General features: G+C 36.3%; 3 protein-coding genes across 3 annotated transcripts; 1 reads left to right on the forward strand and 2 right to left on the reverse strand.

The window, feature by feature from the left end:
• Window positions 1-12617: 12617 nt before the first annotated feature.
• LOC127110213 (uncharacterized) lies at window positions 12618-13262 on the reverse strand. The gene has a single exon (XM_051046081.1). It carries the CDS (start codon window positions 13260-13262, stop codon window positions 12618-12620), a length of 645 nt encoding a protein of 214 aa, XP_050902038.1.
• Window positions 13263-18537: 5275 nt separating this feature from the next.
• On the reverse strand, window positions 18538-20758 carry LOC127074287 (uncharacterized). The gene is made up of 2 exons (XM_051015596.1): window positions 19717-20758; window positions 18538-19639 (listed from the first exon to the last, which is right to left on the reverse strand). Exons 1-2 carry the CDS (start codon window positions 20582-20584, stop codon window positions 18792-18794), a joined length of 1716 nt encoding a protein of 571 aa, XP_050871553.1. The 5' UTR covers window positions 20585-20758; the 3' UTR covers window positions 18538-18791.
• Window positions 20759-56305: 35547 nt separating this feature from the next.
• LOC127074293 (uncharacterized) lies at window positions 56306-57263 on the forward strand. The gene has a single exon (XM_051015608.1). The coding sequence runs from the start codon at window positions 56338-56340 to the stop codon at window positions 56893-56895; it is 558 nt and encodes a 185-aa protein (XP_050871565.1). The 5' UTR covers window positions 56306-56337; the 3' UTR covers window positions 56896-57263.
• The last annotated feature ends 14826 nt before the right edge of the window (window positions 57264-72089 follow it).

The following is a 72089-nucleotide window of genomic DNA, read 5'->3' on the forward strand; positions in this document are numbered from 1 at the left end:
AAAAGCATTTCATGGCTCAAGGCGAGCAGTAATAGGAGAGGTTGACTTACCAACCAAGATAGGTCCAACTATCTTCAACATCACGTTCCAGGTCATGGATATACATCCTGGTTACTGTTGTTTACTTGGGAGACCCTGGATTCACTCCGCAGGTGCTGTCACCTCCACTCTGCATTAAAAACTAAAATTCATTACAAATGACAAGATGATTGTGGTTGGAGGAGAAGAAGATATCTTGGTTAGTCACTTGACATCTTTCTGATATATCGAGGTGGATGGTGAAATCACTGAGACACCCTTCCAATCCTTTGAAGTAGTAAATATGATGGCCATTCAACAGACCTTGGAGGTTCCGAAATCAAGGCCATCCATGGCCTCATGGCAGGGAGCTAAAGCTGTTATGGAAAGTGAAGACGCACAAGACTGGGGCAAAATGGTGGAATTGAAAGAGAAACGAGACAAGTTTGGCTTGAGATATGACCCGTCATCACACAAAGTTGGTAACTAATCTGACAAAGAGAAGATTCCTTTTGTGGAGAAAACATTCACCAGCGCTGGCCATATCTTTGGCAAGCAGGTGGCAATGATCAGTGAAGAAGACCGCAAGGAGGGGGTGTCCAGCTGGATGCGTCAAGCCGCACCTAATGAAGAACTAACAAACTGGAAGGTTGTGGAAGTTCCCCAAATATTTCAAAAGTAATTTTATCATTTTTAGACAAAACCCTGTGCTCTGCCCAAGGCACAGTGGCATGTTGTAGGGCGTCCTTTATCTTTTTCAAGAGTTTTTTTATCATTAATGAAATGACGTTTTGCATTCAAAATTTGGTTCCTTTTCTTTCGTTTCGTATCTATTTACAAAAATGGCAATCAAATTTTTATGCACGCACTTTCTAAATAAACTGCATAAATCATAACATGCAGAAACACCACCGAGACCATTGATAACAACACTGCTATGGTCCAATATGACTTTGATTGTCCAATCTACCAAGCTGAAGACGAAGTGGGGGAAGATTCCGAACTCCCTGAAGAGTTGGCCAGATTACTCAGACAAGAAGAAAAGGTTATTCAACCACACCAGGAAGACGTTGAAGTTATCAATCTGGGAACATAAGAAGATAAGAGAGAAGTAAGGGTAGGCGCGACGCTTCAAGATACAGTAAAGACAAGACTGATAGAGCTCCTCCACGAATATGACGACGTGTTTGCTTGGTCATACCAAGACATGCCCGGATTAGACACTGACTTCGTGACCCACAAGCTTCCCCTTAAAGAGGAATGCCCTGCTGTCAAACAAAAGCTAAGAAGGACGCGACCTGATATGGCTTTCAAGATCAGAGAAGAAGTGAGAAAGTAGTTTGACGCTGGTTTCCTAGAAGTCGCTAAATACCCACAATGGGTTGCCAACATTGTATCGGTGCTGAAGAAGGATGGAAAAGTCCGCATGTGCATGGACTACCGAGACTTAAACAGAGCTAGTCCCAAAGACGATTTCCCATTACCTCACATTGATGTACTGGTGGATAACACAGCTCAATTCTCCGTGTTTTCCTTCATGGACGGTTTCTCAGGATACAATCAAATTAAAATGAATCCCAAAGACATAGAGAAGACCACGTTCATTACTCCTTGGGGCACCTTTTGTTACAAAGTAATGCCGTTCGGTTTAAAAAACGTTGGGGAAACATATCAACGGGCCATGGTGACTCTCTTTCACGACATGATTCATGAAGAGATTGAGGTGTATGTCGATGACATGATTGCCAAATCCCAGACAGAAGAAGAGCACATCACCAACCTGGAGAAACTATTTACTCGTTTGAGGACGTTTAGGTTGAGACTTAATCCTAATAAATGCACATTTGGGGTTCGATCTGGGAAACTTTTAGGCTTTATTGTAAGCAAAAAAGGAATTGAAGTAGATCCTGACAAGGTTCGAGCCATTCAGAACATGCCTGCACCAAAGACTGAGAAAGAGGTTCGTGGTTTCTTGGGGAGACTAAATTACATCGCCAGGTTTATTTCTCGCCTCACTGCAACATGCAAACCAATATTCAAGCTTCTGAGGAAGAATCAAGGTATGGAGTGGAATGAGGACTGTCAGATAGCCTTTGATAAAATCAAGGAATACTTGCAAGAGCCACCGATTCTAATGCCCCCTACCGAAGGAAGACCTCTCATCATGTATCTAACTGTGCTCGACGAATCCATGGGTTGTGTATTAGGACAACAAGATGAGACTGGTAGAAAAGAGCATGCAATCTATTATCTGAGCAAGAAATTTAATGATTATGAGACCAGATATTCATTACTCGAGAAGACTTGTTATGCACTCACATGGGCTGCTAAGCGTCTAAGGCAGTACATGCTAACTCACACAACTTGGCTGGTATCTAAAATGGATCCCATCAAGTACATATTCGAGAAACCAGCTCTCACTGGTAGGATTGCTCGATGGCAGATGTTGTTGTCAGAATATGATATCCAATATGTTACACAAAAAGCGATCAAGGGAAGCATACTAGCAGACCATCTTGCTCACCAACCACTGGAGGATTACCAATCTTTGAAATTTGACTTTCCAGATGAGGACATAATGGTTGTTAAGGATGCTGAAGACTCGAAACTAGAGGAAAGCCTCGAGCCAAGAGCAGGCTGGACGCTCATGTTTGATGGTGCCTCAAACGCAATAGGCCATGGAATTGGGGCAGTGTTGATGTCTCCTAAGAATTTCCATCTACCATTCACCGCAAAGCTTTGTTTTACCTGCACAAATAATATGGCCGAGTATGAAGCTTGCATACTAGGGTTGGAAGAAGCTATTGAGTTGAAGATCAAGATACTAGAAGTATTTGGGGACTCTGCTTTAGTCATACATCAGATCAGAGGCGATTGGGAAACAAGACATGCTAACTTAATTCCATACCGGGATTATGTGCTGAAGTTACTCCTAAAGTTTGATGAAATCACTTTCTCTCATATTCCTCGAGAAGAGAATCAGATTACAGATGCCTTAGCAACTCTGGCCTCCATGTACAAATTGATATGGCCCAACCATCAGCCTCATATTGAGATTAGGCGTTTTAACGAACCTGCTCATTGCCTGACAACAGCAGAAGAGCCAGATGGTAAACCTTGGTTCTTTGATATCAAACAGTATCTAGAGAAGCAAGAATATCTGGCAGGGGCTTCCAGCCTTGACAAAAGGACCCTCCGGAGGTTGGCATCAAAGTTCCTCTTGAATGGGGAGGTATTGTACAAGCAAAACTACGACATGGTTTTGTTGAGGTGTGTAGACAAACATGAAGCAGATCAGCTTATGAGGGACATACACGAAGGTTCTTTCGGTACGCACGCCAATGGGCATGCCATGGCGAAGAAAATTCTAAGGGCAGGTTACTACTGGTTGACGATGGAAGCTGACTGTTACCATTACACCAGAGCATGCCACAAATGCCAAATCTATGCTGACAAAATACATGTACCGCCTACCCCACTGAATGTCATAGCATCACCTTGGCCTTTCTCTATGTGGGGCATTGACATGATTGGAATGATAGAACCCAAAGTGTCAAATGGACACATATTTATCTTGGTGGCCATAGATTATTTTACCAAATGGGTGGAAGTCGCGTCTTATGCGAACGTCACAAAGCATGTAGTCGCCCGTTTCTTGAAAAATAACATCATATGTCGATATGGTATTCCCAACAAAATCATCACTGATAATGGGTCCAATCTCAACAACAAGACCATGGATGAGTTATGCGCAACATTCAAGATCGAGCACCACAACTCATCACCCTATCGACCTAAGATGAATGGGGTTGTTGAAGCTGCAAATAAAAATATCAAGAAAATCATCCAAAAGATGGTTGTTACGTACAAGGATTGGCACGAGATGTTACCTTTTGAGTTACATGGCTATCACACATCGATACGAACTTCAACAGGGGCAACTCCTTATTCCTTGGTATACGGTATGGAAGCAGTTCTCCCTATAGAAGTAGAGATCCCCTCGATGAGAGTCCTGATGGAGGCTAAGCTAGACGAGGCAGAATGGGTTCAATCAAGGTACGAAGAGCTCAACCTTATTGAGGAAAAACGCTTGAAAGCGTTAGGTCATGGTCAACTCTATCAGAGGCGTCTTAAAATGGCATTCGACAAGAAAGTTCGTCCCAGGGTGTTTCATGAGGGAGATTTGGTACTGAAGAAAATCTTGCCCATTCACAAAGACTCTAGAGGGAAATGGACACCAAATTATGAAGACCCATTTGTGGTGGTTAAAGCCTTTTCCGGAGGTGCTCTAATTCTAGCAACTATGGACGGTGATGAGTTGCCGCTTCCCACCAACGCTGATGCTGTTAAAAAGTACTTCGCCTAAAAAAGTGGAATAATAAAATCCGCTAAATCGAAAACCTGACAGGGAAATTTAGACAAAAATGGCTATCCCGGTGGATCGAAAACTCGAAAGGGAGATCCAGGCAAAAATTAGGGATGAAAATAAAAGAATTCGACCCGCTGAGTTGAAAACCTGAAAGGGCGACTCAGGCAAAAATGGGTATCCCGGTGGATCGAAAACCCGAAAGGGCGGTCCAGACAAAAGTTAGGGATTAATTCCAAGGCAAAGAGTTGTACTTACGGACATCTGACATACCCTCGAAGACAAAGAATCAGTCTACCTCACTTTTCAAAAGCAAATTGCTCGGGCTATCAAAGACATAAGGATCATAGCAGTGTGGAAACTTAATAAGGACTCAATTCTCATTGCGATTTTGTTTCTATACACAGCAATTACCTCATTAAGGAATTGCGTCTTTATGTACAATCACCCATTTAAGGGTCAAATCAATAAAAGAGAATTTTTCTCAACAAAGTGTGCCCAAATCATTTTTTATTTTATCTGTTTGTTTGCAAAGAACCTTTTGTTTTTGATAAACATCACTTTTTAAAAACTATTGGAGAAAATAAAACGCATGTTTTAATAAAGTGGTAAAATTGCTTTTGAAACAGTAAGCAAACAAATCCTTTAGTCCCCAAGATTCACCATTGTCTTTCATAAAGGTGCAGGACTGATTGTAGACGGTTATGTTCCTTCCAACTACTGATTTATACCTCTCATAAATGTACTCATGGTATAGCCAGACCGGGGCAAGGCTCCACCACATTTCCAACAGGAACATTGATAAATCATGGACGGAGTATCGCGTGTTGAAAAGTCTGAATCTTTCAATGATTTGGAACAACCCAAATATATTCCCAAAACCACCTAGCAGGGGCATTAAAATTTAATCTCCATTGATCGCCCCAAATGATAAAAAAATCCATACTGTTGGCATCATACCTCAAAGCGAAATGTCCTAACCGGGGCATATCCAATTACCCAGTTGCATTCCTACATGCATCACAAACATCATTTCATGCATAATTTCCTGCCAAACAAGGGAATTAAAAAAAAACACAGTCATATCAATCATCAGCATACTCATGCATAACACTCCCACAAAATAGGAATTTCAGCAAAATAAAAATCATTCGCATTCCTACATGCACAGCGAAATATCCCCAGCGAAAATTGCATACTTGCATATATCCCATGCATCATCACATGCCTGGATTTCCCACCTAAAGTGGGACATTATACAAAATCAAATATAAAATAACAGGATCCAAGGTCATTCGTATATGTCTCGGACATTCCTCATTCCAAATTGAAGTTATTACCCTGCATATGCTCGTGGGATTATATCTCATAAAATCGTTTTTCAACTTTTTAATAATGATATTCCTAGCATTTTTCTTTACAGTCATTGCTCCCCAAGCAGAGGTTATCCTAAAAAGTCTTATGAGCTTTTTCCCCTGCAGAGCATTTCTAGTAAATCTCCCCGAAAAGGAGTCTTTTCTTAAAAATTCCCCTAACAGACGAATATTCGAGATACTGCTTCATTTATCTGAAGAATCTCATTTCTCTGTTTGAGATACTGCTCTAAGTTTCCTCGAAGAGTCTTAGATTCAATTAAGGTATCATTCCCTTGTTTGGAATATCTTAATTCTATCATATAAGATGTTGTTTCGACTCGACACAGAAAATCTCATTTTTACTGTTTAAGATGCTGCTTCATCAATATGAAGAGTCTCATTTCAGATTTTTTTAGAGATACTGCTCTAAGTATCCTAGAAGAGTCTTAGATTCAATTAAAGTATTTTTCCCTTGCTGGAATATTGTAATTCTATCATATAAGATGTTGTTTCGACTTGATACGGAGAATCTCACTTTTACCGTTTGAGATACTGCTTCATCAATTTGAAGAGTCTCATTTCAGATTTTTTTAGAGATACTGCTCTAAGTATCCTCGAAGAGTCTTAGATTCAATTAAAGTATTTTTCCCTTGCTGGAATATTTTAATTCTATCATATAAGATGCTGTTTCGACTTGATACAGAGAATCTCACTTTTACCGTTTGAGATACTGCTTCATCAATTTGAAGAGTCTCATTTCAGATTTTTTTAGAGATACTGCTCTAAGTATCCTCGAAGAGTCTTAGATTCAATTAAAGTATTTTTCCCTTGCTGGAATATTTTAATTCTATCATATAAGATGTTGTTTCGACTTGATACGGAGAATCTCACTTTTACCGTTTGAGATACTGCTTCATCAATTTGAAGAGTCTCATTTCAGATTTTTTTAGAGATACTGCTCTAAGTATCCTCGAAGAGTCTTAGATTCAATTAAAGTATTTTTCCCTTGCTGGAATATTTTAATTCTATCATATAAGATGTTGTTTCGACTCGATACAGAGAATTTCACTTTTACTGTTTGAGATGCTGCTTCATCAATATGAAGAGTCTCATTTCAGATTTTTTTTAGAGATACTGCTCTAAGTATCCTCGAAGAGTCTTAGATTCAATTAAAGTATTTTTCCCTTGCTGGAATATTTTAATTCTATCATATAAGATGTTGTTTCGACTCGATACGGAGAATCTCACTTTTACTGTTGAGATGCTGCTTCATCGATATGAAGAGTCTCATGCCAGATTTTCTTTATATTGCTCTAGCATCTTGAAAATTTTTGAGTTTTAGCTAGGGATGTCATTCCATTGCTAACATATCTCGATTGTGACGTCCAAGATACTGTTCTGACGACTCCTAGAAAGTCTTGACTGTTCCATTTTACTGTGGGATGATGTCTTTTGCCATTTCTCACCGCATTTTCTTCCTGTATTTTCTTCCTTTCATTGCCTAGGACAAAATTTGGGTCTTCTTGTATTTAATTATCTCCCACCGTGAATACGTAAAGACTACTGTCATTATCACTTACCGGTTTGAGGTAATTAAATAGGGGCAGCTGTCATACCCCAATTTTGTCCGGCCATTTTGGTTTAATCCATGAGATTTCTTTGTTTCAAAAGTCTCATATTTAGATTTTTGTGTTTAGATTAGAATATGTGTTGTTTTTTAAATTAAAAGTTCCATATTTAGATTTTTGTATTTAAAATAGAATTGTGTTGTTTTTTTAAATTCAAAAGTCCCATATTTAGATTTTTTGTATTTAAAATAGAATTGCGTTGTTTTTAAATTAAATCACTATATTTAGTTTCTTTGTACCTAAGTTAGAATTATGTTGTTTTTTAGATTAAGTCATTATACTTAAGTTAAAAGTGAATTGTTTAAAATAAAATAAAAAAGAGTTGAAATTAATTAGCATGAATAAATATCGAGTTAAATTTTGAAAGTTTAAAAGGTTGAATACATAATTATTAATGGTCATTAGACTTTTAATTCAATAAGTTACATAAGTCCAAATACACATTTTGTCATTAAAAAAAACTAAACTAAATAGTTACATTTTAACTATGTGGAATTTGCTGCAAAAAGGTCCCTAATTCTAATGGCCAAGACTAGCGCGCCTCCAAGTGTATTGTCTTACAACCTACTTTTTCTTCCCATTCCATCAAAGCCACCTCAGAGTTGTAACCTGCAAAGAGAAGAAACAGCTTATTTAAAAAGCACTTTTTAGAAGCGCTTAAGAAACTGCAAAACAACAAAATAAATCACTCAGTTTGAAGCTTTACCCAGAAGATTAATCTAAACATCCAAAAAGCACTTTTTACATTAGCTTAAAACAAGAACAGATCAAATCCCACATAATCTGGGATGAGAAAATCAAAAAGAGAAATGAGTTTTTTAAGACTTAATCCTTTCTTCATAATACAACAGGGGAGAAGTTAGCAAGAACGGAGTAAAGATATCTCTCTAAAAACCCTAGAACACACATCAAGAACAACATAACAATATTTCATAAAAAAAAACCTTTTCCAGCACTGTTACTCTGCAGAAATAGAAGCAAAAACAACCCTAAAGCTCATTTTTATGATAACCTCTCAAACTCATCATCAAGGTTTGAGCAAGGTTGAGCTATAAACCCCAACCCAAAGTGTTTAACAGAGAAGAAAGAGGAGAAGATCTCAGAAATTTATAAAAGATCGCTTACCTCGCCTCGCCGAAGTTTGAAAGTCGGGCTAGCTCCAATTTGGTATTTAAACTTCTCCTTTGCATGTTTTGATGTTACCATATTGTTCGTATCGCCTAGTAGGCCATAAACCCCATGATTATCGCGTGAAATTGCTGTTGTATTGAGTTTAATTTTGAGTTGAAAACCTAGGTTTCTTGTTGTGTTTATTTTCTGACTTTGGCTCTTTGGACTTTTTGATTTGGAAAATTACATGGCTAGATTCGGGTTTACAAGTGTTTGTTTGGTTAGTAGTTTGATATGATTTCTGAGTATTCGTGACGGCGTCGCCATGGCTATACAAAGGGGCCGTCGTGGATTTGTGTTGTTCCCACCATGTTTGATTCAATGTTGATGTTGGTGTTAGAAAAGAGGAAAAGAAAAATGAAATAACAGAGAAAGAGAAAGTGAAAAGCGGGTAGAGGGAGTGTGAAGATTATAAGATTCTTTTGTTATATTTTTCTGTATATTCCATTTATTATAATAAATTCTTATGGTTCTCTATATTGATAGGGGTACTGAAGGGACATGATTGTTAATATCTCTATGCATTAGCTGTTGAACCTAGGAAAGAAGCGACATTCCTTTTTCCATTTTGATTGTTTTTATTTTAATAAAGGATGCTATCATGGTTGCTTAAATGTGTTTGTACTGACTTCCCATTGCCCTATGCATGCTTTTAACCACTATTTCCCTTTCGGCGCCACGTCAGCAGCTTTAATGGCTTTTGTTAAACATTGTCGAGATCGACAACACGCTGTATTACTGCTAGGTTTTTTATTATTTATTTTCTCTTTTGAACAAATTTATGTTATATTGGTTCCACTTCAGATTTTTTATTTGGATCGTAGAGCGTGGGCTTTGAGCTCACTTAGCTTGAAGGACTGTTTTGACATAAGCTCATTTCGGATTTAAATTAATTTCTAGTTTTTTCTCCCCCAAAACTTGGTTGTATTAATAAGTAGATACCAATAGTGAAAATAATAAAAATTAATAAAAACATAAATAATATTATTAAGAAGATAATTTGTATTTTATTATATCGTCATCTCAAAATTATTTAACTCGATAAAGTCTAATAAGTTCAAATTCAACATGTTTAATTAATACACTCTTCAAAATTATTTAAATTAATTCTGGATGAAAAGGAGAATAGTAAGCCTCCGCTTCACTATCTCTCGATTATTCGAATAATTGGCGTACGCCATATTGCTCGGATTTTTGTCATTCAATTAAAACCCTAAAAATTCCATATAATTAAAATCACTCTCCCAAATTAATTATAAATCCTAAAAGTTTTATTTTAATAATTAATCTTTGGATGTAAAAGGGATTAGTAAACCTCCGTTTCACTATCTCTCGATTATTCGAGTAATTGACGTACGCCATATTACTCGGGTTTTTGTCATTCAATAAAAATCCTAATAATCACACAAAATACAAATCATCTTCCTAAATTAAGGTAATACTCAAAATATATTTTTTTATAAACTTGGGATGAAAAAGAATATAGGAAGCGTCCGCTTCACTATTTCTCAATTTCTCGAATGATTGGCGTACGCCATATTGCTCGAATTTTTGTCACCGGATTAAGACATCAAACCATAACATTTCAAATCATTTCTTTTAAATCAACTACAAATTCCAAATTCTTTTAATTCTAAATTACCGATAATTAAGGATGGGAGGCGTTTGCCTCACTATCTTCCGATTATTCGAATAATTGGCGTACGCCATATTGATCGAATTCTCGTCGTCAAAATTAAAACGCAATCGAATAATTTCAAATCACATTTTAGATCAAACACAAATTCACAAAATAAACTTTAACTTAAACTTCAATTGAGAATGGGAGGGGTTCGCCTCGCCATTCCTTGATTATTTGAATAATTGGCGTACGCCACATTGCTCAAATCATTGACTTTTCAAAACCTACAAATTCAAATTTAAATTATTTTCATATATCAAATACAATATCTAAAAACATATCTTTTATAAAGTAAACTTCGGATGATAAAAGATGGGAGGCGTTCGCCTCACCATCTCTTGATTATTTGAATAATTGGCGCTCGCCATATTGCACAAATCATCGACTTTCGATTAAAACACACTAAATAAACTTGGATAAGGGAATAAGTGGCGCTCGCCTCATTATTCTTTGAATAAGCAAGTAGGAGGCATACGCCTCACTACCGTGCATATTCAACATCCACGAACAAACTTTCAAAATAATTCGAACGAAAAAGGAGTAGAAGGCGTTCGCCTTATTATTCCTCGAAAGAATTGGACGATTGGTGTGTACCACATTGCTCAATCTTTCGTCGTTCTTCAAAACACCCTAATGAATCAAACTAACTTCTCGTCCCCGCGCGATCGAAACCAAAAACATCAAACACATCAATTCAACATTGTCATCCCCGCGTGACCAAAAGTCTTTTCGAAAGAACATTGTTAATCCTTTCTAATGCGCACCACAAACCAATGCTTAAGCCTCCGCTGAGAGTAGACAAGTCAGCGTTTAGCCTTTAGAACACGATCTACACATCCGTTCATTAAAAGACACCAACAAAACCGTAGTTCCCCGAACTAAGAATGCTCTGATTTCCTTATTGCACCATAAGGATACGTAGGCACGAGATTGCGAGATCTTGGCGAGCACACTAATAAAAAACCTCCCCTTTCTCCTTCCTGAGGTCTCCATCCATATTATGTTATCTATTTTAAATCACTTGAAGAAAGCGAATAACAGTCAACTAACATTCAAATAGCAAATCAGACTAAAAGGTTCCTGTTGAGTACAACGGACGTGAGGGGTGCTAATACCTTCCCCTTGCGTAATCGACTCCCGAACCCGAATATGGTTGCGACGACCATTATTCTATTTTCTAAAAGGTTTTATCGATATTTTCCTATTCCTTCATTGGGATAAATAAAGTTCGGTGGCGACTCTATTCGAACTAATTTTTCCGCGACCATTGCGAGGAATCGTATTTTTCGAGATGCGACACTATGTTCTGATATATATGAAAATATATGCAGAAATTTCTTGAAACTAATGTTGTAACAATGAATTGAATTGTTTTGAAAATATTTGAAAAAGGAAATTTGAAATGATAAAAAGTTATGCATTTTATAGTAGCAAGAAAACTCTTGGAAATCATGACAATGTTTTAGAAAATATTCAGAAATATGTTGCAATGATTAGTGAAAGGATCACATGAAGAGAAGCAATGAAAATATGTTTCAAATTTTCAGAAAAACTCATGATGCTTTAGTGACAATCGATTGGTCTATGTAGACAATCGACTGTTTCCTTATTGCAATGTTAAAACATTCAGAATTTAACATGTGACAATCGATTGGTATAGAGGGACAATCAATTGTTGCAAACTTGGGATTAACTTTTTTTTGGACAGAAGCAACATGAAAATCGATTGGTCATCTATGACAATCCATTTTTGTATGGAAAAATTTGAAAATTTTCTAAGTTAAAACCAATTTTTTGAATGATCAATATGCATAAATGTTCTTGAACACCTAGGTGATGAAAATAATGAATGTGTATCACCTTAGATGAAAACATGAACTATTTCCTTGAGAGGTCATATCTTGATCAAGACCAAACTCGTGAAAAATTAAGTTCTTTAATCTTGACTTGAGCATGAAACAAACTTTCTCTTCTTTCCAACACATTTGTCTTCATCAAAACATCTTCATAAGAGATTTGTCTTCACAAGATTAATGGTAGTTTGTTGTATCAAAATACTTGTATATTAACTCGTAAAAATAGTTGAAGACGTGATTATTTTCCCAATAGTTTCAAACCATCAAAGAGCGGAGTAGGCATAGCAAGAACGGTTGTCTAACCACTATATATCTATGTATATTCCCTTTCTTCCGTATCTCTCTCTCTCTTTAATTTTCGTCATTCATAATGTAAAAGTTAAATGATAACATAATTTGTATGTCATCTAGGTTATATCATGCTTGTAGTGATTTATTGTATAAGCATAGATCTATGTTGCATCAAACCTATTGAATCATGCTTAAGTCGATTGTGATAAATGACATATCTATGTTGAGATATTAAACTTCTAAAACAAAAATTCATTTTTTGAACTCCCAAGCTTTCATATTCTTACCCATCAGAAAAGCACAGTAAGCATCAACACAACCATAACCAACTTGATCTTCGCTCAAATTCTCTTCACTCCAATCACTTTTACCGATATCTCTGCTCTGATCCAACTCATAACCAACGCATTTCTTCACAATCTCTTCCATTGAAGCACCGGCAAGATCTTCATTGCATAATTTTGCCGCGTACAGCCTTAGATCAAGAGGATCACCGAACATCTCCAATTCATGCTTAGACGATTTCAGTTTCCGATTATCGGATTGGTTACAGAATCCTACAAACGTGTGGTTAGGATCGTTAAGGAACCGTCGGAGGCGTTCCGGCACGGATTCGGCTTGCGCGAGTTGAAAGATAAGACAGCGCTGACCGACGCATATTTGCAATGTAGCGGCGGTGATATTTCTACGGCGGGGTAACCACTGGACGCCGAGGCCGACGACGAGTTGATTCTTTCTGACGTAGTGGCGGCGGAAGAGGAGCGTGGTAGTGAGCCACTTTTTGACTACGGAAGGGAAGGCGGTAACGGTTACGGTTATTTTTGTTCCGTGTAAGTCGACGGTGTAAATGCTGAGCTTTTCGAAATGATCACCGACGTTTACGTTTACGTTGGCCATTTTCTTCTTTGCTGGAAGAGTGTGATGAATGGGAAAGAAAGTTACTCATACGTTTTGAGACTCTGGGTTTTGATACGGTTTAAACATATTCATGCAGGATCATACTAAAACAGTATAGAACCTTCTTGGGGAAGTTTGAGACTTATAATTTTTTTCTACCTGTTTTTAGATATAAAATTAAAAAATATATATATAAATGAAATGATTTTATTTATAATTTAAAATCTACAGGTAAATTCCCAAGAAAATAAAAATTTCTATTAGTGTTCAATGTACATACAAAATAGTTAAATACAATATTCTATTCACATTGTGTGTAAATAACTGACACACCAAGTTCTTTAAACTTGGTTGCATGTAAGTTACACCAGACATGTAAGTTATGATTGTTGCAACTTAACTAATGGTGTTTTTTAAGATTTCATATTCTTACTAACTTTTTGAATATGTTTTATTGATATATATTCCATTGAGTTTTATAAGAGTATTAATTAGAATAAAGTAAATGATATCTTAATCCATTAGAATTTTTTTTAGTGGATTAATGTATATAATCAGTTTGGAGTTTTCTTCTTTGGATTAGAGTTGTGGTATTTTAAAAATTATTAATGGATTAACAATTAAAGTTAATTGATCAAGTCATTTAATTTGGACTATGAATTATTTATTTTTTTAGTCAATTTTTATTTATTTATATAAAAGAGTTTCTCCTCGTTTCATTTTACACTTAAATTCTGGAAAAAAAATCTTATATTTATCTTCTACTCTCTCGATTTTCATTTTTGCTTTTCACAAGACTTGACATAGTATCAAAAGACCGAGATACCCTTGTGAGAGATTTGTTTTAGTAGATGTTTTTCCTTATTTTATTTATTGAAGAGTTTGACTTTATTGTGGATTGTAATTTATATAAGACTTAAATGTTGAAAGTTAAACCTTTTTTTTTATAAATGTTCTTGATCTCGGTTGTGTTAAAATCTTTGTTTGAGTGTTGAACTGATTCTGCAAAAGCTAAAATTTGATTTTAGTTGAACTCTAAAAAGAAAAGTCTCAAGGAAGATAGTATGTCAAGTGGTTAGATCGAATCTGTATAAATCTCTGGTATATTTAATTTTTTCTCTTTTTATTTTTTTAAATTATTTTATTTATATTGCATTCTTTCTTCATCACCTTCATCCTTCTATCTTAATATTAATGACTAAAATAAACATTTAAAAAAGTAAAAATATTTTATAAATTAATAATGAAATTTGAATATCACAATTCATCATCTACCCTTTCATGGGTATAGAGTAACTTGGTCAACATATTAATGTCTTTCAAGTGATGCAATATTCTTGCTACTTTTCAAAGATGTTTGATATCTATATTCTCTAATATACTTGAAAAATATATTGAAGTATTTATGGATAATTTTTATATTCTTTTCTTTTCTAATATGATAAAAGTTTAGTAAATTTATGACTTTTGTTAAACAAGTGTAAAAAATCAAATATAGTCATGAATCGATAAAAATGTCATTCTATGGTTAGAGAGAACATCGTGTTGGGTTATAAAATTTATCACTAGGGATTGAAGTTGACTAGAAAAAAATTAAACACTACTACAAAAAGTATCTTTCGTAACGTCATTTCACCTCGGTCAAAATATCCATTGTGGTAGAATCTATTCACTTAGGTGTTTTTTTTTTCATTTTTAAGCCATTTTTCCAACCGTTGAAAAAAATGGCGTCTGATCATGAGTTCAAATCCTAGTACCTACAGTTTTATTTTTTATTTATCTTTAAGTCATTTTTTACCACGGTTGAAACTTCCAATCATGGTGAAAAATGGTGTGTGGTGATGAGTTTGAAGCCTAACACCTACAGTTTTGTTTTTTATTTATTTTTAATTCAATTTTTACCACGGTTAGAACTTCCAACCGTGGCGACAAGTGGAACATGGTCATGAGTTTGAATCCTATTACCCACAATTTTGTTTTTAATTATTTTTAAGCCACTTCTAACCGTGGTGAAAAGTCATGCAGGGTCATGGAGAAATATAAGGGTGTTTATTGAGTTTTTTCACCGTACATAAACAAAACTTTGTCGTCCATTTAGTGAGTATCAACACTCAAGACACTACCATTAGTGATATGTATGAAACCTAAAACTTAGATGAACTTCTAACTTAGACGAACTTCATCTTCTATCTCCAAACATCATCTTCCATTTGCGACACTCTATTTCTCCACTAAACCAACATCGAAAACATCATTTCTTCGATAAACAAAACTCGAAAACATCATTTTTTTTCATTAACAAATTTCAGAACTTCATCACCTCTTCTCCAACTTGAATCAGACAAGGAAAATATGTATTCAATTTAGCAATGTTATTTGTTGTTATTCTTGTTGTTCTTTTTGTTATTGCTTTTGTTGTTCTTGTTGTTATTCTTGTTGTTGTTCTTCTTCTTCTTCTTCTCTTCTTCTTCTTTCTCTTGTTATTATTGTTGTTTTTGTTTTTATTCTTGATCTTGTTGTTCTTGTTATAGTTCTTGTTATTATTGTTTTTGTTCTTGTTGTTGTTGTTGTTGTTCTATTGTTGTATTTTTTTATTTTATTAAAAGACATACAACAATGGTTATTTAAAGTAATTATTGTGATAGGTTGAGACATACAACAATGGTTGTTTAACGTAATCGTCGCATGACTGTGGTGGAAAGAATCATGCATACAATCACACCTTACCTCACAACAGTTGGTTGAATGCGGTTGTATCATTTTTCCAACCGTTATGAGAGTTGTTTTTTATAATAGTGAAAATAATTGAAAAAATTTGTTCTCCCTTCGATGAAAAGGGCATTAGAAGTTTAAAACATGCATAATTCTATAAGGGGTTTATAAAAGATTTTTTTTAATTACAAAATCTCTTGCTAATCTACTTGTGAAGGATACAACCTTCGAGTTCAATGTTAAATGTCTACCGACATTTAATACTCAAAAGTTTATAGAACGAATAAATAGACTAAAATGAAATAATTGTACTCCAATAAGGAAATAACATTCATCTTAGATCTCAAGAACCACATAATTGTTAATTGTTTCTCAAGGATTAGAATTTAAAATCCATATAAATATCGTCATATTTTTCCTTTAAATAGAGTTTTGAAATCATAGAAATTGTGCATCGCGCCATGATTTCTTAATAAGATGATGTGTCAAGATGATTTTTAAGAAAATCGTGCCACAATGCATTACGATCATGACCCGGTTTTATCAAATCAATTATTCAACCTTTTTATCAAATGATCCCACCATGTTTCTTTCATATTGTGCCACGATTTCAAAAAGACATTTATTCTCTGTTTGTATCATGAGATCATGCCACAATCATCCTTGGTAGTGACATGATTTTGGAAAAGTGAATCTTTCTTTGTTTTGGTATTTTTGTGCTTGTCTTTGCGTCGTTTTCGTCACGATAACCTCCACTATGTGTGAGCATTGTAAAATTATATAGTTAACAATATTTTTATTTAAGTTGAGACTTTCCATGGTGATATTAATTCATGTATAACTTTCTAAGAAATATGCAATTTTAATAGAAAAAGTTATTAGTATGATCGAGGGTCATCACAACTCTAAACTTGAACGGTTACTTGTCTTTAATAAACAAATTTGAGAGATGAGAATTTACAATAATACAACAACTTTGGATGTCTAACAATAACTTCTAAGTTTAAGATTACTTACCGAAGTACTCTCATGCTTATGCTCTAGTGTTACTTTCATTCTCAAACTTCAAGATAGATAAGTATAAGAAAATCTATCCAAATTTCATCTCTAGTCAACTTTTCTCCTTTTCTTAATAATTCACTCAAATGATAATCAAGATTATCATTCTGTCAACATACAAATATCATGTTATCATAGGGCGAAAAAATTAAACACCCAATCAAATTAACCTTACAACATATATTTTTGAGATATTTATGATTGAAACGTGACTTGAGTTTTTAGAGTTATGAACTCTATTATTACAATCACTCCGTCTATAATTTTTTTCTTTATCTTTTTACCATAGAATATAGTTCAACAAATGATACTAGATTATTGATATTTGATTTTCTTTTTTTTCTCATGAATACTTGTTATTCTTTTCTTTATTCTCTTTTTTTTCTATGAATAATTTTTTTATACAATTCTCTCTATTTACATTGTTTTAAGACCACCGCCGCCAAATTTAAATTGTTTCTATTTCACAGGCAACCTCAAACTTAGAACTTATGCTAAATATTTTTTTACCACAAGGAAACGTGGGTAAGAACGAGTATTTAGACCATAAACTTATAATGTAACTTTTAACACAAAGAAATAGATTAGGGTTAAAGGGATTAGCAAAGAATTAATCATAGTTTAAAGTAGTTTGAAAAGGGTATGGAAAGCCACAAAAAATCATGTCCATGTAAAATATGACAATTAACTAAAAGAAAAATCGCAAATTCTAAAAATAAAAAAAATAGATGCACAGATAGACTCAAACAAGGAATAAGTAAAATGTGAAATGTATGCCTCAAACTTCACGAAGATATATATTCTCTCCGTCTCATAAAAAATATCTTATTTGAATAATTCACGGTTCTTAAGAAAATTATTGAATGTATTGATTTTGATGATAAGAATAATATCATTTACTAGAATACCCATATTAAATGTAGTTCAAAGAGTGATTGAATAAAGTGAAAGTTAATAAATAGGAATATATAGTGGAAAAATAATAATAAATGCTGCATTGATATTGTAAAAGGACAATTATTTTGAGATAGAAAAAATATAAATGAGACTTTTTATGAGACGAGAGAATATCTAAAAATTGACAAAATCTAAGATTCTTACTTATAGACTTAGAATGTTTGCCACATTCCGGATATCATCTTAGAGTTTCAAAGGTGATTATTTAAAGGGAGGAACATCTTTGATTATGTCTGTGTCACCTCAAAAGCCATCCTTATATGTTGAAGAAAAGGTCTTTTTGGTGGAAACATGACCTCATGAAAATTGACATTATAAAATCATTTGATAATTTTGATTTTAGCTTCCTTTTCAAAGTTCTTAGATCTTTTGATTTATTGCACTCATGGATTTCCATTCTCCTCCATTATGCAAAATTATCATTATTGATTAATGTGAAAGCTATTCGTTTTTTAATTGCTAGAAGTGAGGCGATGTAATCTCTTGTCAAGCCAGGTGACATTTCATGAGGTAGAAATGTCATTCCTTAGTTATGTTGCAAAACCACTCAAAGAAATGCTAGGAGTACTCAAAATCTGCTATACTCTAACTAATGACATAAACAATAAAACACAACCTCATCCTTAATATTGTATACATAGATGACAAAACAGTAGTGATAAACACTATCATACAGATTAGTTATAAAATATTGTTTTTGTGGAGCAAAATAGACATGTTTTTCACAAAACATACTGAGGTGACATCAACATCTTTGTTCATCACTTGAGGACCACAAAGGCGCATGCCATCTAATTTTCCTCACTCATCTCCCTCATCATCAACTACGATTTCGCCATCCCTTACCTGACCCCAAAGGCGCATGCCATCTAATCTTCCTTCTTCATCCGAGCACAAGAAGGCGGCTTGAGACTTAGCACAATTGAAACCTTCCAAATACTGATGGGCTGCCTGAGACATGGCCTGCTGAACCTTATTTTTCTCGTCACGCAGATTTACCCGAGTGGATTTCAGGAGATCGCGCTCTTTCTTCAAAGCAGATTCTAAGTCAATTTTCTCCTTCTGCCATTTCTCTTGTTTTGTGTCCAAGTCAACCAATTCTTTTTTCAGTTTGTCTTGAGCTTTGTGAGCAACCTCCAGTTTTCGTTTCAACTCTTCAATCTCTTTAATCCTCTTATCCTCTTCATTCTCTTTAGTCAGCTTCTCCAAGCTCTCTGAGATCATAACTTGTTCCATCTCTTTCATAAGAGTTAAAGCGCGTAGCTGGTATACCTTAGCCGCTTCAACCATATCCTCCTTCCTCAGTTTAGAAATACATGGTCTGTCAATCTCTGATGAAGACCCATGTGCATCATCCCACATGGCCTCAAGGTTCTGAACTGGAAGGGTCGGTGCCGGACCAACCGAAGGCACATTCCCTGCACTAGCAAGGAGGACAGGCGAGTTGATGACACGGGTTTGCTTATGAGGAACGGGCTCAGCTGGGACCTCAGATAGTCTTTTTCGCTTCTTTTCCTTAAGCTGGCTACCCGAAGGTGAGGTCACGGTACGGTTGGGAGCTGATGTATGAGTAATCGGATCTGGAGAAGGTTTTAAGTTAATGAATTTCTCCAAGTCCTTTTTCTTGAACATGAATGTCGTCATCTCTGCTGCAAAACAATAAATAAAAACATCAGGTAACAAGCATAACATAGCCAGCAAAACAAGACCTTCGAATGCAACTTACAAAAGTGAGCCATCAAAGCACCACAATTTTCATTTAGTGCTATCAATTTAGCACAATGAAACACAGGTAAATCGATCAGCGGTTGAATTTCTTCCCGCTCAACCTCGTCCAATCGGTCAATCTCAAAGGTATTGAAGGGAATAGGATCAGTTGTCCATTGAAGGGGAAATGGAGAATTTCCCCATTCCTTCAACAAAAACGAAGCCGAAACCGAACCAACTTTAAAGAACCTGTTCTTCCAGTTCTTATAGGAAGAATAAAAACCATTCAACAACCGTCTCCCTGACCGGCCACTTGCAGATATCCATCCCACTTTTCCCGAAACCTTGACTTGGAAGAAATACAGAAACTTATTGGGACTGGGCTCAACACCAACACAAGAACATAGAATCTCGAAAGCTCTTATGAAACCCCATGTATTAGGATGAAGCTGCGAAGGAGCAACATTTAGGGTAGCCAAAACGTCACATTGAAATTTCGAAAAAGGAAGTGAAATTAACAGTTTCTCAAACAGGAACTCATACATATAAATGAAATGTGGTTCATTTTTATCCGTGTGTTGCCAACACACACGTTCTTCTTCGGAACACGGAAGACATGCAAGTTCATCCGTCAGCTGAATCTTTTGTTGCAAACGGAGGATGTCTTCATCTGAGGTAAAGATTGAGTGGTGCTTCAGAACTTGGGGACACACCCATGATTCATAGTTCAGAATGTCAAAAGATGAACATGCATCGTCACTGTTATTAGGGTTTTTTGGGATATTAGGAGGTTGTGTTTGTGAAGGGGATGAACATGTTTCAAGAGACGAATACGAAATGGGTTTTGGTTTTTGAGAGGGAAAAAGCTCTTGCAGAATATTTATCATGTTTGCAAACAAAGAAAGGTAATAATCTCAAAGAAAATGGAGAGAAGATAGAGAAATACCTGATTCAGAAGACATAAAAAGAAGCAATCAAATGAAACACTCCAAATGTGTGCCCACGACTATACTCCGAAAGTGCTTACTATTAAATTAATTGAAACGCTTACCGTTAAATTAAAATGTTTTTTTTCTAACCACAACAGGGCTTCAGCCTTGAGGAGTACAAGAGATTGAAGATTTTTTTTTAAATCATTATTATTTTCAAATTAAATATTAAAAGAATTAAATTATTTATTAAATAAAAAAATTATACGATAAGAATGAGTGTAACTGCATATGACGCTGGCTAATATTTGACGTCACTGTTTATTGTTTTTTAACAATATTGTATACATGTGTCACTTTTTCTGACGATTGTTCAATAATTTTTTTGTTTGTATGCGTCACTTCTCTTACTGTTTCTCATTTTTAAATAACTAAAAAAAATAAAGCATGTGTCATTGGTAGTAGTGACGTCTTCTCTTATTGTATTATGTGCATGCATGCACCATTAATGTTGGTGCTTTAGTGCAAAAAAGTATACATGCGTCACAGGCAGTGACACCTGCTTTTGTCGTATTTTTTTTGTTTGAAAAGTGATTAGATTTATAAATAATTTTAAAATATGGTTATTTTGATATTTAATTTTAAAATAATGGTTACTTAAAAAAAATCAGAGATGATTGTTTAGTATTAAATTATTATTTTTAAACAAAAGAGGGCTTGAATGGTTTACCATTAAGTTAATTTTATAAGCAAACTAATTTGAATGACGAGGAGTACAATAACTACAAACTCTTAATACAAGAAATGAATAAAGATATAGAAAAAAAATAGCAAGTGTTATGACAAAAACTTGTACACTTAAGAGATATAGGACTTTTCCTAAACTTGACTTGATATCCGAAGATATTTTGTCATATGTAATTTTACTAAGAGCCCGTTTGAATCAGTTTTGCTTTTCACTTTTAAAATAAGTTTTATAAAATTGTTTTGGAAAAATATTTTTAAGAAGAGAACTATTAAAAAATTTATTTGGTAACATGACTTTTCAAAACTGTTTTAAAGATGAGAAAATAGAAATATTTGTTTGGTAAATTATTTTTAAAAACAGTTTTAAAAATGAGAAAATAAAAAATGATAACTCAAATGAAAACAGAAATCCAGAAATCCAAAATTAAAAATGAAAAACATGTTAAACCTGTTTTTGTTTTTCACTTTTAAAAACAATAAAAATGAAAGAATTTTTAAAAACAGTTTTCTAGAACATTGTAATCAAACAAATTTTTAATTTTATAAATTTTGAAAACAAAAAAACTGTTTTTAAAAACTAAATCAAACACACCCTAAGTATTTGTATATGTTTTTGATTATTTTTTAATAGTTTGTGTTTGAAATTTATGACAAAATAAGAGAAAGTTACAAAGTTGAAAAAATATAGCAAAATTAATAAAGTGCAAAGAAATTGTGAAGAAAAAGCCAATTATTCACTAGAAAAATCGCGCCCAAGATCGTGTCGCGCCTAACTGGTCGTGCCACAATGAAAAGGCATCGTGACATAATCCAACTGAAAAATCAAATATCGTGGCACGATGAAAATGCACAATGGCACAATTTGTTCTATTTCTTGACACATTGTAACGCCTATAAAAAGAGAAAAAAAGGTTTGAGGAGTTGGACTTTTTGGCAGAGAACTTTGACAGCAAAACAAGTATAGAAACTCCGTGAATGAAGATTTTCATCATCGAAAGCCAAATTCTAATTGGAAATTCATGTATTATATATGTTCTTCTATTGTTAAGAGTCTTGTTATTGCGAGCAGCTAAATTTCTATTGATTAGAGTTTGTTATATGAACTTTGTCGCACCTCGAAAAAATGGGGATACGACTTCAAAGCGAAGCGCGATCGCACGCTCGCAATGATGGACTGAACAGAGTCGCCACCGAACTTTATTTATTCCTAAAAAGGAAAGGGGAAATATCGATAAAACCCAAGACAAAAGAAAGGATAAGATATGGTCATCGCAACCAATATCAGGGTTCGGGAGTCGATTACGCAAGGGGAATGTATTAGCACCCCTCACGTCCGTTGTACTCAACGGGAACCATTAGGTCAGTTGTGTGCGTTAATGTTAGTTTGAAATGTTAGGCTTTTCAATTTATTAGGTAGGAAAGAAAGAAAGGAAGAGGGAAGAAATGTTTTTGGATTTTGTGACGAAGGACTAAACCTAAGTTTTTTTTATTAGTGGACCTGACAAGATTTATAAATCCTGCTCCTACGCATCTCAAAAGAGAAATCAAGGCTTACGTAGTTCTGGGTAGAAAAATGTTTGTTTGTTGGTCGATTTTAGCGAAAGCTATACTGTATTAATCGACGAAAACATTGTTTTACCCAAAACAGATGAGGAGTGGACGCATACCACACATCGAACGGATTTATAAATCTACATTCGGAAAAGCGTCATTTATCTCTACTCAACAATCGTGGCCGAAACATTGTTTTGCATCACCTAAGACAATATATCTTTCATTTATGAAAAAGGTTTTTGATCAATCGCACGGAGGCGAGAAAAGGGTTTGATTGGTTGGATGTATTTTGAGTGATGGCGAGGACTTGGATGAGCGAGATATACATCTCGAATCCTAGTCTCAGGAGTGCACGGTATACACCATGTTCCATTTCCATCTTTATTGAAAAAGCATTAAGGTAGGAATTAGGTATTTTGAAGTTTGAAAGACGAGTACTTGTGACCTACAAGCTCTTACAGCTTGGGTCTAATACTCGGGACTACGTCTGGACATTCCACCCAGGCAGTCTGTTTCTTTCCAATATTGCTAAGAAAATGATTCGAATATTTATGAATGTTTTGGAGGGAAGACGAATATTTATGGCTTGCAAGCTCTTACAGCTTGAGCCTAATATTCGGGATTACGACTGGACATTCCATCCAGGTAACCTTTTTCTTCCAACTTTATTAAGAAGATGGTTTGAGATATTTATAGATGTTTTGGAGAGAAGACGAATATTTACGGCTTGCAAGCTCTTACAGCTTGAGCCTAATATTCGGGATTACGACTGGACATTCCATCCAGGTAACCTTTTTCTTCACGTTTTATTTAGAAAATGATTTGATTATTAGAGTGTTAAAGAGAAGACGAATATTAACGGCTTGCAAGCTCTTATAGCTTGAGCCTAATATTCGGGATTACGACTGGACATTCCATCCAGGTAATCTTTTTCTTCACGTTTTATTTAGAAAACAATTTGAATGTTAAATTAAAACAATTAAAGTACCGAGGTTTGAAATTATTGAAAGTTAAGTTGATTTTGCTTAAGAGCTCATTGTAAGAAGGCCCAAGAGTAAGCCATGTGAGGTTGATGGCGATGCTTAAAAGCAATCGACTTACAAGGGTATAAAGATGGGCTCGACATTGAATCGAGAAAAAATGTGATTTTAATAATTTAAAATGGTTTTGAATGAATGATGCCATTAAAAGAAAACAAATCTATGTTATGATAATGAAACTATGAATATAACAAAGCATAAACATAAAAAATGTTAAAAAAAAAAAACACTACACATGGGTATCGAACTCACTCCACTAAAGATCATACAAACCACCCCTCTCCACCAAACCACCTATGACTAATTATTATTTTAATACTAATTTAGATACATAAACCAAGATAAATTAAAAAAGAGTTAAAATAAAAAAACTAATAAAAAAAGAAAATCTGTTGGACTACCCTAATTAAACCCAGACGCTTGGCTGTTGGGTTTTTCAATGGGAATATGAATTGAAAAGGAGGAAACATTTATTAACTATTTAGGAAGTTTAAACAAAAATTTTAATGGTTTCAAAAACTTATTCTGTTTAAAACGAATTAAAGAAAAATAAAAACAAATTGGAATAGTAACAGAATTCTTTCCCAATCTCACTTTTCTCTCACACTCTCAAACAAAACTCATAGTCGCGTCCCTCTCATCGCTCTCTCAAACCTCAAGATTTTTCTCTCTCGCTCTCAAACGCTATCCCTCAACCTCAAGACTTTTCTCTCTCGCTCTCAAACGCTATCCCTCAACCTCAAGACTTTTCTCTCTCGCTCTCAAACGCTATCCCTCAACCTCGTGAATCTCTCTCACTCACTCTCAGCAAAACTCACAGTTTTAAAGAAATCCGAAGTTTACCTCCGGCGGCGATTTGGTAGTGACGATGACGATGAAGCCTAAACTTCACTCTTTCCTCTCTAATCCAGGTATGTTTCGATTTTGGGGTTTCGATTTTGGGGTTAGGGTTCTTGGTCGAATTTGGTCCGCCTCCCTTTTTTTCTCAAATTTTTCCTCCTCTTTACTGATTCGCCTCTCCCTATTTATGTTCACCGCTTAGGGTTTCGAATTGGTCCCTTGGGTTCCAAAAGAGTATCTCTGTAAACATCCTTTTGATGCTCAGAAATTGGGTTGGCCTGTTTATTGTTAAATTCGAAAAAAGGTAAACATGTCTACACTTTCTCCTTGAAATTTGTCTTCATTCCTTTTTTGGGATATTCCTTGAATTACTGCCTTTGCTAATTACTTTATCCTTTTTACTGCAGTGAATTTCTTAGAACATGGAGGTTGTGGATGAGGTTGAGGTTCAAGGTGAGTGTTGTCTGCATTACCGTCTGCGTGTAATTATTGAATTGGGCATAAATGTTGTATGGTTTAGTTTGTTATTCACAGGGTTTGGTTTAATTTTTTTTGCAGGTTATGGCTGGTGCGATCGGTTATGGTCCAGGTTGTATGGTGCTTGGTTTTTCTCACTTGTCTGCTATAATCATCTTTTGTTTTCTTTGGGGCTGTGTTTTATCTGCTTCCAGAATATTCAAGTACCATTTCCTTGTTGTAGCTTGCATTCGCTCAACATAAGAATTCATAAGAGGATCCATTGCACCACTCTCAGAGCAGACTTGGGCCAAAGACTCGTCAACCCCAAGGCCAATTAGGTTATCTTGGTATTCAACCACCCAACCAATTACCTTTAATATTTCAATACTTGTTAATCCATTGGCCTTGTCACTAAGCAACCTTAGCATCTGAATAAACCTCTCAGTGTACAAATTTACCATTAGTTGGAATATTTCATATCTCGGAGGAAAGCAGGGGGCAACATAGTCATAGGTATCTCCAAGTTCCTCCCCAATCGCTCGAGCTTCCTCTAATGCTGCTTTCAGGTCCTCAACCGCAAGCTCATTTAGAAGTTTGTTAAATCATCCTTCAACAATCTTCCTAATTTGCTCGTAACACTTATCCTTATAGCCTCACCCCTGAACCTTCAATTTTTTGTTGTGTTAAATTATTCGAAGCCATCGCGCTTGAAGGTTTTATGGCATTTCTATGAGGATTTGTGGCTTTTCTTTTTTTACGGAATACACTGATATTTTCTTTGTGTGTATCATGCAGGTATTTTACAGGAACCTGTCCGAAAGTAAATCAAACATACTGCATCAAAGTTTACTTTCCCTTCTTGGCAGTTGTTTTCTTTCTAGTACTACTAGAAATGATTTTGGGATCTACCCAAACTTTAGAACCATTCAATTTTTTTGATTTGCTTCTTCTGCTGTTTTTCACTTGGGATTTTCTTTGATTGTGATTTTCAAAAATGTTTAAACCAGGCTTAATTTGAATATTTTGTTGTACAGGTTTTACCACATTTGCATTAGAAACTTTGACTCAAAATTACCACGGCAGGCTGAGCCATGGGAGTTGCTGGTGAAAAATCGAGCTTGCAATTGACTCCACTGATTGACGACACCAACTTGGTTTTTTCAGAGAAAATACCTTGGAGCAACAGGAAGAATTTGAACCAACGATGAAGAAATCAGCAATTGAGTCACCCTTTTGAAAGTGCTTTTGAAGCATTAGCAACATTTTGTTCGCTCTTGGAGAGTACCAAGCCAGCCTCATAGTCCCTTCTTTCACACCCCGTTGCAATCCAGCTTGATTTGAACAAATGTATGTTTACAGCAATCTCCATGTATGAAGTACAATGAATGTGTCCCCCTCTTGTAATAAAGATCCGAGTGCCAACTGTTTTTTCTTGTAAATTAAGTATGCCTTGGACAAACTTATGTTTTGTAAAAAAAATGACATTATTGTGAATGAAGAAAATTAGCGTCTCTTATAGCAATTCAAAAGAAGCCTTTCCTTGTATCTTCAGGACTTCATGTATTCAAGTGGTGATGTTTACAGGTTATGAGTTAATCCACTTGCCACGGGAACGATGGTTATGAGTGAGTGGATGTGGCAAAAATGAATGAAGTAATTAAAATATGAATGAGTATGTGTATGGATGAATGGAAGCTTTTCAATGTGAATGAAAAATGTGAATGCAAATTTGAACATGATATATAGAAATATGAGATGGAGTATAGATGGAATCTTCTTGAATTAAGATTGAAAGGAAAAATGACGTAATTGAAATATGAATGATTATGTAGAATTCCTTCAATATTAAAGGATTCCCTTTTTTTAAAGGTGAATGAAGCAAATATGAATGTAAATTTGGAACGTGAAAAATGTAAAAAATAATAAAAAAAATAAAAATAAATATGAAATAGTAAATATGATCATGAATGAAGGATATGAAGGTGAGTGAAGAAAGAATGGAAATGAGTGATTGATGGGAAGAAAATTTCAGGGCCAAAATCGGGGTATGACAGTTGCCTCTATTTAAACATCCTCCACTAGAGGAAAATGAAACAGTATTTTTTCATCGGATCGTAGTGGGGGATGGTTAAATACCATGGAGACCCAGATTTTGAACCTGAAAAATGAAAATGCTATGATATGATATGCATGGATGAAGGACTCTATATTTTTTGTGATTTTTTTTATCTGCTAGGGATATGGTGAACCCTTGACAGGAGATGCTACTAGACAGACCAATCTGTGGGGAATGCTGGTGGTCCACAGGGAGACAGACAAATGGTAAAAAAAACAAACTCGCTGGGGAAGACAAATCCGACTGGAGAATCAGACACAACGGGGAGTGCTCAAAGTGAAATTTGGTAATCGATACTTGGAATACATGAGGTTTCGGTAGTAAGTTCACATATGACTTACTACCCCGAATAAAGGAAAAGATGCTACAACCAGTTCACATATGACCTGACAACGCTGGGGAATATCAAGAAGTTCTGACAGCCGGTTCAGGTATGACCTAACAAACTCAGAAAAATTCAAGAAGAGTGTATCAACATGTTCATATATGACCTGATAATACTGGAACAAACATACAGAAAGACTCTTTAGAACAGGTTCATATATGAACTGACACCGGAATAAAAGTTCAACAACAGGTTCATATATGACCTGAATAGTATTGAACAAAACTGGAAAAACTCTTCAGAGCAGGTTCAAGTATGACCTGACCCCTAAATAAAACTCAACAACAGGTTCATATATGACCTGAATGGTATTGAACAAAAGGAAAAAACTTCAGAACAAGTTCAAGTATGACCTGACACTGGAATAAAGCTCAACAACAGGTTCATATATGACCTGAATAGTATTTAACAAAAATTGGATTTGAAAATGACTGCGAAAACCGGATGTGGTTTTAAGGGCACCAAATACAAACTGGAATCAAAGGTCAAAGGATCTAGGATCGACAACAAGACCTGAGTCAATGCAAAATGAGCACGAAGTACATTTCGGCTATGCATGATTTGAATTTCCTTTTATGCATGATATATGAATGATCATGATTATGAGAATGCTGACACTGGGCAGACTGGGAGTTTGTAAAGGCTTTTTATGGAAGCTCATGATTCCTCAACACCGGGAACTCAACCAAATATTTTATGATAGATGTTGCAAAAGGAGGATTCTATCCAGTTTGATAACCACAACTTTGCCAATGGGATCCTTTTGGAGGATTAATGAATCGTGCTAGCATAATTTTCGGGCACTCGTCTTAAACTCAATAGTTGTTGACGTATGGCAGAACTTGTTTAAGCAGTTTGAAAGCACGAAGAAAGAGGTTCTGCCCCTCTGTGGCTCATCTTGCCCCAGTTTGTTGGGTCTTTGGAAATGTTCACCTTGAAAGTGGGTTTGGAAACAACTTTCCACGAGACTACCTCAAGATGGCTTGCCCCAAGTGTTTGAAACCTGCAGTGGTCTGAACTTGACTAACCAAATGTTAGAATGGTAGACTCTTGATCGACTGCCCTTTGGATAGTTGGACTCATTGAGCTCTGAGGTGACTTGCCCCGGTCTGAGTCTTGAAGCAAATTACTCCTGGCTAACTGAACCTTGGAGTGATTGGACTTACTGAGCTCTGAGGTGGCTTGCCCCGGTCTGATTCTTGAAGCAGATTACTCTTGGCTAGATGACCCTTAGGGTGATTAGCTTGAATTCACTGATGCTCAAAGTGATTTGCCCCTGTTTGGACTTCTTTCACTTTATCAAGTTCCTCAACTGTATTTGGAATTTCTTGATGCTAAGTGTTGACTTGCAAATAAGATTGTTCATTCAAAAATGGTAATTTTAATTCCATGCTTATGCAAAAATTTGAAATCAAAATTTATTGATATGAACGGGTGAAATATAGTGAATGAGTCGTTGATAAGAACACAATGGTGATCAAGTCATTCACAGTGTGCACGTTGGTGCCATCAAATGATTAACAAAAATCGTTTGGAGTCAAGTTAACACCACCTTGTTATAGTATGCTTTCAAAATAAACCCTGCCTTAATTAGGTCTTTTAAGGGTTGTAACATGGTCTGGTTCACGGTTTTTTGAAACAAAAGGATATAAGGCTCAAAATTTATTTTTACCCACCCCTTCTTCTTGATGATCTCCAGTTCCTATGTTCAGTTACACGCATTCGACTTCCAAGAGGGTTCGAAGGTGTGATGAGGATTCAAGACGAATTTTCTTGAAATGGCAGTCACCTTATTTTGTTTTTATCGAGGATTTAATGACCTCCTTTGATTGTTTTTCCTTATCCCTGATTTTTCCTGGACCACTTCTTTGAAGCTTTCGGTCCATCGGGATGCCCTAACTTTTGCCTAAGTCATTTTGTGGTATTTGACTTAGCGAGTTTTTTCAATCTTTTTTTAAAAAAAAAAGGTGTTGACTGCCATATTATTGATGGATAAGGATCAACCAACACTAATTTTAGCTTTTCTCAACTTCTACGACACTTCAACATGTGTGTGAAGGATAACATGTGGTTGAACCTAATTGGAGGGTGCACATATGGACGATTTTTTGAAAGATCGAATGCACGATCAAACTAATCTGAACAACTACCCTGCCCCAGGTTAAGATTAAGGGTTTTAGATCCGAAATAAACAACAACTTCTAGGCTCAAAGCGGTTGACTAGGGATTAACTCCTTATCTCTTCAGTGTTTGGGGATTTGAAACAATGCCTTACATCATCGACAAGGTTTTACTCAAAAGCATACCACAATAATTTCAGGTGTTTCGCTTTCATCATCCTCCTTCCAATCTTTGTTAACACAACAGTTTGATAAACAAAAGTGAATGAGAGGAGTATTTTTTTTTGTTTTTTGTTTTTTAACATAAATGAAAAACGAGTGAATACAAATGGATTAATTCAAAAGATGCATAAACGTTTCATTAATCTTACCAATTCAAAGAAAACAACAATGCTTAAAAGCAATTAACAATCAACATGCAAGGAAACTACAAAGAAATGCTAAGACAGCCAAATGATTGCCAACTTTGGGGAATTGACTTCTTCAAACTTGAAGGTTGGGATCACCAAGCTTTTTGACATTGGCATGATGATCTTCAAATTCTTTTCCTTCAATCTCATCGTTGAACGCAACCCTCCTGGATCCACTACTCACTTCTCCTCTTCTTTCATTGGTATGGGTCGTGACATTGGAAATCCAAGGCGGTATCTCAATGCTCTTACCAGGAAATAATGATAGTTCATTAGCCACATCCCTGACATCTTCCTTGTGGTACAAAACCTTGAGGGGTCTCAAGCGTCCTTTCCCTTTCTCATTACCTGGCCCAGAAATCAAGGTATATGTAACTGAGCCCTCCTCCTTGAGTGTTCAATCCTTGCATCTTGAGCTTAAAACTCTTGCATTCCTCGATGGAGTGCCCCATTGTTCCAGTATGGTATTCGCACTTGATCTTCGGGTGATCTTCTTCAAAGACTAAGCTCTTTTTGTTAATCAACTCTCGTACCAAGGCTTTCAGCGCTAAGCAAGAATCTAGGTCATGTCCCACTGCCCCTTTGTGGAATTCACATGTTGCATTTGGATTGTACCATGGCAGGAATGGTGACACAGGTGTGAGAGCTCGAGGGGTCACCAAAGCATTCTGGATCAGCTGTGGATAGAGCTTGCTATATGGCACCGGAATTGGGTCATTGTGATTTTTGTTCCTCTTGTTCTGATTCTGATTTTTGTTCTGAACCTGACTTCGGTGATTTTGAGGAGGAATAGCCAGAGGATGTTGATGATGACGTCATGAGGGAGGGCCATATGTCGGTAGACAAGGAGTTGCCATATAGAATTTCCCTTGACTTGGGGTAACACCAGATGGATGTGGGGTATTAGCTCTCTTTGTTGCAGCAGTGTATATTGGGTGACCCTATTTTCCCAACAAGACTTGCAGGGTTTCCAAGACCCATCTCATTTGGCTCTTCAAAAGATTAAGTTCCTCATTCAGTGCTTCTTGGCTTTTCCTTAGCTCGTCCATCATCTCCTGAGACATGGTTCTTTGTTCTAAACGCGTGTTAGGAATCACTTTGTTGATCACGGACAAAGGATGGATGAGTTTTTTTTTTGGTATTTTGTCTGGAAAATGACATGCGTTATGATGAGATGCAGATGCAATGAAATGTGAATGAATGCTATGCAAGCCATGCATATTTGTGTTTTTTTTCAATACACGGGTTCAAAAGTCCGAGGTACTGATAAATTTGATTGCTTTTCCAAAACGGGGTTCTCACCGGGTATGACCTAGGGTTACAAAGGTTCCTAGAGTCATGGATCCATTAGATTGTTTGCTACCTGCGGCAACTTACTTGTCGGGCATCAACTCCATCTAAAGAATCTACTCTAAGTGAGGTTCTCGCATCGATCCAACGAGAAATACATCTCGCAGACCCACACTACGCAACCATCTTTCCTAGTTGGGCAAAGAACTAAGGTTCTACAAATGGTTCTTAGAGTCATGGATCCTAAAGAAAATATCGAAGCTTACGGCAACTTACTTGCCGAGCGATAACATCCTCTCAAGAATCTACTCTAAGTAAGGTTCTCGTACCGGCCCAACGAGAAATACATCTCGCGGACCCGCACTACTCAACCTCGTCCTATCTTACGTTTTTACTCGAGACTCGGGTAAAAAGTCTTCCCCACAAGGTTTGCAATCAGAGTATCCAAGTACCACACCATAATCGAACCAATACAACAGATTCATATCAATATGACAATAGAGATAGTAAAAACAATAAAGAAAAGCCACATAGGTAAACAAACAAAGGCACACAACGACCTAACTAGGCTTGACTCACTTAGGGACAACCATCCCCAGCAGAGTCGCCATCTGTCGCACCTCGAAAAAATGGGGATACGACTTCAAAGCGAAGCGCGATCGCACGCTCGCAATGATGGACTGAACAGAGTCGCCACCGAACTTTATTTATTCCTAAAAAGGAAAGGGGAAATATCGATAAAACCCAAGACAAAAGAAAGGATAAGATATGGTCATCGCAACCAATATCAGGGTTCGGGAGTCGATTACGCAAGGGGAAGGTATTAGCACCCCTCACGTCCGTTGTACTCAACAGGAACCATTAGGTCAGTTGTGTGCGTTAATGTTAGTTTGAAATGTTAGGCTTTTCAATTTATTAGGTAGGAAAGAAAGAAAGGAAGAGGGAAGAAATGTTTTTGGATTTTGTGACGAAGGACTAAACCTAAGTTTTTTTTATTAGTGGGCCTGACAAGATTTATAAATCCTGCTCCTACGTATCTCAAAAGAGAAATCAAGGCTTACGTAGTTCTGGGTAGAAAAATGTTTGTTTATTGGTCGATTTTAGCGAAAGCTATACTGTATTAATCGATGAAAACATTGTTTTACCCAAAACAGATGAGGAGTGGACGCATACCACACATCGAACAGATTTATAAATCTACATTCGGAAAAGCGTCATTTATCTCTACTCAACAATCGTGGCCGAAACATTGTTTTGCATCACCTAAGACAATATATCTTTCATTTATGAAAAAGGTTTTTGATCAATCGCACGGAGGCGAGAAAAGGGTTTGATTGGTTGGATGTATTTTGAGTGATGGCGAGGACTTGGATGAGCGAGATATACATCTCGAATCCTAGTCTCAGGAGTGCACGGTATACACCATGTTCCATTTCCATCTTTATTGAAAAAGTATTAAGGTAGGAATTAGGTATTTTGAAGTTTGAAAGACGAGTACTTGTGACCTACAAGCTCTTACAGCTTGGGTCTAATACTCGGGACTACGTCTGGACATTCCACCCAGGCAGTCTGTTTCTTTCCAATATTGCTAAGAAAATGATTCGAATATTTATGAATGTTTTGGAGGGAAGACGAATATTTATGGCTTGCAAGCTCTTACAGCTTGAGCCTAATATTCGGGATTACGACTGGACATTCCATCCAGGTAACCTTTTTCTTCCAACTTTATTAAGAAGATGGTTTGAGATATTTATAGATGTTTTGGAGAGAAGACGAATATTTACGGCTTGCAAGCTCTTACAGCTTGAGCCTAATATTCGGGATTACGACTGGACATTCCATCCAGGTAACCTTTTTCTTCACGTTTTATTTAGAAAATGATTTGATTATTAGAGTGTTAAAGAGAAGACGAATATTAACGGCTTGCAAGCTCTTACAGCTTGAGCCTAATATTCGGGATTACGACTGGACATTCCATCCAGGTAATCTTTTTCTTCACGTTTTATTTAGAAAACAATTTGAATGTTAAATTAAAACAATTAAAGTACCGAGGTTTGAAATTATTGAAAGTTAAGTTGATTTTGCTTAAGAGCTCATTGTAAGAAGGCCCAAGAGTAAGCCATGTGAGGTTGATGGCGATGCTTAAAAGCAATCGACTTACAAGGGTATAAAGATGGGCTCGACATTGAATCGAGAAAAAATGTGATTTTAATAATTTAAAATGATTTTGAATGAATGATGCCATTAAAAGAAAACAAATCTATGTTATGATAATGAAACTATGAATATAACAAAGCATAAACATAAAAAATGTTAAAAAAAAAAAAAAAACTACACATGGGTATCGAACTCACTCCACTAAAGATCATACAAACCACCCCTCTCCACCAAACCACCTATGACTAATTATTATTTTAATACTAATTTAGATACATAAACCAAGATAAATTAAAAAAGAGTTAAAATAAAAAAACTAATAAAAAAAGAAAATCTGTTGGACTACCCTAATTAAACCCAGACGCTTGGCTGTTGGGTTTTTCAATGGGAATATGAATTGAAAAGGAGGAAACATTTATTAACTATTTAGGAAGTTTAAACAAAAATTTTAATGGTTTCAAAAACTTATTCTGTTTAAAACGAATTAAAGAAAAATAAAAACAAATTGGAATAGTAACAGAATCGTTCTTTCCCAATCTCACTTTTCTCTCACACTCTCAAACAAAACTCACAGTCGCGTCCCTCTCATCGCTCTCTCAAACCTCAAGATTTTTCTCTCTCGCTCTCAAACGCTATCCCTCAACCTCAAGACTTTTCTCTCTCGCTCTCAAACGATATCCCTCAACCTCAAGACTTTTCTCTCTCGCTCTCAAACGCTATCCCTCAACCTCGTGAATCTCTCTCACTCACTCTCAGCAAAACTCACAGTTTTAAAGAAATCCGAAGTTTACCTCCGGCGGCGATTTGGTAGTGACGATGACGATGAAGCCTAAACTTCACTATTTCCTCTCTAATCCAGGTATGTTTCGATTTTGGGGTTAGGGTTCTTGGTCGAATTTGGTCCGCCTCCCTTTTTTTCTCAAATTTTTCCTCCTCTTTACTGATTCGCCTCTCCCTATTTATGTTCACCGCTTAGGGTTTCGAATTGGTCCCTTGGGTTCCAAAAGAGTATCTCTGTAAACATCCTTTTGATGCTCAGAAATTGGGTTGGCCTGTTTATTGTTAAATTCGAAAAAAGGTAAACAGGCCTACACTTTCTCCTTGAAATTTGTCTTCATTCCTTTTTTGGGATATTCCTTGAATTACTGCCTTTGCTAATTACTTTATCCTTTTTACTGCAGTGAATTTCTTAGAACATGGAGGTTGTGGATGAGGTTGAGGTTCAAGGTGAGTGTTGTCTGCATTACCGTCTGCGTGTAATTATTGAATTGGGCATAAATGTTGTATGGTTTGGTTTGTTATTCACAGGGTTTGGTTTAATTTTTTTTGCAGGTTATGGTTGGTGCGATCGGTTATGGTCCAGGTTGTATGGTGCTTGGTTTTTCTCACTTGTCTGCTATAATCATCTTCTATTTTCTTTGGGGCTGTGTTTTATCTGCTTCCAGAATATTCAAGTACCATTTCCTTGTTGTAGCTTGCATTCGCTCAACATAAGAATTCATAAGAGGATCCATTGCACCACTCTCAGAGCAGACTTGGGCCAAAGACTCGTCAACCCCAAGGCCAATTAGGTTATCTTGGTATTCAACCACCCAACCAGTTACCTTTAGTATTTCAATATTTGTTAATCCATTGGCCTTGTCACTAAGCAACCTTAGCATCTGAATAAACCTCTCAGTGTACAAATTTACCATTAGTTGGAATATTTCATATCTCGGAGGAAAGCAGGGGGCAACATAGTCATAGGTATCTCCAAGTTCCTCCCCAATCGCTCGAGCTTCCTCTAATTCTGCTTTCAGGTCCTCAACCGCAAGCTCATTTAGAAGTTTGTTAAATCGTCCTTCAACAATCTTCCTAATTTGCTCGTAACACTTATCCTTATAGCCTCACCCCTGAACCTTCAATTTTTTGTTGTGTTAAATTATTCGAAGCCATCGCGCTTGAAGGTTTTATGGCATTTCTATGAGGATTTGTGGCTTTTCTTTTTTTACGGAATACACTGATATTTTCTTTGTGTGTATCATGCAGGTATTTTACAGGAACCTGTACGAAAGTAAATCAAACATACTGCATCAAAGTTTACTTTCCCTTCTTGGCAGTTGTTTTCTTTCTAGTACTACTAGAAATGATTTTGGGATCTACCCAAACTTTAGAACCATTCAATTTTTTTGATTTGCTTCTTCTGCTGTTTTTCACTTGGGATTTTCTTTGATTGTGATTTTCAAAAATGTTTAAACCAGGCTTAATTTGAGTATTTTGTTGTACAGGTTTTACCACATTTGCATTAGAAACTTTGACTCAAAATTGCCACGGCAGGCTGAGCCATGGGAGTTGCTAGTGAAAAACCGAGCTTGCAATTGACTCCACTGATTGACGACACCAACTTGGTTTTTTCAGAGAAAATACATTGGAGCAACAGGAAGAATTTGAACCAACGGTGAAGAAATCAGCAATTGAGTCACCCTTTTGAAAGTGCTTTTGAAGCATCAGCAACATTTTGTTCGCTCTTGGAGAGTACCAAGCCAGCCTCATAGTCCCTTCTTTCACACCCCGTTGCAATCCAGCTTGATTTGAACAAATGTATGTTTACAGCAATCTCCATGTATGAAGTACAATGAATGTGTCCCCCTCTTGTAATAAAGATCCGAGTGCCAACTGTTTTTTCTTGTAAATTAAGTATGCCTTGGACAAACTTATGTTTTGTAAAAAAAATGACATTATTGTGAATGAAGAAAATTAGCGTCTCTTATAGCAATTCAAAAGAAGCCTTTCCTTGTATCTTCAGGAATTCATGTATTCAAGTGGTGATGTTTACAGGTTACGAGTTAATCCACTTGCCACAGGAACGATGGTTATGAGTGAGTGGATGTGGCAAAAATGAATGAAGTAATTAAAATATGAATGAGTATGTGTATGGATGAATGGAAGCTTTTCAATGTGAATGAAAAATGTGAATGCAAATTTGAACATGATATATAGAAATATGAGATGGAGTATAGATGGAATCTCCTTGAATTAAGATTGAAAGGAAAAATGACGTAATTGAAATATGAATGATTATGTAGAATTCCTTCAATATTAAAGGATTCCCTTTTTTTTAAGGTGAATGAAACAAATATGAATGTAAATTTGGAACGTGAAAAATGTAAAAAATAATAAAAAAATAAAAATAAATATGAAATAGTAAATATGATCATGAATGAAGGATATGAAGGTGAGTGAAGAAAGAATGCAAACGAGTGATTGATGGGAAGAAAATTTCAGGGCCAAAATCGGGGTATGACAGTTGCCCCTATTTAAACATCCTCCACTAGAGCAAAATGAAACAATATTTTTTCATCGGATCGCAGTGGGGGATGGTTAAATACCATGGAGACCCAGATTTTGAACCTGAAAAATGAAAATGCTATGATATGATATGCATGGATGAAGGACTCTATATTTTTTGTGATTTTTTTTATCTGCTAGGGATATGGTGAACCCTTGACAGGAGATGCTACTAGACAGACCAATCTGTGGGGAATGCTGGTGGTCCACAGGGAGACAGACAAATGGTAAAAAAAACAAACTCGCTGGGGAAGACAAATCCGGCTGGAGAATCAGACACAACGGGGAGTGCTCAAAGTGAAATTTGGTAATCGATACTTGGAATACATGAGGTTTCGGTAGTAAGTTCACATATGACTTACTACCCCGAATAAAGGAAAAGATGCTACAACCAGTTCACATATGACCTGACAACGCTGGGGAATATCAAGAAGTTCTGACAGCCGGTTCAGGTATGACCTAACAAACTCAGAAAAATTCAAGAAGAGTGTATCAACATGTTCATATATGACCTGATAATACTGGAACAAACATACAGAAAGACTCTTTAGAACAGGTTCATATATGAACTGACACCGGAATAAAAGTTCAACAACAGGTTCATATATGACCTGAATAGTATTGAACAAAACTGGAAAAACTCTTCAGAGCAGGTTCAAGTATGACCTGACCCCTAAATAAAACTCAACAACAGGTTCATATATGACCTGAATGGTATTGAACAAAAGGAAAAAACTTCAGAATAGGTTCAAGTATGACCTGACACTGGAATAAAGCTCAACAACAGGTTCATATATGACCTGAATAGTATTGAACAAAAATTGGATTTGAAAATGACTGCGAAAACCGGATGTGGTTTTAAGGGCACCAAATACAAACTGGAATCAAAGGTCAAAGGATCTAGGATCGACAACAAGACCTGAGTCAATGCAAAATGAGCACGAAGTACATTTCGGCTATGCATGATTTGAATTTCCTTTTATGCATGATATATGAATGATCATGATTATGAGAATGCTGACACTGGGCAGACTGGGAGTTTGTAAAGGCTTTTTATGGAAGCTCATGATTCCTCAACACCGGGAACTCAACCAAATATTTTATGATAGATGTTGCCAAAGGAGGATTCTATCCAGTTTGATAACCACAACTTTGCCAATGGGATCCTTTTGGAGGATTAATGAATCGTGCTAGCATAATTTTCGGGCACTCGTCTTAAACTCAATAGTTGTTGACGTATGGCAGAACTTGTTTAAGCAGTTTGAAAGCACGAAGAAAGAGGTTCTGCCCCTCTGTGGCTCATCTTGCCCCAGTTTGTTGGGTCTTTGGAAATGTTCACCTTGAAAGTGGGTTTGGAAACAACTTTCCACGAGACTACCTCGAGATGGCTTGCCCCAAGTGTTTGAAACCTGCAGTGGTCTGAACTTGACTAACCAAATGTTAGAATGGTAGACTCTTGATCGACTGCCCTTTGGATAGTTGGACTCATTGAGCTCTGAGGTGACTTGCCCCGGTCTGAGTCTTGAAGCAAATTACTCCTGGCTAACTGAACCTTGGAGTGATTGGACTTACTGAGCTCTGAGGTGGCTTGCCCCGGTCTGATTCTTGAAGCAGATTACTCTTGGCTAGATGACCCTTAGGGTGATTAGCTTGAATTCACTGATGCTCAAAGTGATTTTCCCTTGTTTGGACTTCTTTCACTTTATCAAGTTCCTCAACTGTATTTGGAATTTCTTGATGCTAAGTGTTGACTTGCAAATAAGATTGTTCATTCAAAAATGGTAATTTTAATTCCATGCTTATGCAAAAATTTGAAATCAAAATTTATTGATATGAACGGGTGAAATATAGTGAATGAGTTGTTGATAAGAACACGATGGTGATCAAGTCATTCACAGTGTGCAAGTTGGTGCCATCAAATGATTAACAAAAATCGTTTGGAGTCAAGTTAACACCACCTTGTTATAGTATGCTTTCAAAATAAACCCTGCCTTAATTAGGTCTTTTAAGGGTTGTAACGTGGTCTGGTTCATGGTTTTTTGAAACAAAAGGATATAAGGCTCAAAATTTATTTTTACCCACCCCTTCTTCTTGATGATCTCCAGTTCCTATGTTCAGTTACACGCATTCGACTTCCAAGAGGGTTCGAAGGTGTGATGAGGATTCAAGACGAATTTTCTTGAAATGGCAGTCACCTTATTTTGTTTTTATCGAGGATTTAATGACCTCCTTTGATTGTTTTTCCTTATCCCTGATTTTTCCTGGACCGCTTCTTTGAAGCTTTCGGTCCATCGGGATGCCCTAACTTTTGCCTAAGTCATTTTGTGGTATTTGACTTAGCGAGCTTTTTCAATCTTTTTTTTTAAAAAAAAGGTGTTGACTGCCATATTATTGATGGATAAGGATCAACCAACACTAATTTTAGCTTTTCTCAACTTCTACGACACTTCAACATGTGTGTGAAGGATAACATGTGGTTGAACCTAATTGGAGGGTGCACATATGGACGATTTTTTGAAAGATCGAATGCACGATCAAACTAATCTGAACAACTACCCTGCCCCAGGTTAAGATTAAGGGTTTTAGATCCGAAATAAACAACAACTTCTAGGCTCAAAGCGGTTGACTAGGGATTAACTCCTTATCTCTTCAGTGTTTGGGGATTTGAAACAATGCCTTACATCATCGACAAGGTTTTACTCAAAAGCATACCACAATAATTTCAGGTGTTTCGCTTTCATCATCCTCCTTCCAATCTTTGTTAACACAACAGTTTGATAAACAAAAGTGAATGAGAGGAGTATTTTTTTTTGTTTTTTGTTTTTTAACATAAATGAAAAACGAGTGAATACGAATGGATTAATTCAAAAGATGCATAAACGTTTCATTAATCTTACCAATTCAAAGAAAACAACAATGCTTAAAAGCAATTAACAATCAACATGCAAGGAAACTACAAAGAAATGCTAAGACAGCCAAATGATTGCCAACTTTGGGGAATTGACTTCTTCAAACTTGAAGGTTGGGATCACCAAGCTTTTTGACATTGGCATGATGATCTTCAAATTCTTTTCCTTCAATCTCATCGTTGAACGCAACCCTCCTGGATCCACTACTCACTTCTCCTCTTCTTTCATTGGTATGGGTCGTGACATTGGAAATCCAAGGCGGTATCTCAATGCTCTTACTAGGAAATAATGATAGTTCATTAGCCACATCCCTGACATCTTCCTTGTGGTACAAAACCTTGAGGGGTCTCAAGCGTCCTTCCCCTTTCTCATTACCTGGCCCAGAAATCAAGGTATATGTAACTGAGCCCTCCTCCTTGAGTGTTCAATCCTTGCATCTTGAGCTTAAAACTCTTGCATTCCTCGATGGAGTGCCCCATTGTTCCAGTATGGTATTCGCACTTGATCTTCGGGTGATCTTCTTCAAAGACTAAGCTCTTTTTGTTAATCAGCTCTCGTACCAAGGCTTTCAGCGCTAATCAAGAATCTAGGTCATGTCCCACTGCCCCTTTGTGGAATTCACATGTTGCATTTGGATTGTACCATGGCAGGAATGGTGACACAGGTGTGAGAGCTCGAGGGGTCACCAAAGCATTCTGGATCAGCTGTGGATAGAGCTTGTTATATGGCACCGGAATTGGGTCATTGTGATTTTTGTTCCTCTTGTTCTGATTCTGATTTTTGTTCTAAACCTGACTTCGGTGATTTTGAGGAGGAATAGCCAGAGGATGTTGATGATGACGTCATGAGGGAGGGCCATATGTCGGTAGACAAGGAGTTGCCATATAGAATTTCCCTTGACTTGGGGTAACACCAGATGGATGTGGGGTATTAGCTCTCTTTGTTGCAGTAGTGTATATTGGGTGACCCTATTTTCCCAACAAGACTTGGAGGGTTTCCAAGACCCATCTCATTTGGCTCTTCAAAAGATTAAGTTCCTCATTCAGTGCTTCTTGGCTTTTCCTTAGCTCGTCCATCATCTCCTGAGACATGGTTCTTTGTTCTAAACGCGTGTTAGGAATCACTTTGTTGATCACGGACAAAGGATGGATGAGTTTTTTTTTTTGGTATTTTGTCTGGAAAATGACATGCGTTATGATGAGATGCAGATGCAATGAAATGTGAATGAATGCAATGCAAGCCATGCATATTTGTGTTTTTTTTTCAATACACGGGTTCAAAAGTCCGAGGTACTGATAAATTTGATTGCTTTTCCAAAACGGGGTTCTCACCGGGTATGACCTAGGGGTTACAAAGATTCCTAGAGTCATGGATCCATTAGATTGTTTGCTACCTGCGGCAACTTACTTGTCGGGCATCAACTCCATCTAAAGAATCTACTCTAAGTGAGGTTCTCGCATCGATCCAACGAGAAATACATCTCGCAGACCCACACTACGCAACCATCTTTCCTAGTTGGGCAAAGAACTAAGGTTCTACAAATGGTTCTCAGAGTCATGGATCCTAAAGAAAATATCGAAGCTTACGGCAACTTACTTGCCGAGCGATAACATCCTCTCAAGAATCTACTCTAAGTAAGGTTCTCGTACCGACCCAACGAGAAATACATCTCGCGGACCCGCACTACTCAACCTCGTCCTATCTTACGTTTTTACTCGAGACTCGGGTAAAAAGTCTTCCCCACAAGGTTTGCAATCAGAGTATCCAAGTACCACACCATAATCGAACCAATACAACAGATTCATATCAATATGACAATAGAGATAGTAAAAACAATAAAGAAAAGCCACATAGGTAAACAAACAAAGGCACACAAACGACCTAACTAGGCTTGACTCACTTAGGGACAACCATCCCCAGCAGAGTCGCCATCTGTCGCACCTCGAAAAAATGGGGATACGACTTCAAAGCGAAGCGCGATCGCACGCTCACAATGATGGACTGAACAGAGTCGCCACCGAACTTTATTTATTCCTAAAAAGGAAAGGGGAAATATCGATAAAACCCAAGACAAAAGAAAGGATAAGATATGGTCATCGCAACAAATATCAGGGTTCGGGAGTCGATTACGCAAGGGGAAGGTATTAGCACCCCTCACGTCCGTTGTACTCAACGGGAACCATTAGGTCAGTTGTGTGCGTTAATGTTAGTTTGAAATGTTAGGCTTTTCAATTTATTAGGTAGGAAAGAAAGAAAGGAAGAGGGAAGAAATGTTTTTGGATTTTGTGACGAAGGACTAAACCTAAGTTTTTTTTATTAGTGGGCCTGACAAGATTTATAAATCCTGCTCCTACGTATCTCAAAAGAGAAATCAAGGCTTACGTAGTTCTGGGTAGAAAAATGTTTGTTTGTTGGTCGATTTTAGCGAAAGCTATACTGTATTAATTGACGAAAACATTGTTTTACCCAAAACAGATGAGGAGTGGACGCATACCACACATCGAACGGATTTATAAATCTACATTCGGAAAAGCGTCATTTATCTCTACTCAACAATCGTGGCCGAAACATTGTTTTGCATCACCTAAGACAATATATCTTTCATTTATGAAAAAGGTTTTTGATCAATCGCACGGAGGCGAGAAAAGGGTTTGATTGGTTGGATGTATTTTGAGTGATGGCGAGGACTTGGATGAGCGAGATATACATCTCGAATCCTAGTCTCAGGAGTGCACGGTATACACCATGTTCCATTTCCATCTTTATTGAAAAATTATTAAGGTAGGAATTAAGTATTTTGAAGTTTGAAAGACGAGTACTTGTGACCTACAAGCTCTTACAGCTTGGGTCTAATACTCGGGACTACGTCTGGACATTCCACCCAGGCAGTCTGTTTCTTTCCAATATTGCTAAGAAAATGATTCGAATATTTATGAATGTTTTGGAGGGAAGACGAATATTTATGGCTTGCAAGCTCTTACAGCTTGAGCCTAATATTCAGGATTACGACTGGACATTCCATCCAGGTAACCTTTTTCTTCCAACTTTATTAAGAAGATGGTTTGAGATATTTATAGATGTTTTGGAGAGAAGACGGATATTTACGGCTTGCAAGCTCTTACAGCTTGAGCCTAATATTCGGGATTACGACTGGACATTCCATCCAGGTAACCTTTTTCTTCACGTTTTATTTAGAAAATGATTTGATTATTAGAGCGTTAAAGAGAAGACGAATATTAACGGCTTGCAAGCTCTTACAGCTTGAGCCTAATATTCGGGATTACGACTGGACATTCCATCCAGGTAATCTTTTTCTTCACGTTTTATTTAGAAAACAATTTGAATGTTAAATTAAAACAATTAAAGTACCGAGGTTTGAAATTATTGAAAGTTAAGTTGATTTTGCTTAAGAGCTCATTGTAAGAAGGCCCAAGAGTAAGCCATGTGAGGTTGATGGCGATGCTTAAAAGCAATCGACTTACAAGGGTATAAAGATGGGCTCGACATTGAATCGAGAAAAAATGTGATTTTAATAATTTAAAATGGTTTTGAATGAATGATGCCATTAAAAGAAAACAAATCTATGTTATGATAATGAAACTATGAATATAACAAAGCATAAACATAAAAAATGTTAAAAGAAAAAAAACACTACACATGGGTATCGAACTCACTCCACTAAAGATCATACAAACCACCCCTCTCCACCAAACCACCTATGACTAATTATTATTTTAATACTAATTTAGATACATAAACCAAGATAAATTAAAAAAGAGTTAAAATAAAAAAACTAATAAAAATAGAAAATCTGTTGGACTACCCTAATTAAACCCAGACGCTTGGCTGTTGGGTTTTTTAATGGGAATATGAATTGAAAAGGAGGAAACATTTATTAACTATTTAGGAAGTTTAAACAAAAATTTTAATGGTTTCAAAAACTTATTATGTTTAAAACGAATTAAAGAAAAATAAAAACAAATTGGAATAGTAACAGAATCGTTCTTTCCCAATCTCACTTTTCTCTCACACTCTCAAACAAAACTCACAGTCGCGTCCCTCTCATCGCTCTCTCAAACCTCAAGATTTTTCTCTCTCGCTCTCAAACGCTATCCCTCAACCTCAAGACTTTTCTCTCTCGCTCTCAAACGCTATCCCTCAACCTCAAGACTTTTCTCTCTCGCTCTCAAACGCTATCCCTCAACCTCGTGAATCTCTCTCACTCACTCTCAGCAAAACTCACAGTTTTAAAGAAATCCGAAGTTTACCTCCGGCGGCGATTTGGTAGTGACGATGACGATGAAGCCTAAACTTCACTCTTTCCTCTCTAATCCAAGTATGTTTCGATTTTGGGGTTAGGGTTCTTGGTCGAATTTGGTCCGCCTCCCTTTTTTTCTCAAATTTTTCCTCCTCTTTATTGATTTGCCTCTCCCTATTTATGTTCACCGCTTAGGGTTTCGAATTGGTCCCTTGGGTTCCAAAAGAGTATCTCTGTAAACATCCTTTTGATGCTCAGAAATTGGGTTGGCCTGTTTATTGTTAAATTCGAAAAAAGGTAAACAGGCCTACACTTTCTCCTTGAAATTTGTCTTCATTCCTTTTTTGGGATATTCCTTGAATTACTGCCTTTGCTAATTACTTTATCCTTTTTACTGCAGTGAATTTCTTAGAACATGGAGGTTGTGGATGAGGTTGAGGTTCAAGGTGAGTGTTGTCTGCATTACCGTCTGCGTGTAATTATTGAATTGGGCATAAATGTTGTATGGTTTGGTTTGTTATTCACAGGGTTTGGTTTAATTTTTTTTGCAGGTTATGGTTGGTGCGATCGGTTATGGTCCAGGTTGTATGGTGCTTGGTTTTTCTCACTTGTCTGCTATAATCATCTTCTGTTTTCTTTGGGGCTGTGTTTTATCTGCTTCCAGAATATTCAAGTACCATTTCCTTGTTGTAGCTTGCATTCGCTCAACATAAGAATTCATAAGAGGATCCATTGCACCACTCTCAGAGCAGACTTGGGCCAAAGACTCGTCAACCCCAAGGCCAATTAGGTTATCTTGGTATTCAACCACCCAACCAGTTACCTTTAATATTTCAATATTTGTTAATCCATTGGCCTTGTCACTAAGCAACCTTAGCATCTGAATAAACCTCTCAGTGTACAAATTTACCATTAGTTGGAATATTTCATATCTCGGAGGAAAGCAGGGGGCAACATAGTCATAGGTATCTCCAAGTTCCTCCCCAATCGCTCGAGCTTCCTCTAATGCTGCTTCCAGGTCCTCAACCGCAAGCTCATTTAGAAGTTTGTTAAATCGTCCTTCAACAATCTTCCTAATTTGCTCGTAACACTTATCCTTATAGCCTCACCCCTGAACCTTCAATTTTTTGTTGTGTTAAATTATTCGAAGCCATCGCGCTTGAAGGTTTTATGGCATTTCTATGAGGATTTGTGGCTTTTCTTTTTTTACGGAATACACTGATATTTTCTTTGTGTGTATCATGCAGGTATTTTACAGGAACCTGTCCGAAAGTAAATCAAACATACTGCATCAAAGTTTACTTTCCCTTCTTGGCAGTTGTTTTCTTTCTAGTACTACTAGAAATGATTTTGGGATCTACCCAAACTTTAGAACCATTCAATTTTTTTGATTTGCTTCTTCTGCTGTTTTTCACTTGGGATTTTCTTTGATTGTGATTTTCAAAAATGTTTAAACCAGGCTTAATTTGAATATTTTGTTGTACAGGTTTTACCACATTTGCATTAGAAACTTTGACTCAAAATTGCCACGGCAGGCTGAGCCATGGGAGTTGTTGGTGAAAAACCGAGCTTGCAATTGACTCCACTGATTGACGACACCAACTTGGTTTTTTCAGAGAAAATACATTGGAGCAACAGGAAGAATTTGAACCAACGGTGAAGAAATCAGCAATTGAGTCACCCTTTTGAAAGTGCTTTTGAAGCATCAGCAACATTTTGTTCGCTCTTGGAGAGTACCAAGCCAGCCTCATAGTCCCTTCTTTCACACCCCGTTGCAATCCAGCTTGATTTGAACAAATGTATGTTTACAGCAATCTCCATGTATGAAGTACAATGAATGTGTCCCCCTCTTGTAATAAAGATCCGAGTGCCAACTGTTTTTTCTTGTAAATTAAGTATGCCTTGGACAAACTTATGTTTTGTAAAAAACATGACATTATTGTGAATGAAGAAAATTAGCGTCTCTTATAGCAATTCAAAAGAAGCCTTTCCTTGTATCTTCAGGACTTCATGTATTCAAGTGGTGATGTTTACAGGTTATGAGTTAATCCACTTGCCACGGGAACGATGGTTATGAGTGAGTGGATGTGGCAAAAATGAATGAAGTAATTAAAATATGAATGAGTATGTGTATGGATGAATGGAAGCTTTTCAATGTGAATGAAAAATGTGAAAGCAAATTTGAACATAATATATAGAAATATGAGATGGAGTATAGATGGAATCTCCTTGAATTAAGATTGAAAGGAAAAATGACGTAATTGAAATATGAATGATTATGTAGAATTCCTTCAATATTAAAGGATTCCCTTTTTTTAAGGTGAATGAAGCAAATATGAATGTAAATTTGGAACGTGAAAAATGTAAAAAATAATAAAAAAATAAAAATAAATATGAAATAGTAAATATGATCATGAATGAAGGATATGAAGGTGAGTGAAGAAAGAATGCAAACGAGTGATTGATGGGAAGAAAATTTCAGAGCCAAAATCGGGGTATGACAAACTTGTTGGGATATATGTTTGAGTTTTGTACTATTTGCATATTTTGATTATTCAATATTTGTTATTCAGCTAATCTTGTGCTTATTGCTTTGTATGCGTTGATGAACTCATATATAGAATCTAGAATTGTAGGGATTACTAACCCTAACTCTGTGATTTTGAATTGGATTAACTGTTCAATTTAGTAATAGATTAGGAGTAATAAATTATAAATTATGACTTGAGGTTTAACGATATAAATTACTTGTTTTATATGCGAACTAACCTAAGGGATTGAGGAGTTGTAGTGTAGAATAATGAGTTATACAATAAGAAATTTAGTATAATGACTTAGTTAAACTATCGTAATACTTTATTAATCAACTTAGGATAAATAAATATTGGCATCAACAGGGACATGTAGGGGATTCAAATCAAAGTCTAATCGTTTTTAATCTGATCAATTTTCCAACATTTTATTTACGCATTTTATTTCAAATCAAACTTCGAAAACCCACAATTTTACTATTATAGAATGTTAATTATTTTGTTAAAGTTAAATAATCCATGTGGATATGAAGATTTTTTATTACTTACAACGAGATTTAGTACACTTATTAAATATGCATGAAGTTTTTGGCATCGCTGTTAGAGATTGTTGAATTATTTCAACACGACAATTTTTGTGCTACATTTTTTACTTTTAAATTTTTATTTTATTTATGTTATTTTATTTTATTTTTTAAATTTGTACTCTTATTCAGTTTTTGTTTGGTGCAACTACTAACGTATTTTCTAACTATTTAGACGGGGTTTAGATGTAAGTATGAGATGCAACCTAAAAGATGTGTAGGTGAATTAAGGTTATCCAGTTTATTTATTTTTGTTTTTACGCAACAATTCTTAACTTGTTATTTTTCTTGAAGTATGAATATGTTATGTTTTTAGGATAATAAAATGCAAAAAATTAAAATGCTAAAAAATAAAAACCACAAGCAATTATACTAGTTACCCTTATAACCAAGGGTACATCTAGTCATTTCACACTTTAAAGGATTTTATACTATGTTTAGATCCTTGTACAAGCCTCACACTAAGACTTCTTTACAACCTTCTAAAGCATACACACACAAAAAAGAACACTACTTTCTTTTTACAACAACAAACACCAAACCTATGGTGGACTTTAAATCATCCTAATTCAAAGAACATTTTTTACAATCATCACACACTATATTGATTCTCACAAAAACCAGAAAGTACATCATTTTCTATTTACACACACATTTCACCAACACATTATGATGAAAAGAAATATACACACTTTATATAGAAATGAATAAAGTTATTTCTTAAATTGATTCCAAGATGCTAGATATTCCCTTTCTCAATATTACAATTCAATAATATATAAATCTTTAGTGCTTTGACTTTAGTGAAACTTTACAAGTATATAAGGTTATGCAAAAAAATTTAAAGAGTTTTGATGAATGAACACTTATAAATGATTTGAATTGTAAGTAAAAATTATGAAAGAGGTAGTTCAAAAAAATAATTTATCTCGCCTTAAATACTCCCTAAGAAACCTCTAAGATCAAATGCATATGTTTGTAAAATTTCTATGAAGGTTTGCAAAGGTTTGGAATGGTAATAGTTCATGAAAATACACATTTTTATAGTGTGAAATTGATTACGTAAAAGGTGCAACCGATTACCACTCTAGCAACGTTCATATTTTTTAAACATAATGAACTTATAAGGCAAGAAAATTGTGGCGGTTATGAAAGTGTGATTATGGAGATTTTAGATGCCATAATTTACGCAAATGACGTTTTTTACAAAAATATGAAACAAAAACAACTTGTAACCGATTACCATTTTCATGGCAATGTTTCAATGGTTTTGATATATGAATGCTTAGAAACTTTATAGATGAAAACGTATGAAACATTATGAGCATCTAAAGTGATATAACATGAATTGTAATGAACCTTTTAAACTTGATCATTTAGCTTGATTAGCTTCATCATAGTTCAACACTTGTCCATTAATATTTCTTCTTTGATCTCCATTGTCTTTATCAATCTTAATCATGATCAAACATCTTGATTTAAGCTTTAAAATTGGCAAGTATTCATCATTTGACTTTTTAAGCTTTTTCTTCTTTGATAGTCTTCATCAAAACTACATTTGATAGAGGATGAATATCTTCTTCACATCAAGATCGAGTTTGATACCATTTGACTCAGAAATCAAGAATACGACAATAGAAAATCGAAAAGTGGCTAGATCATCTCAATTAGCTAGGAAAAAGGTAGAAGAAGAGAAAACACTTATTTCTTCTAATAATGAATATGATCAATATAAATAATACACAACGATTCTACCAAGACAAACAATGGGAGACTACTACAAGAGAATTGATGATGGCATGTTTTTTTAGGATTTCAACTTGCTAACCTTATTACTTTTGATATTAAGAATTAAGTGCTTTCAGGTTTAAGAGATAATATGTTCTACAGACAAGCTATCAGAGACCCATGGGAATATCAGGATCACTTTTATGAGACGAGTTCGATGGACAAGCCGGATGGGATAACTGATTATCAAATCAAATTGAGCCTGTTCAGATTTTCTGTAATCTGAATGGCTAAAGATTAGCTGGAATGTTTACTAAATGGGACCATTCAAACATGGAAGGTGCTAGAAGATAAGTTTCTATAGAGGTTTTTCACTACTACGCAGTTTGTGGATAGAATGGATGAGATTTCAAATTTTGAACAAGGTGATACTAAACCCTTGATTGGGAGAGATTTAAAATGTTACTCATAAGAGTTATGAATCACAACATGAGAAGTATGGAATATATTCAACATTTCACAAGAGGTCTAAAAGCGCGAGCAACAATGGTTTTTGATGCCTCTGTTAGAGGTACAATCAGATCAGATAATGAAGATGAAGTAAAAGAGTTGATAGAAAAGGTATGCCAGCATGAATATCGCTCACAAAGAGAAAGAGGAGTCTAACCTAAGAAGGTACTAGAACTGGATGCTAATAATGTCATGTTAGCTCAACTATAGGTACTTAATAAATAATTAGTTGGAGCCACTATTGTTCCAACCAATGCCAGTCAAGTTTAGTTATTACAGTGTGATTTTTGCAGATAAGAGCTTGTTAATGGCAATTATGTACCTGAGGGGGTTACTAAAGAAACTCAAATTGCAAATTTCCAAAGAAACAATCCCTACTCCAACACTTACGATCATAGTTGGAAATATCACCCCAACCTCAAGTGGATCAACAATCATAGTTGGAATGTAAACCAAGGTGTTCAATAAGATCCGTAAGCACCGCCACATAAACCATTTCAACTATAAGAGGTTGTGGCTCAATTTATGAAGATGACTCAAACTAATTTTGAGCAAGTAAGCAAGAATCAAGAATCCATAACCAAGAAACAGGAGACTATGAGTAGGAACACTGAAGCATCCATTAAAAATCTAGAAATGCATATTGGCCTGTTATCTAATCAATTAGCATATCAATCTAGTTCAAGTGGGGTTTTTATGGCAATATCATATAAAATCCAAAGAATGAGTGTTGCAAGGCTATTGAGTTGAGAAATAGAATGGTACATTCCATTCCTAGCACTAGTGGTGAGAGAAAAGAAGTGAGTGAGGGTGAGGGAAAAATTAGAGAGGAGGAAGTAGTGTATGACAAGTGGGGTGTGATAGAAGAGGGAGAAGTTGAAAATGAGAAAGGAAAAAAATCAGAGGGAGAAAAAAGTAAGGAATTGAGTGAAGACTATGTGAGTGGGGATGCACTTGATAAAATCATTGATAGGAATTCACCTTTGATAAGAACTAAAAAGTAAATTGTCAATGAGCCAAATCCTGATATTTCCTATCATGTCAAACCACCTTACCCCATTTTGAGAAGAAGCCAAAGAAAGAGATGGAAGTGGTAAGTTTAAGAAGTTTATGGAGATGCTTGCAAATTTACAAGCTATGTGAAGATTTTGAGCAAATGCTTGTGTATGCAAAGTTCATGAAAAATCTCATAATCAGGAAGCGTAAATAGAAGTATCATGAAAATTTGCTTTAGTAGAGGAGTGCAATGCCATTATTCAACGCAAGCTTCCACCTAAATTGACAAATCTAGGTAGTTTCAATATCCCTTATTCTATTGGTCCACTAAATATTGGTCATGTACTTTGTGATTTAGGGGCAAGTATCAATTTGATGCCTCTATCTATGATGAGAAAGCTTAATTGTGGGGAACCAAAACCAACTCAGATGACTCTTACTTTAGTTGATCATTCCATCACTTATCCTTATGAAGTTTTAGAATATGTGCTAGTGAGGGTAGATTATTTGTTGTTTCCTCCTGATTTTGTGATCCTTGATATGGCGGAAGATTCTGAAACACCTTTACTATTGGGAATACCTTTCTTGGCAACATGTAGAACTCTAATTGATGTGAAAATGGGGGAACTCGTTTTAAGATTAAAAAATAACATGTTGTTTTAAATGTATTTGAAGCCATGAAACATCAAAAGGAGAACCTTCAATGCTATAAAATTGATGTAGTGGAAGAAATAGTTCAGGAAGTGTTTGAGAGTGAATCACCATTATCACTGATGGATAGAGTTATTGTGAATTTCATTGATTCAATTGAAAAAGAACGAGACAAATAAGTATATACCTTTTGGTCTTTGCAATGCTCCAGCTATTTTTCAAAGGTGCATGCTTTCTATTTTTGCCGACATGATTGAAAATTCCATTGAGGTATTTATGGATGATTTTTCCATTTTTGGTAACACTTTTGATAATTGTTTTCATCACCATAATGTAGTTCCAAAGAGATGTGTCGAAATAAATATCGTTTTAAACAGGGGGAAAATATCACTTTGTGGTGATATAAAATATTGTTTTAGGACATAAAATCTCTTCGAAAGGTATTAAGGTAGATCAAGCCAAAACAGAGGTAATAAAAAAATTACCATAACCTGTTAATGTGAAATGAGTGATAACTTTCTTAGGAAACGCCGATTTTTACCGATGTTTCATAAAAGACTTCTCCAAGATTGTAAATCCTATATGCAATCTTCTTGTGAAAGAAAATGATTTTGGGTTTGATGTTCATTGTTTATATGCTTTTTTCCCTTATTAATGAAAAGTTGAGAATTGTGTCTGTAATCGTCGCTCTGAATTGGGAACTTCTCTTTGAGCTTATGTGTGATGCAAGTATTACGTAGTTGGATCAATTCTTGGTGAACGACACGCGGAATATAGAACTATGTAAGAGGGATTAAATTTCCCTCAAGGGAATACTAGAGGTAGAAATATTTGATTGTTAGGGAATTGACTTGATGGGTCATTTTCCACCATCCGACTCTCACCTTTATATTTTAGTATGTTTGGATTATGTTACTAAGTGGGTTGAAGTCATTACTTGTGTTGCTAATGACTCATATACTGTTATAAACATTTTTAAGAAGAATGTTTTTGCTAGGTTCGGAATCCCTAGAGTTTTGATTAGTGATGGGGGACGCACTTTTGCAACAAGTGCTTAGAAGGTGTGCTGGAAAAGTACAATGTCAAAACATAAAGTATCCACACCATACCATCCTCAAACTTGTGGTCAATTGGAAGTATCAAATAGGAAGGTGAAACGAATTTTAGAGAAGACAATTGCGACATCTAGGAAGCATTGGTCGACAAAGTTAGATGATGCATTTTGGGCATATAAGACAACTTTTAAGACACACTTAAGATTCTCTTTGTATCAATAGCTTTAAGGTAAATCGTGTCACTTGCCATTCGAACTAGAGCACAAAGCGTACTGGTTTGTGAAGTTTCTAAATTTTGACAAGAAAGTAGTTGGTCAAAAAAGACTTCTAAAAGTGGATGAGTTAGAGGAAATGAGATTCCAAGCCTATGAGAATGCAATCATTTATAATGAAATAACAAAACGGTATCATGATAACCTAGTGAGGAGAGAGTTTTATCCAAGACAACTAGTATTTCTTTACAATTTAAGGCTTAGACTCTTCTCTAGAAAGCTCAAAACAAAATGGCCAGATTCATTCATCGTAAAAGAGGTTTTCCTAAGTGGTGTTATGGAAATCCATGATCCTAGTGATGTCCATGATTTCAAAGTAAATGCAGAGTGGCTAAAGAATTACGCTAAAGGAGATATTCCTACATCAAAGTTTTCTCTTGTCATATCTGATCTTTAGGATCCAAGTAGACAAACTAATTATGGTAAAGGCGTGATTAATGAGAGGCACTCCATCGAGTAATTTTTTTTCTAGTTAGTCATTTCAATTTCATGTTATTTGTGTAGTTTCATGTGTTTTATTTTGCAATTAGCATTAAGATAAAGAAATTTGATTATAGATAGAAAAATAGGGGGAAAGTATTTTGAAGGAAAAAATATATGAATTGCCACTGGAAAATTGTGGCCATGATTTTCTAAATCACGACATAATTTATGATAATCATGGCACGGTCCAAAGGGATCGTGACACAATCTTAACAAAATCATACCGTTAGGGAAGTGATAGTTGAAATCAAATAATTGGGGTGACGGTTGGAAAATCGCGGCAGGATATGTCTAGATTGTGGCAAACATTGTACTTTTCAGAACCTATAAATAGGAAGAATGATGTTATTTCCGTACACCACTACTTTCCACCATATTTTAACTTCTTTGCAGTGATCTCTACTTATTCTCTTCATCTTATACTCTAAATTTTCCTTTTTAGTTTTATTCTAATTTTTGTTTTAGCACCAATGGCACCAAAAATAAGTTGTACCACATGTCCATTAGCTTATGAGGCATAACCAAGGCAATATGTAGTTTAATATCTAACTCACAAGTTTGTATCCAAGGAGTATGCTTAAAGGTTTGTGGTATTGAAGAAGTATACATGCATTTCAGAAAAGGATGGATGAAACTCAACAACCTGATAAGAGATAAAAATTGCACCATTGTTTTGGAGTTCTATGAAAATGCTTATAATCGAGAACCCGTTGGGTATGTCTTCTATGTTAGAGGTAAAAAAGTTGAATATCATAGTGCTTTAATTAACAGGTTTCTAGATTTACCGACTTCTGAAGTGTGTATGGTCCAACCAAGAAGGCTTTCCTCAAACCGGCTAAAATATGATGAGTGGGAGCCAATGTTACAAAGGTTATAGCGTCCAGGAACATAATGGGTAAGAAAACCAGGGGGAAATCTTCAAAGGTTGAGCGCTGCTAATCTGAGCCCAATTCTTAAAGCTTGGGCATCCTTTTTTGCTAGTACTCTTGAGAGTACATCTAACACCTCTAAATTCATTCTTAAAAGAGATCGTGAGTTACTAGTTATGCTTAAAGATGAACTCATCAATGAGGGTAGGTTGATATCTGAGAATATAAAGATCACGGTTGGTTCAAAGTAGAAGGATTATGGTCACTTTTGCATTATTAAGGAGTTGTACAAGTTGACATGAGTAAGGAGCTAAGATGATGATGATATACTTCAATCAAAAGTAGTTATCAACAATATATTTGTTAGACCCATGCCTAGTGACCCTACATTTTATGTAGGAGAGAGAGGTCCCGGTGAAGGAGGAAATGAGAACTATCAACCCAAAGTCCTAGCAGCATCAGAGGTTCAAAATCATCAATATCAGATTTCAGAGTTCCTTCAAAAGTTGGTCTAGAGACTTGAATAGCATGCATTGGGAATAACAAGTTGAGTAACTGGCATCTCTACCAACCTTTATGCAAAGCTTCCAAGTTTCAGTCATATCTTTTAGGCCTAGTTTGATGAGCTATGCAACCATATGCGTATTCCAAGCTTGCGTGATAGATTTACAAATCGACAAGATTTTGAGAACTACATTGAAGAGGAGAACTAGGAAATGGAAAATAGGAAAACCCATATGCGAGCAACTTGGATCAGGAAGGGCTAAGAATATGATCAAATGATGGCTGACGTGCCCAACTTGGATCAGGAAGGTTAGAATGTCATAGACGCCATCTATGGCTTCAACAGAGAATTTTGTTCATGGAGGCTTCATGAGAACTTATTCTTTGGGAACATAAGGTGAGGCGAGACAACTCAAGGGATATTTAAGGGTTCCATAAAGCTAAGTTAAAATGAAGTAATAAGGAGAAGACGATGACTAGTGAATATGAACAGTAAAACAACCTCTTTCAAAAATAAAAACAATCTCTTTCAAAAATAAAAACAATCATATAACCTATAAATAACTTTTCAAAAGTTCTATTTTGACAAAAGAATTTAAATATACACTTTACGTCACTATTCATAAATACGATGAACAATGACATTTCATAATTTTGACTTGTCTACATTTCTTCTTCTTCTTCTCTCTCTCTTTAGAGAGAGAGAGAGCTTTAGTTAGTCGTGTTTAAAAATATGATTAATATAATTCATATATGATTATATGTGTCAAGACATCAAAAAGTAGTCTTAAGTGGTAAAACAAAGTTTGTTACTTGAGTGTAAAAAGATGGTTAATATAGTTCTTAGTTTTATTATTGAGTGCTCTGACATAAAAAATAAAATCTTACGTGATAAATCAACTTTGGTTGGTGGTGTATCAAAGATTGACTAATACTATGCATAATTTAGTTAATATGTTCTCAGACATAAAATATAGTAAATAAAAGTTGATTAATAAAATGTAAAGATTTAACTAACACAATTCATAATTTAATATTCAAAATTAATTAATATTGTGTATTTTATTGATTAATCAACCATCTACCTAAGAAAATCAACTATTATCAAAGTTACTGATATATCCCTTGATTCAAAAGAAATTATATTAGTAAAGTATTGAATTATAAATAAAACGTGGTTAATGAAATATTAAAATTGATCAATGACAATTATATATTTGTGTTATAAAATAATATTAAAAAATACTTTTATTATAAATAATATATTTTTTACTTTAAGTAAAAAAAAAATTGTTCATCGTATTTATAGTATGGGTAATGCTAACTTGTACTTCTAAGGCACAAGATAAAAACTAAAGAAAATAATTTTGTATTGGAAATTATGCATTGATTTTAATAAAAATATAAATTTAATTTTATAATTATTTTATTTAATACAAATTTTCTATAAATGAGTGTATTATCTTGTATCCCTAGGACACAAGTTATCGTTATATTATAGTAAATATGATAATATTTTCAAGGGAATTTCATTGAGCATGACTCATGTATGTGTACTTTTTTTCTCTATGTTCGCAAAATATTTATATTGTAATACTACTTTTATAGTTTCTTTTAAGGATTCTTAAATTTTTTGAAAGAATAGAGTTAAAATTTAGAAATTGCCCAAATAATTAAGTAGCATTGACTCATCTTATACCACACCTCATGAGAGGACCAGCGACCATAAAGCAAAACGTCAAAAAAAAAATATATAATATCCTAAATTAGTACAAATTCTCACCATTAATTTATTCCATTGCCCTAATAAAGCCATTATATAACTCAACCCAATTATCCTCTTTCTTCAATCAATTAACAAAAACACAGTCACTTGTTGGAAAAAAAAAACAAAAACAAAAAAAACATAAAACAAAATGAAGGTTTCAAGTTTTTCAAACATGATCATTCTCTTAACCATTTCCTCCATTTTTTTCATACAATCAATCCAATGTGTGCCAGATAAGATCGATAATGTATGCCAAAAAACACCTCATTACCAGCTTTGTCTTCTAACATTAAAATCAAATTTATATTCACATCGTCTAAAAACAAATCAAGACATTTCTGAATTTGTTCGGGTAACACTCCAAGTCATCGCGGCACGAGCACCGGCTGTATTAGAACAAATTCGAGACATTGATGCGCAGACCGATCACACACAATTGAAAACTGCTTTGGATGATTGTATGATAGCTTATGGCAAAATAACAAAAGAGATTATTCCACAAGCTCTAAATTATGTTGATAAACGTGATTATGTTGGTGTGAAAGAAAGAGCTAATTTTGCTGGAAGTTTGGCGGAGTCTTGTGAGAAGAAATGCAAAGGGACTACTAGTTCAGGTGTTTCGCCACTTGGAGATAATAGTCAATTTGTGCAGAATATGTGTTCAATTGCTGCGTCCATTGCTAGCATGCCTCAATCAAATCCTTAAACTTTATTTTGAGTTAGAAATTTACACAAAACTGTGAGTACTAAAGTTGGAATTCTTGATATAACTTCTAACCTAACAATCTAACAATAGTAAGTTGTGTCATTTTTGCTAGGGTTTGCTTTTGTTTTATTTTGAGTATAGATATGTTGTATTAATTGATGTCTATACCTTTTATGGCCTTTGAATTTTTGTTTTATTGTGTTGTCTTTTGTCAATAATGTGTACATACATGATAAAAGAGGGAGTACAAAGCAGGTTGTTTTTATTTTATTTTATCTAGGCTTGTCTTTTTGCATTAAATAGCCTTTTAATTAGGCAAATTGTAAACAAAACTTATATAATATACTTATATGGTATAATGTTACTTTTACCAAACCATTGCATTAGTTCCTATCTCTGATTACTTATATGGTTATGTTGTATTTTAGATGTAATTGGTGTCTTGCACGTTAAAGCACAACTTCCTGGTAGAGGTAGAAAAGCATGTGCCAATATTACTCTATGCGATGAAATTCAGAATTTGATTGATGTTTGCACTATAGGAGGCTTGTGGAACAAAGCTCATGAACCATGTTAATTCAAATAATCAAAATGCTCCAACTATTATTATTCTAACACATGCATGGTGCAAGAATAATACAAGTTGGTCACTTCATTCTTATTTTCTAGACTACTTCAGTTATATTTTTAACTTTTGCTTACAATGTCTTTCCATGTATGATACATCAACTAGGAAACCAACCATATCAGATATGCTTGGAGTGCTTCAAGGTTGCACATTAACTCACACCATCCCCGTGTTCTCATTTTAAATAGCCTTTTAATTAGGAAAATTGTGTACACATTTTTTATAATACTAGATCATCACGCGAAGTGCAAGGTGTTACCTCTTGTGGAGATTATGTTCAAAAGCAAACCCGATGATGTTGAACACGCGGCGCTTGTGGATACGGTCTTTTTTGAGAAGGCTTTCTTGGTATTCACGTTAATTGGAGAGGCTTCTCTATTTATCTTGTTAACGTTTACTCTTGTTTATGTGCTAAGAATAGAGAGTTTTGGAATAGTTTGAAATTGTTGAAGGATCAATTTGCTCTGGGTGATTGGTGCATTGTCGGTGATTTCAATGCTGTTAGAAATCAGAATGAGAGAAGAGAAGTGAGTAGTCTATTTAACGGGGTGAGGATGAAGGAGTTTAATGATTTTATTTAGAGCATGAAGTTAGTTGATGTTCCTTTGCTGGGCCACAAGTTCACGTGGTTTAATCTGGAGGGGAGTGTGTGCAATCAATTGGATAGGTTTTTTATTTTAGAAGGTTTGCTTGATTTATGGAAGGTGGATGGATTGGTGGTGGGTGATAGAACTATTTATGATCATTATCCTATATGGGTGCAAGGTAATCAACGTAATTGGGGTCTGGAGCTTTTCAAATTGTTTAATTATTGGTTTGAGAATGAGGGATTATTTTCATTTGTGGTGGATGTTTGGAATTCATTAGTGATTCGTGGGAAGGCAAGTTATATTCTTAAAGAGAAGCTGAAGCAGCTCAAATCTAAGTTGAAAATTTAGAACAAATAAGTCTTTGGAATTCTTGATTTGGATGTGGATAAAGTTGTTAGTGATCTTGATTATCTCGACCTTTTTGTTGCTAATGTAGTGGGGTGGTTGATGATGTTGTTGTGCCCAGAGGTCTAGCATCTAAGGAGGTGGGGGACTCTATTCTTTAATAGAGAAAGTGTGTTGAGGCAAAAATCTAGGAGCAAGTGTATTTTGGATGTGGATGTGAATTCTAAGTTCTTCCATAATATGATGAAAGGTAGGTTTAGAAGGAATAATATTCTTGGGATGGATTCGGATAGAGGAAGTTGCATATAACAAATGAAGAAATTATAAATGAAAATGATATCTTAATGATCGCCGGCATTGAGGAAACTCTCTAATGCTTGATTCATTATTTGATTGGCCTTTCCACCCACCCAAAGGTTGAGGTTGACATGCTCGCCATGGAAGGGACGATATTTCAATCTTCGTCACGATTTGACATTGAATCATTCGAGTTTTTTTCTTCATGCTCTTCTACACTTGGATTTTTGACTTGAACCGCATCTGGAAGATTATCAATGATTCTTCCTGACTTAATACCCATTTCGACCCTTTCCCCAATAATAACCAGATCAGAGAAAACTAATGAAAAGGCTCCGACCATTTTCTCATAACAGGGGTATTAGAGTGTGTCAGCAAACATGATGGCTAACTCCTTTTAAAAAAAGTGGAGGTTTAACTTAGGAAGCGATTTCTCTCCAACGTTGAGCATATTCTTTAAAGGTTTCGTAGTCCTTCTTCGTTATGCCTTGCAACTGAATTCGATCAGAAGCTAAACCAACATTGCATTGCTTCATAAACTATTTGGCTAGTCTTTCCAGGAGAGAATTCGATCACTCTTGAGGTGCATGTACCAACTTAGAGCTTCTCTAGTTAGATTGTCTTGAAAAACATGAATCAAGAGCTTATCATTCTGAGCATGAGGAGCCATCTTTCTACAATACATGATCAAATGGTTCTTAGGACATTTGACCCCATTGTACTTCTCAAAGTTGGGTACTCTAAATATAATTCAAGTGTATTCAGATTGTAACTATCACCCCCTTCAATTATCCTTACTCATTCTTCAATATTATGATATATCTTCCTGGATTGAATGTCTTAGGGTTTATTGATTAGAAATGGCGCTTAGTTTGGTGGGTATATGACTTGAGATATTGCTTCCCTTTAAGGATGATGAAAAGAAGGACAATTGACATCTCGTGGTTGAGGAGTGATGATTGGCATCTCGTGATTGAGGAGTGGTGTCATGGTGCCCCACATTTGCAGCTATTCGTTCTTGATTTTCTCTTTTATCCATCAAAGATTGCAAGGATATCAAAACCTATCCTACTTTCTCTTTCCATTCACTGACTTCGCGTTTTAGAGCTTCTTGTCTTAGCATAAATTCTTCCATGACTTGTGAGAATGAGTTCAATATGAGCATGGAAGATCACTTGGATTTTATCTGGTGGGTGACGATAGGGTATGCATTAGGTATTAATGCATTGCAACAAAATAAATGCTATGAAATGAAAGGAAATATTATGAGAGTTTTTATTTTAATGAATGCAATGCAACGCCATGTGTGGGCTCGAGAAATTGTGGATTTGGAATCGTATGGGTAATTGGACAACATAACAACCTATATGGAAAGGCTTTTTACGATAGGATAGTTCTAAGTTTCTCTACCCAACCCCTCACAAAGGTTAGCTCTAGGTTTTTTTTTTGTAAGTATAAAACCCAGGTTCATAGATCTCATTTGAAACTTTGCCATGACAATAAGCCAGCCAATTCATGGTGAAATCTCAAAGGATTTCCTCTAGGCGGAACGTTCACATTGACCTAGTGAGATGTGCATCCCGTAGGCCATACTACAGGGTCTCCAGGTTCAACATTTGGTATGGATCCTAAACAAGGTCCCTAGAGTCACGAATCATGTTCAAAATCTTGTCACGGGAGTGGGCTAGCCATTTCATGACGAAAGTACGGGATAAAGCTACTCTAGGTGAAATCTCCGTATAAAACCTATTTAGATGTGCATCCCATTGGCCAATACTACACGACATCCTTTCTAACTTATGTTTTTTTCTCAAACTCGGGTATATAGCTTCTTTCAAATGATAGTCACAAACCAACATGATATATGAAAATAGAATAGAACAATAATATGAAAGCAATAAAAATAACAACATAAGAAAACAAAGAAAAACATACAAACAAAAAAGAACAATCAACCTAAAACTAAATAGACTAGGCTTGACTCGCTAAGCATTATCCCCAACAGAGTAGCCAGTTGTCACGACGCGAAAAATACCTGAGCGTACTAACGCTCGAAATAAACTACATAGTCGCCACTGAAGTTTTATTTTTAAAGGGAAACACCGACAAAACCCTTCAAGAACGAAAAACATGGTCGTCGCAACCAGTTTCGGGTTCGGGAGTTGATTATGTGAGGGGGAAGGTATAAGTACCCCTCACATTTGTTGTACTTAACGACAACCTTCTAATTAGCTTAGGGAATAGAGTTCTTAGCTTAAAGATGTTTGCAGTTTTTCTATTTATTAAAAGATAACTACAAAAGGGGGGAATTTTAGTTTTTTTATTAATGAGCCTGACGAGATGTTAAGTCTCGCTCCTACGTATCCTCGGCGATATGAGGAACTCAAGAATATGTAGTTCTTTGTAAAAAAATGTTTATGTGTTGCTTGTTTTTATAGAATAGTGTTTATGTCGCATTCGATTGATTAAATTTTTGCTTGTATGCCTGCACTATGAAGGTTGAAGCGTATGTTTGTATTTTGCGCCAGAATGGATAAAACACTATTTTTATGAAAAAATTTATTTTGATTGCACAAGGGCAAGAAGTTAGTTTAATGAGTTGGGGTTATTTTTAGATACAGAGGATGAATAATAGATTCGGGCAAAGCTTGTGCTAAGCATTTGATTGTTCGAGAAACAAATGACCTACACTCATCCATTCCTCTTTTAATCCTAAGTCTATTATGAAAATTGTTTATGGAAGGCAAATGATAGTTCAGACGAAGCGTGTCTTAAGCACTTGATTATTCGAGAAAAATGTGCATTCACCCATTCCCTTTTTAATCTAAATTTATTTATAAAAATGTTTTTCTCTAAAAACAATTGAATTACTATTTTTTTTGAAGTTTTTTAACTTTATTTTGTTTTTTGGTATTTTAATATTGTTTTTAATCTAAAAATTAATCAATTAATCAAACTAATTAATTAGTTAAAACGATTATCAAAATCAAAATAAAATAGGGGTGCGAAAAATAAAAGGGGTGATGCTAAGTAAAACAGAAGGGCGCAAATGCAAAGCCTAAAAATAAAATAAAAAAAATAAAATAAAACCAATAGAAAAAATCCTCAATGCCCCTGACCGTTTGATTAAGATCATGCGACCAGATCTTCTCCCTTTATACAATGAGATTTGGGCATGGAGGACCTCACGATCCGGATCACATGGGGATCTAAGGCATGCAAGTAGCATAGCGATCATGTACAGGATCCCCTCTACCACTTAAAACCAGTCATTATGACTACGACACGTGACCTCAGTTTATTTTAAAAACAGAAGAAAAAAACAAGTAATAAAACAGAAAAGGGGAAAAACAGATTGAATAAAGAAATCTCTCATCTCTTTCACTTCCGTTCATCGCTTCCCCACCCTTCCTCATGTTCATCTTCAAAATTTTAATTCAAGAAAAGTACAAGATTCACTCACCATACAACCTAAACAATAAAATTCAAATCAAATACAAAGAAAAACAAGAATTAAAATGGGGAAAGGGTACCAGAGGGAGGTTGCATGTTTCGACGGTAAACTCAAATGATGGATTTGCAGCGGCCGAATTCGAAGCTCTGAGCCGGAGTTTTCATGGTCAAAAGAAAATAGTGGTATTCACTATGGTGGTCGACGTTACTAATCAGTGCGATCATGCTCTTATTCCACTTTCACAACTCAGTCTTTGATTATGATTTGTTGTGGTTTGGTTGTTGTTGTGCAGTTTGTGGTTAGATTTGAGTGGAGTTTCTTTTTCAGGTTTTGTGATGGTTATTGATTTGGTGCATTTGTTGACAGACTGAATCAATTGAAGGTGTTTATGGTGAAGTGTGATGGTGTGGAGGTTTATAGTTGTTGTTGATGATTTTTATTGATTTTGATGAAGTTTGAAGGTTAGTGAAGTTTGAATGGTTGGTTATGAGTAAGTATGATGATGGAGGTGGAATTTATGGTTATGGTGGAGAAGGTTATTCATGGTGAAGGTTTAAGGTTAGGAATAAGGTTTGAAGGATTTGAGTTACGTACATTATGAAGGTTTATGGTGGTATGTTCTTTGGGTTGACTTGTTGTGTAATGGTTTCTTGGTTGAAAAATCACACGTGAGTGAGAGAGATTTTTGGAGTACTTTTTTATGTTTTTTTGGACTATTATGTGTGAGAGTTTTGTGTAGGGTTTTCTAGTCTTTTTCTTCTTTTCTATTATGAAAGAAAATGTTCCTATTTATAGTGATTTTTTAAGTTAACTATAAAAGAAAAAAAAGAAAATTGTGACACAACATGACCAACAGCAATCAAGCATCAACCAAATATGTGTCATCAAATCTTTCATGATCCAATCAAATAAATTTAAATTCTTTTTTGTATTTTTCACATTTTAAGATATACCTAAAAAAATGAAAAAACTAAATCATTTGTAAATTAAATAAAAATCAAATAAAAATTAAAGTAATTAAAAAATCAAATAAATAGTAAAAACCAAATAAAATTCAAACTAATTAAAAATCAAATAAATATTAAAAACCAACTAAAAATAAAACTAATTAAAAATATTAAACAAATTAAACTAATTCAAATAAAATTATTAAAATAAACTGCAAGAACTAAAATAAAAACAAACCATTTTGTTGATTTAAAAAAAACACCCGGATAAAATTGGGTTATGACACAAATCTTCATTAAAACAAACACAATCACACTCATTTAATCACAATATCTAACTAACAGACTGAGGTCAGATGTTGCACCTCTTGCTGGAACATCATGTCCCACATGTCGCCTCTTCACATTTTACACCTTCAGTTGCTCATATTGTTTTATCTAAAGCAGCCAATCAAAGTAACAACAATCTCACCTTTGGTAAATTTTGCCTAAAACAACTTTTATAAATGTGCAGGAGTAAATCTTCACTCAAAAAAATCATAATAATGATGATACACAAGTAGCACACCATAATAGAGCATACACAATAGTAGCAAAAATAGTAGTATCAACGATCATGTAAGGTTGTTGCTAAACAGATCAGAACATATGTACACATCATCATGATATTAGAACATTAATCAAATAAAATCACTCATTACCCCCCCTTTTTCTATTATTTGGCAAAGGCGTGTAAAACCGTCGTCAATCATAAGTCAGGATCAAATCTGAGACTCTAGAATAACTTGATCTTCAGAACTTCCCATTTCTTCCTCACTTACATTTTTCCCTTCCTCTTCCTCTTCACCATCAACTTCTTCTTCTTCCTCGGCTTCCTTCTCCTTAGTCAATATTTTGATCAATTCATCCATATTCTTCTTCCTAATAGTGCTAACTCTAATAGTTTCTTGAAGGGATTTTAAAATCTCCATGAGCTCAAGCAACATATCATTTATGGTAGACTTAAATAAAGGAGAAGAGTTTCCAACATTAGATTGATCTTGGTGCTTTGTTACCATAATGCCTGGAACATGTGTTTCGACAAACAACCTATAATCAAAAGTCAGTGGCACTGCCTTTTTGCTTTGAGCTTCTTCAGGATGCACAACCTCATGATGTTGGTTCAAGATAATACTAGTTAATAAACAAGGAAATGTTGTGGGGAGCTTCATAGAAAAGGAATCACCATGCTTCATTGTTTACTCAAACACATATTCTCCAAAATTCAACTTTGCCTTGGTTCTTATTTGGAAGATAGTTTGGCCAAGGTAATGGTTATACTTGAACTGTGATTTGTAGGCTCTCAATTTTCTACACCAATCCTATTCAAAATAACATATTTTACACTCAAGCTTCCACTTGTAATACCCCAAAATTTACCCTTCATTTTTCCTGGAAAAAAAAAAACGAAAAAAAAAATAATAATAATAATTTAATTAATTAATTAATTAATTAATTAATTAATTAAATAAAATAAATAAATAAATAAAATATAACAAATTATTTTGGACTTGGGTCTCCCTCATTTGAGCCCATTACCCACGAAAATCAGTCTATAAATACTGAAGTTTCAGTAGAGGAAAACACACTTGGAGTTACACTTGGAGTTACACTGGGAGATTTACTAGAGAAAGAAGGAAGAGAAGCAAAACACTATGAGGTTTACTTGGAACAAAACCCTGAGGAAAAAGATAGTGAGAGAAAAGCCAACAGAGTTCAGAGCAACCTCCAAACCCTGAAAGGAACTCAACTTGTAAACCTCACGGGCGCAACTCAATCAAGCTCTCCAATCAGGTTTGCCCTATATCCATCATCTTTATGCCTTTTATTTGAATGCTCTAAATGTATGAGGTATTATGGGTGAATTTGATACCTTTTTGTGAGCCTTTTGTGAATTTTGATGGAATTATTCATGTGGTTACATTTTGATTTAGGGGCAACTCTGGGTTACCCTATTTTGTTTATTCTAACCTGTCTTGTGTTTCCATGGCATTGTTTTCTCTTGATTTCATCCTACTACTCTAACCCTTTGTCGAGTTTTGTGAGGGCTCACATGGCTTTCGCAGAGACACTCGCGTGGTTTCCCACTTTATTTGTGGGATACCCCCTGGAGTTTTATTCTGATTATTCGTGTTGACTGATTTCCTTTGACGGTCCAGCTGGAGACATTTCAGGGTTTCTTGCCCCTTTAACTACTATAGCTTCGGATCTTTATCCGTGTGGTAATTTTTTCCCTTTCTCATACTTTATCGCTTTCTTAGATGGAAGACCTCGATAGGAGGCAATGTTTGAGCCCCTTGGTGGCATTTTACTTTGAGATACATGTTTTGTGTTTTGTATTCATATCCCTGCAGGTAGCGCGGTTCCTTCGTCAAGGACTGCCTTTTTGCCCTCGAGCATCCCAAACCCTAAAACCCAAAGCAACACGTTTACTCCTTCTACTACAGGCGAGTAAGTCTCCAAAGGTCGAGCATCCGATAGATTGCGTAGTAACATTGTTCGTCCAAAACCCAATCCATAACCCCGTAGTTAGCCGAACTACGGCTTGCTCTGATTCTCATTCCAGATGAGATACGTAGGCATAAGACGCGATGTCTTAGCGAGCACACATCCCCCCAACTCATAGGTCAGCCGAGCTACGAAGACTCTGATTCTCATATTCAGATGAGATACGTATGCAGTGGATGCGACATCCGCGCGAGTCATTTCTCTTAACCTTTTTAGTAAATAAACACGTTAGGTAAACCCACACCCTTTAGACAAAAACTACAAAAGTGGATCCCGTAGAGTACTATGGATGCGTAGGGGTGCTAATACCTTCCCTTCGCATAACTGACTCCCGAACCCAAGATTTGGTTGCGAGACCCCGTCTTGTCCTTTCCTTTTTCAGGTTTACTTCGAGCGTTTCCTTTCCCTCCTTTGGGATGAATAACGCACGGTGGCGACTCTTCTGTCATTCTCTTTCGCCGGTTGTTTTTTCGCACATTGTATTTTTCAGGTTGCGACAGCTGGCGACTCTGCTGGGGACTTTAAGAAGTTGACCTCTTGCTGGTCCATCTTCCCTAAGCGAGTCCCTCATAGCTTTTGTAGTTTGTTTGTTTATTGGGTGTTCATGCTTTTGTACAGTTATTTATTTACCTGCTTTACCTTATTACATTGTGTACATATCATTGTTGTATCTGTTTCTGTTGGCTGGCTGCTTGGTGATCTTTGTGAGATGAGTTCTATACCCGAACTCGAGTGCACTTAAGATAGGAGAATGGCATAGTCCTGTCAACTTGTGTGGAGTATTCCTTAGCGAGTTGACTTGCAAGCCCATTCACTTGGTGGAGGTCATGTTGAGATCAATAATGTCACATAAGTAAGTTGTGGTTAGACATTACTTGTTCCAATATAGACCTAAGAAGCCAAGGACCTTAGTTTACCTAACCCATCTTGGCCTATTCGTAGGACGTAGTGCGAAAGTCGTTCAAATGTAAGATTTGATACGATTGTTACGCGATACTACACTCATAAGAGTCTCTCTTGAGAATATTGTTGGAATACGAGTAGTCGTTCCTCTAATAATATCCGAAAGATGGGATTATGACTATGGGAACCTTTTTGTAGAACATGTTTGGCAGGTTTAAACCTTAGTACACTCCTTTTGGGTGGTTCTTAACCTAAACTCCATGCTCGTGACTTGCGACAAACCCTTGATTCATGGTTGATCCGATCAGGTATCCTTAATATCAATGAAACTCGGGTGTTGATAAGGTGTAAACCATAATCCGCCAAAATGGGTGGTTGATATTAAGGATAACATGATCCATCCCATGACCTTTGTTTGGTGTGCTCTTAATTTCTCTCCAGACAGTGCAACCTGACAGATGTTCAAGCAGATACAGCAATCCTGATTGACATGCCACTGCACTGCATTCACATCATTTTGCATCACATCATTTGCATTCATATCATTTAACACATGTTTATCCATTTCTGTGGGGTTTATATCTTCCACTTGATTCTAGTTGGAATTTTCTTGGTTCTCATCAACGGCTTAGTCTTTTCTTACACTGTTTATCAAATGTGAGACTGGAATCAAGGGGGTAGAATACCTTTGGAATTGATAAACATGTCATTGCATTTGCATATTCATTAGCATGTCTTGCATAACAGGTACTGCCGCAGGGGTGACCATTCCAGCTGCAGCGCCACTACAACAACAACAATCACAACGTCAACCAGCTCAGTATCAACAGCAACAACAACCGGGTAACAGACCCGCTTATCAACAGAGGCAAAGGATGATGGACCGGCGTTTCGACACCCTTCCAATGTCGTACGCTCAGATGCTTTCTAGTCTTCAACAACTACAACTTGTGCAATTGCGCACTCTGGCTCCTCCTGTTGGTAGACTTCCGGTGGGTTACGACGCCAACGCTAGGTGTAGCTTCCACTCTGGGGCACCTGGCCACAATATTGAGAACTGCAAAGCTTTTAAGCACGTAGTTCAGGATCTCATAGATTCAAAGGCCATCGACCTTGCACCAGCTCCGAATGTCGTCAACAATCCCATGCCCCAGCATGGTGGTGCGAACGTTAATTTGGTAGAGGGAGAAGCCAAGTCCATTAAGGATGTGTTGAAGCTGAAGACTCCATTGTCGGATGTCAAAGGATGCTTGCTGAAGGCCGATGTCTTCCCCGGTTGTGGGAAGGGTTGTTTGGATTGTGCTACTCAGAGTGGAGGTTGTTTGAAGCTACAGCAGGGTATCCAGGCCTTGCTCGACAAAGGTATCCTCCAGGTTGAAGATTTGTCCGTCCAAGAGTCTGTGAAAGAGGCTAAAGTGGGTGCCTCTATCTCATCCTTTAAGCAGGCACGAGCCGTGGTGGATTCAGGTATTGCTCCCGGTTGGGGGCGTCTATTGGAATTACCAGTGAAAGAAGATAAGTTCGGGATTGGGTATCAGCCAGCTCTAACTTCTACAACTTCAACACTTCAGACTCATCAGGGGCCGATCACTTTCTCCAGTGCTGGCATCATTCAGTATGGTCAAGTCTCTGCAGTCAACGAAGAAGAGGGGGATAGTGATTGTGACATTGACAATTGGGTGCGTCCGAAGATCCCGGGTGAAGCCATCAACAATTGGTCTTCTGAAGAGATTATCCAAGTCACTCTTCTTGAAGAGTAATTTTCTTTGTTTATTCATGCATATCCAAGTCTTACGTTCTGCCCAGGGCGTAATGACTCATTGTAGGGCCCATCTATGTGACACTTGCATTTTTTATCATAAATAAAGGACGTCTTTTTGCATTCAAATATTTCGTTCCCTGTCTTTCTATTTTTGCAGTTTTTCAAAATATAAAAAAAAATGGCAATGTTTTGTTTAGTTTTCACTTCTTGTTCACACTCATAAGCACATACCATCACTCATACAGATGCACGTCACCGGATCCTATTGATAACGGTTCTACTATGGCTCGCTTCGACTTTGAAAATCCAATCTTTCAAGCTGAAGAAGAGGGTGATGAAGACTGTGAACTCCCTGAAGAACTTACCAGGTTATTAAAACAAGAGGAAAGGGTTATTCAACCGCATCGAGAGCCTGTTGAAATGATTAATCTCGGCACCGAGGACACCAAGAGAGAAATCAAGATAGGGGCTGCTTTAGAAGACAATGTGAAGAAAGGGCTGATTGAATTGCTGCAAGAATACGTTGACATCTTCGCCTGGTCTTATCAGGACATGCCTGGGCTGGACACAGACATCGTGGTACACCGCTTGCCTCTCAAAGAAGGTTGTCCTCCGGTCAAGCAGAAGCTCAGAAGAACAAGACCAGAGATGGCTGTCAAGATAAAGGAAGAAGTGCAAAAGCAGTTGGATGCAGGGTTTCTAGCAGTCACCAATTATCCGCCATGGGTTGCAAACATCGTCCCAGTACCTAAGAAGGACGGAAAGGTACGGATGTGTGTCGACTACCGGGATCTGAACAGAGCTAGCCCTAAAGATGATTTCCCATTACCTCACATCGACGTTTTGGTGGATAATACAGCTCAGTTCTCGGTATTCTCCTTCATGGATGGCTTTTCTGGCTATAACCAAATCAAGATGGCACCAGAAGACATGGAAAAGACAACTTTCATAACCCCATGGGGCACCTTCTGCTACAAGGTGATGCCGTTTGGTCTGAAAAATGCCGGAGCAACATATCAGCGAGCAATGGTGACTCTGTTCCATGATATGATTCATCATGAAATTGAGGTTTATGTGGACGATATGATTGCCAAATCTCAGACAGAAGAAGAACATTTGTTGAATTTGCAGAAACTGTTTGAGCGTTTGAGGAAATTCAAACTGAGACTTAATCCGAATAAGTGCACTTTCGGGGTGAGATCGGGAAAATTGCTGGGTTTTATTGTTAGCGGAAAAGGGATTGAGGTGGATCCTGACAAAGTAAAAGCAATACAGGAAATGTCTGAGCCAAGAACAGAGAAGCAAGTCCGTAGTTTCTTAGGGAGGTTGAACTACATTGCAAGGTTCATCTCTCACCTAACAACCACGTGTGAGCCAATTTTCAAATTGCTGAGGAAGGATCAGGCTATCAGGTGGAATGAAGATTGTCAAAGGGCTTTCGAGAAGATAAAAGAGTATCTACAGAAACCTCCGATCCTTATACCTCCAGTTCCTGGGAGACCTCTGATAATGTACCTATCAGTGACCGAGAACTCGATGGGGTGTGTATTGGGACAGCATGACGAGTCTGGTCGAAAAGAGCATGCCATATACTACCTTAGCAAAAAGTTTACCGACTGTGAAATCAAATATTCGCAGCCTGAGAAAACTTGCTGTGCTTTGGCCTGGGCTGCTCGCCGACTGAGACAGTATATGTTGAACCATACTACCTTGTTGATTTCTAAGATGGATCCAGTGAAATACATATTCGAGAAGCCAACTCTCACCGGAAGGGTCGCTCGTTGGCAAATGATTTTAACAGAGTATGATATTCAGTACACGTCACAGAAGGCCATCAAAGGTAGTATTCTGTCAGACTACCTTGCCGAGCAACCGATTGATGATTATGAGCTAATGAAGTTTGAATTCCCTGATGAAGACATCATGTTCCTCAAGATGAAAGACTGTGAAGAGCCAGTTGTTGAGGAGGGACCTGATCCAAACGAAAAGTGGACTTTGTTGTTTGATGAGGCTGTCAATGCTAGAGGTAGTGGAATTGGCACTGTCATTACTACTCCGAAGGGTGCCCACATGCCTTTCACCGCTCGTTTGACTTTTGAGTGCACAAATAATGAAGCTGAGTACGAGGCCTGTATCTTGGGCATTGAGCAAGCCATTGATCTGAGAATCAAGACTCTGGACATCTTCGGAGATTCAGCTCTGGTGATCAATCAAGTGAATGGTGATTGGAATACTCTCCAGCCCACTCTGGTCCCCTACAGAGACTACACGAGAAGACTTCTGACTTTCTTCACAACGGTAAAATTGTATCATATACCTCGTGATGAGAACCAGATGGCAGACGCACTTGCTACTCTATCCTCCATGATCAAGGTAATTCGTTGGAACCATGCTCCCAGGATCGATGTGATGCGCCTTGACAGGGCCGCGTATGTGTTTGCTGCTGAACTGGTAGTCGATGACAAGCCCTGGTATCACGATATCAAGTGCTTTCTGAAGAATCAAGAGTACCCTGCAGGGGCATCCAACAATGACAGAAAGACTTTGAGAAGATTGGCAGGCAGTTTCTTCTTGAACAAAGACGATGTGCTGTATAAGAGGAACTTCGACATGGTTTTGCTCAGATGCGTGGACAGACACGAGGCGGACATGTTAATGCAGGAAGTTCATGAAGGTTCCTTCGGTACTCATGCCGGTGGACATGCAATGGCTAAGAAATTGTTGAGAGCGGGTTATTATTGGATGACCATGGAATCAGATTGTTTCAAGTATGCTCGGAAGTGTCATAAATGCCAGATTTATGCTGATAAGGTGCATGTACCGCCGAATCCTCTGAATGTGATGTCTTCGCCGTGGCCGTTTGCCATGTGGGGCATTGGCATGATTGGAAAGATTGAGTTGACTGCTTCCAATGGGCATCGCTTCATCCTAGTTGCCATCGACTATTTCACCAAGTGGGTCGAGGCAGCGTCGTTCGCGAATGTCACCAGACATGTGGTTGCCCGTTTCATCAAGAAAGAAATCATTTGTCGCTATGGGATTCCCGAAAGAATCATTACTGATAATGGTTCTAATCTCAACAACAAAATGATGAAGGAGTTGTGTCAGAACTTCAACATTCAGCATCACAACTCTTCCCCTTACCGCCCTAAGATGAACGGCGCTGTTGAGGCGGCAAATAAGAACATAAAGAAGATTGTGCAGAAGATGGTCGTCACGTACAGAGATTGGCATGAGATGCTACCTTTCGCCTTGCATGGGTACCGTACTTCAGTATGTACATCGACCGGGGCAACCCCCTACTCCCTTGTGTATGGTATGGAAGCAGTCCTACCTGTTGAAGTGGAAATCCCTTCTCTAAGAGTCTTGTTGGATATCAAGCTAGACGAAGCTGAATGGATTCGGACAAGGTTCAATGAGTTGAGTCTTATCGAAGAGAAGCGAATGGCAGCCATTTGTCATGGGCAGTTGTATCAGAGTGGGATGAAGAGAGCCTTTGATCAGAAAGTGCGTCCTCGTTGTTTCCAAGTCGAAGATTTAGTGTTGAAAAGGATCCTTCCTCCTCAGACAGATCACAGGGGCAAGTGGACTCCTAACTATGATGGACCGTATATCGTCACCAAGGTTTTTGATGGTGGGGCCTTAATGCTTGCAACTATGGATGGTGAAAACTTCACTTCCCCTGTGAACTCAGACGCAGTTAAAAAATACTTCGCATAAA

The sequence above is a fragment of the Lathyrus oleraceus genome, chromosome 1 (genome assembly GCF_024323335.1).
Source record: "Lathyrus oleraceus cultivar Zhongwan6 chromosome 1, CAAS_Psat_ZW6_1.0, whole genome shotgun sequence".
Lineage (NCBI taxonomy): Eukaryota > Viridiplantae > Streptophyta > Magnoliopsida > Fabales > Fabaceae > Lathyrus > Lathyrus oleraceus.

Excerpts from the sequence above, each read along its gene's own strand:
- LOC127110213 (XM_051046081.1), bottom strand. The coding sequence starts at position 13,262 with ATGGCCAACGTAAACGTAAACGTCGGTGATCATTTCGAAAAGCTCAGC.
- LOC127074287 (XM_051015596.1), bottom strand. The coding sequence starts at position 20,584 with ATGATAAATATTCTGCAAGAGCTTTTTCCCTCTCAAAAACCAAAACCC. Across the intron at positions 19,640-19,716 it reads TGCTTTGATGGCTCACTTTT|CAGAGATGACGACATTCATG; the intron begins GTAAGTTGCATT and ends ATTGTTTTGCAG.
- LOC127074293 (XM_051015608.1), top strand. The coding sequence starts at position 56,338 with ATGAAGGTTTCAAGTTTTTCAAACATGATCATTCTCTTAACCATTTCC.